Source organism: Columba livia, chromosome 2 (assembly GCF_036013475.1).
Source record: "Columba livia isolate bColLiv1 breed racing homer chromosome 2, bColLiv1.pat.W.v2, whole genome shotgun sequence".
NCBI lineage: Eukaryota > Metazoa > Chordata > Aves > Columbiformes > Columbidae > Columba > Columba livia.
Genome location: NC_088603.1, coordinates 91,983,192 through 92,055,280, shown reverse-complemented (window position 1 = coordinate 92,055,280; position 72,089 = coordinate 91,983,192). Strand labels below are relative to the sequence as shown.

General features: G+C 36.7%; 1 long non-coding RNA gene across 1 annotated transcript; it reads left to right on the top strand.

The window, feature by feature from the left end:
* The first annotated feature begins 30,123 nt into the window (after positions 1-30,123).
* On the top strand, positions 30,124-53,513 carry LOC110361431 (uncharacterized). Its single transcript, XR_010470363.1, has 4 exons — positions 30,124-30,290; positions 34,305-34,658; positions 49,831-49,878; positions 53,040-53,513. It is a non-coding gene; the product is annotated as an uncharacterized LOC110361431 (long non-coding RNA).
* Positions 53,514-72,089: the final 18,576 nt, after the last annotated feature.

The window sequence follows — 72,089 nt, the reverse complement described above, 5'->3', positions numbered from 1 at the left end:
CCATACAGTTCTAGGATATGCTATTATAACTAGCACTTTCCTGATCTGATTTTCATTATTTTCTGTGTGGTTTTGTAGAATGTGTGATACAATTAATTCCTTGCAGAAGTGAGGTTTTTGCATATTAACCCCTACTTGGTTTTAGTACTGGTTGCCTTTCCCACTTCATGACTATTTTCTTTTTTGTATTTCTTATGGGTATACCCTTCCCACAGCTACACTGCTACACCTGGGTTGGGTCAACCCCTGGTATCAGTACAGGCTGGGGGATGAAGGAACTGAGAGCAGCCCTGTGGAGAAGGACTTGGGGTTTCTGGTGGATGAGAGACTGGACATGACCTGGCAATGTGCACTTGCAGCTAAGAAGGCAAATCTTATTTTGTGTTGCATCAAAAAGAAGGTGGCCAGCAGGTCAAGGGAGGTGATTCTGTCCATCTACTCCACCCTGGTGAGACCCCACCCAGAATCCAGTGTTCAGCTCTGGAGCCCTCAGTACAGCAAAGACATGGAGCTGTTGGAGAAGGGCCAGAGGAGACCACCAAGATGATCAGAGGGCTGTAACACCTCTCCAGGCTGAGAGAGCTGGGGTTGTTCAGCCTGGAGAAGAGAAGGTTCTGGGGAGACCTTATTGTGGTCTTTCAGTACTTGAAAGGGGCCTATAAAAAAGATGGGGCAGACATTTTAGGAGGGACTGTTGTGATAGGACAAGGGGTTATGGTTTTAAACTGAAGGAGGGGAGATTCAGGCTAGACATGAGAAAGGCATTTTTTACAGTGAGAGTGGTGAAACTCTGGCTCAGGTTGCCCAGAGAGGTGGTAGATGCCCCATCCCTGGAGACATTCAAAGCCAGGATGGATGGGGCTCTGAGCAACCTGATCTCATTGATGATGTTCCTGCTCATTGCAAGGGGGTTGGACTAAATGACCTTTGAAGGTCCCTTCTATGACTCTATGATTCTATATACCCCATACTGTCTGAATACCACGTTGAATTCACCCTCTGTGGGTTTTGTTTGTTTGTTTGTTTGTTTTTCTTTCTTCTTACTCTGGAGAGGGTCATTTTCTCTGGTGGTGATGCACTGACAGAAAAGCATTAAGAAATATCTCCTTCACATAAATGAGACCATTTAGTGTATCTGCATACTCTGATTTACTGAACACACAAATATCACAAAATCAGCTTGCTTTTTTGTATTATGTAATTCCACGAAAGCTTTGGGATCATATGAAGGATATTTGGCTAACAAATTCATAAGAACATCAGTTGAAGCTTAATTAAAATCTTAATCCTGTTTTGGTGTTTTGAGATAAGGACCAGTTAGTTGAAAAACATCTCAGTAAAGGAAGTCTGTATATTTCCACTATTCAAAGTACTTTTTATCACTTCTTAGCAGCTCTGTAACTGTCAGGAGGTTCAAGTATGAAAATTTAGTGTTTACATGCTTGGTATGTTGGCTGTGTACTCTGTGGTACATACTCCTCCTGATCTTCAAAATGACACAAGTGAGGTGCTATTAAGAATTCGCTGTTAAATACTAATTTTATTTAGGAATTATCTTGCTATTATTTCATACTCCCCCTTCGTTATTTTAATGAAAACCTGGCTGATATTATTTCAGGGGTACTTTTGCTCATTATTAAACCCATAGGGTTTGTCTGACTTAGCAGTTTTCCATTTGGCTTGGTCTTTCTGCCTTCTGTTTATAATTCTCTTCTTTCTGACAAAATGTGTGCCTTGCTTGCACTTCATCAGTTTGTACTTTTTTCACATTTCACTTTGACAATTGCATTCATGTTGTGAGCTTGTTCATTCATTCCCTTTTTAATGATCTTGAATAACTGAATATACCTTTTGAGTTTTTCTGCTTTCTCATAATAAAATATGTGAGAAAAAACTATTTTGCTGGTTTTATCATGATTTAAAACAGTTATGTTTAAAGTCGAAATTGAAGAGCTTTTTGTATGTGTTCTTTTCTGCTTGTTCACTTGTATACTTGTTTCCCAAAGTGCACAAAAGTCTGACTTTTAAATATTGCATGACAGTTGAAGCTGGATATAGTATACTTGATTGCACTTCTTTTTATATAGCTATGACATTAAATGTAATGAAAATTTTGCACATAGGAAACTCAGTACGAACTGTTTTCCGTGATGTTCAATTTTTCACAAACTTTTTATTATTAGTGATTTCAAAGTTTATGGTAAATGTCATTAAATATATTGAGAAAGCTGGGTGCCTATGAACATGTAACAATTGCAAATATCAGATTAATCACACTGATTATGGCTGATTTTATGAAGTTAAATTCCTTTCATCATAGGAAACTATGTCATTTCCACGTTTGCAGGTATATTATATTGCAGAAATATCAGCAAAAATAACAGAAATAACCATCAGCTGGGCATTCATTCAGTTGGTGAAGTCAGCCACCAGAGCTGTCTGGAAAAAATGGCACTGTTGTGACATGTTTGAAGATTTTGAAACTTTTCCGTCAGTAATGAAAAAAAAACCCAGAATTTCATGAAATGGGATTATGTGAAATACTGGAATCTGAACTGCTTCTTCCTTCCCTGTCTCATATCCCATTTTTTTTCTCTTGTGTACTTTGCACGTGAAAAGCTCTCCCACTGTAATTTAAAGCTATTTTCGGCAAAGTTTGACTAAAGTTTCCAGCACCTATACTGCAGAACTGCTGATTAATTACAAGCGTTTATTTGTTTGCAGGAAATGGTAACTCATCACCGCAGTTTCAAAAGCTGGACAAATTCATGGTGTTCTATCTTTTATCTTTATTGCCAAGTGAGCAAGGTGGAGTTAGAGTGATGTTGTGGTGATGGGTAAAACTAAACACAATTGATAGTTATCAGGCTGCTTGCATGTAGACCTTCCCTCTACAGCTTTATTTAATACTTTTATTTCTAAGATTTTCTAGCATCGTGCTGAAGACTTTGCAGCCATTTTCTGAAACCATGCATTTTAAAGACTCTGACAGTCTAGGCATAAGAGGGCATATTCCTTTCACATTGCTTCCTTACTCTTACGGCCAGGTAATGCCTCTATGCATGTACACACATTCTATTCATATTTTTTGGACATATGCCTTTACAGGACATTTCTCTCATATCTTCAAACTGTAGATAACAAGGACAACAAAAGAGAAGGAGAACCCTCTTGTATAAAGCTTAAAAATGCTCTTAATCTTGTAGACTTAAAAAACAGAACACCAGGAAAAATAGAAAAGGTTGGGATTATATGAACACAACACAGAAATCTGTCTTGAGCTGTCACATCTTGGAGTTATGAAGTGACATCAAAGTTTCAAGATTAATTTTTTCTTTTCTTGTTCTTGGATCTTTGTTGCACTGCAACTTATTCTTCTCTGGCATTGTTTTCACAAAATCTTGAGAATCTGAGCTGTGTTCTGGGCAACAAAGTCCAGTTAGAATTATGGCACTAAATAAAGGTCTTGACCACTTTCCCTTGAGTCATGTGGAAGGATGTTCAAGTAAAAACATCTCAGTTGGATTTCAAGTACAGAATTTCTTCAGAAAGTTGATAATGTTGTGGGGAAGGAAAGTTTCTTACATTTATCTATTAAAGAGAGGAGAAGAGGGGAAGGGAGAGGAGGGGGAGGGGGAGGGGAGAGGTTGGGAGAGGGGAGGGGAGAATGAAAAATCAACCAGTTAATTGCTTTGGCTACTTTTTATTGCTTTGTTCTGATGGTTTTGCATTAACTACAAATGATCCTTTATTGAAGATAACCATCCAAGTGAACATTATTTTGGTGTTGGAGATCACTTCGTTTATTTTTGTACAAAATCTATACTTTCTTCCATCTACACATCTAAAATTATTATTTGGACAAACCAAACAACAAGAAGAAAAAAGAGATTTAATAAAAAACTTCTGTTGGTTTTGACAAAATACGGTTTTCTATATTTGCACTACTGGAAGCTGGGGGTCTTCTATTGCTTGCACTTGAACCCTATTTGTACCATGCAAAATCAAAACACTGTGTGCCAAGAGGCTTGTTCTCAACATTTACTTGAATGGGGAGCAGATGATGATAAATGGAAGGGCAGCACATGCGTGGTAAAAACCTGTCCTGTCTTCTAACAACAGCTTTTTTTAAGAGAGAGTAGAAGGTCTTGTTGGCAAAAGAGGACCCTGTTGATACAACTTGGCTTTTGGTGAATGGAGTATTTTCTTTTGTTTTCAATCAGACAAGTGAAAGATTAATGAAAGACATTTTCTAGGCACAAAGGCTTAATCTGAACTTCCCTGTGGTGTGTTTTGTAGCTAGAAAAGGTGCTAAAAACGCTTACAGACAAATAAAGAGCAAGGTTGCTTATCTGAATCTGCAGCTCTAGTCCTTGGGCTGTGTCTAGTAGCCCAGATAAAGCTGGCTGCCTTCGGGGTAGACCTGTGCAGAGAGTACCTGGTGAGCTGTTTCTGAGCACATGGAAAATACTGCTGGGAAGCTTGTTGCTTTTCATGATGACTATTATGTTTGCTATCACTCCTTGGAAAACTTTTCTTTGTTGAAGTTAAATGCCTTGTATGCTGCTCTGTTTGGTGATAGTGCTTCACGTTCTTCTGTTTGAATAGTCTGGACTCTGGTCTTAAGTATCCAAACTAGTGTCAGGCATGAAAGGGACTGATTTTTGTAATGCTCTTGCCTTATCACTGGGGGTGGGTGCGGGGTTGATGTCAGTGTATGGGGGTGTGAGTGCGTAGAATACACATCTGTGCTCTGAATATACTACTTCAGCAGCACAGTCGGAGCCTGATTGCCATAGGATAACTGGAGGTTTGTGAGAATATGTGCCACTAAGACAACTGGAATTTTAATGTGGGTGTATAAACATGTGTTTTGTGAGCCATGTGGACGTATTGTGAAAGTGTCACAAGACAGCTGATTAAGTACAGAGATGCAGTCCTGGATAGAAGACACTGAGGAAGCAGGACAGCCAGAAGGAATAGAATAGAGGAGTAAGCATGAGAAGCAGGTTATGAAATAAAGCAAGAGTAAGATTGTTTTGGAAAACAAAAAGGAAGAGAGAAAGAAGTAACTCAGAGGACAAATGGTGCAGAATTCCAAATACATTCTTTTTTTTATGCTAAAGAGATTTTTTTTTCTAACTTCTCTGAAATTGACTTTTAGATTCTGAGGCCGCCTGTTAACCTGCAGCCCATTAGCTAAAGAAAATGTGTAAGTCTTATAAAGCACTCTAGCTTGAGAAACAAACATTAAACACTGGCTTACCCTTCCCTCCATCTGATGTTATGCTACCTGCTAGTGTATTGTCAATAGATTTGAGTGTAAGCTCTTGTATTTGTACATATTCTGATGATCTAAAAAGAGCTATAAATATAGATTGGGTTGTGTGAGAAGTAAATCCTGAGTATGCAACCAGTCAAGGAAGAGTTCTTTTAGAGCAATGCTTGATTTTATGGCAAATTCTGGAAGAAGGTAAGAAAGAAAAGAGGAGGTGACAGGCATGGAAGGTTGAGTTGCATATATTATTTTAAGATAGGGTTTTGCTCACGTTCTCATATCAAGCTTTGCCTATAGCTATGTGAGCGCAAAAGTTACCAGTCAAAATACAGATTTCAAGATGATTACAATGCTTTAAGTCAAATCACTCAGACTCAAATTAGATTGAAAAACTTTGCCATTTTATCTTCAAGGGGAATTCCTTCTCAACAAGTGTCTGCAAGTGCTCCACTGGGTATCTGAACAATCTTCTGCCAACTATCTTCAGTAGTTACCCACTTAATGACAGGGTAGCATGGAAAATAATCAGTATTCTGCATGGAGCTTTGTTTGCTGTGTGTTTTTCCCAGTTATTTCTCTGTGTAAGAAAAAGGTAGACAGAGCTCAATTCCGAAAAGATACAAAATGCTGCTTTGCAAGCTTACCTGGAGGATATTTTGAGGTTCCAGCTTTTATAATGAAAGGAAACCACTCATGAGTCTACCTAAGAGATGGCTTATCACAGTTGTGCTGAGCCCACATGGTTCTGCCTCTGTGGAACTAGATAAGAGTGTGCCACATTACCAGTTTAGAGAGCAAACTTCATCCTTGATAATGAAAATGGCATTCTTCCCCTCTGGGCAACAAACTGCTAAAATGGCAGGCAGGCATGAGGACCAACTTCTGTTGCAGGAGGAGAGGTTCATTGCATGAACAGGGAGAAGCTTTCCCAGATGTCTTCAAAACTTCTGAACTCTCAGTATGAAAAAGAGGTCAGAAGCTGCTGAACTCTTATTGCAGATATTCAAACAAAAATAGACAAGATTTGCAGATAGCTTCAGTAGACCTGTGGTGTGTGTAGAAAATGGAGATGTCTCTCTTGTAGTAGAACTTGGTCTCTGCTGCCTATTCTTGATTATAGAAGAAGCATGGGAGTTGGTCTGTGGGCAAGTAATCAGGAATGGGCAATTGTTATCAACAGCACATCAGCAGAGTGTTTTATCTAATTTTTTCAATGTATTCTTTGTGAAATAAGGAGAAACTTGCACACAAACCTAAAAATAAATAAATCTCTCACCAGGGAAGACCAGGAGAGAAGATTCTTCCCTGTACCCTTAACAAGCTGCTATATATTATACTAGACAGTGTTTATGTTCACAAACACTACAGACTGACCACTAGAGAAATGTCAGTAAATAACAAAACCAGTAATCGGTGAGCTGCCTGAGAGAGTGTTTTCTCTTTTTTCTCTCTGAATGTTTGAAGAGATATTCATATGGGCTAACTCTGTTTTAGTAGTGAAACATTTATGCAGTGCCTCAGACAATAGCTGTAACTGAAAAAACCTTTAGGCTGCTGGAAAAGATTCTGCTGTCCGTGTAGAAGAATAAAGGATGTACTTCAGTAAAATATTCAAGAAGTGGTGGATATATTTTGTTGTTGTGTTTTGCAAAAGCACAAAATAGATCCCCACGGAGATGGAGAATGAGATGAAGGGACATCCACAAAACTGATTATGCTAAAACCAGTGCTGCAAAGACACGCTTGAAAGGATAAGGAGTAGGTACTTAGGGAAGTCTGTGTGCATGCACACATGTATGCTAAAGCAGTGGAGGCCAGATCTCAAAAGCTCTGAATGACTGAAATAATATATGTTTTTGATTCCCATATGGTGTTCCTAGTCATGTATAAGCGAGGCAGTTTGCAAGGCTAAAGCTATTCTCAAATGTTCTGACGTCCAGGCCTCTTTGCTACTGTTTGCTATGGTGCTTACCTTTCCACACAAACGACCATAACATATTTGAGAAGTGGAAATACATCATCTCCTTTGGTATTAACTGCTGTGCTTAGCTTGCTGCACCTGACTTGGCTTTTTCCCTAAAGCTTCCCTGGAGTCTGTGGATTTAAAATTTGGGATAAATTAAATTTCTTGTATTAAACAGATGGTTTTAACAAGCCCAAAATATTAAAGACACTCCTTCTTCCAGCATTTTTTTTAAATTTTTGAGTTGAAAAAATATTTACTATATGCAGTGCTTATGTGTAATCACCTTCATAATCTATATGCTTGAACCACCCAACTAAAAGACAGAGCAGCTCTCAGAGTCCTTCCTCCCTTCCTCTAGGACACATTAGGTAGTCGTTTTTAAAACTTTTTAATTAATCTGCTAAGGATAAAGTTTTACTGTTAAAGGATTACATGTAATAATGCATCAGTATTCTGTCTTGACATTCTTAACATTACAAAAAATCAAGGGACATAGCCTGTACGTTGTATGCATGCATGCATGCATGCATACGTGTGACAGTTATTAATTTCACTCTGAAAAATATACATATTTTCCTTCAAATGTGCATTTCAGAAGTCTACATTTCACTCTGAATGTTTGTCTACCACTGCATGCACACCTCTCCTGTTTTTCCTTTGCATAGCTCAGTGATGTTATTTTCTCATTCCTTCTGCCCTTGATGAAAATGTAGCACTTATGGTTTAAAAAGGAACTCTTTCTTGTTTCATTAGGATCTCTTTAGTTCGCCCTATTAACTGGTTGAAGGGGACTTTTGTCCTTCAGCTGACTCAATCTTCCTTTCACAAAGGGCTTGTTTTCCTCTTAAAGGCTTTTCTCCTGTCAAAGCTGGTTTCTGCAGCATTTAGCTTCAGAACTGGAGTGAGGCACTTTGATTTCCAGAGTGCCATCCTGCTCTCTACCTTGTGAGACCTTTCCTGCCACTGCAGTGGACCAGCAGCCCATCTCCCAGAGAACTAGCAGTAAGTTTGCCTTCATTTGGCCCTCACTTGCCTTACTCTCTCTGCTAAGTTCAGTGTTTTTTCCTTTGATTAAATGAAATTCTTCATTCTTATGAGTTATATGTTGAGATAAATTCTATGTTTTGAAGAAGAAAGCACAAAGGAAACCTCAGGACTTGTACAAATGAAATGTGTCAGACTTGTATATGACAGTCATGAAAAAATTGTTTATGAAGGAACAAGTACTGGTTGACCTGACTGTCAGAAATGGTCTTTTTTTTTTTTTCTTTGCTGCTAACCCAGAACTGATTCAGGCTGATGACATTCATGCTGTTTTTTGCTATGTGATTTGACAAATAAATGCGTGGCTATTTCCAGTGCTAGGTCAGGTCATCTGTGACTTTGTGTAGCCACAGCAAGTTTTGAAAAGCTCTAAGGCTGGGGATTCCCCAACCTGTGCGGTAGACCTAAGTATGTGTGCACATTTCACTGAAAGAAGCAACAGAGAACAAATCACTCTGAATCACAGGGCTGAAATAACTTAAAAAACCCTGAGGTTTATTGCTGCTGCAGTCACGGGTGCCAACAATTCTCGTCTTGTCAATGTCACAGCACAGCTTTGATTCACAAGCTTTTTCCTGAGAGGAACAAACTAGGTGATATTTCTGCAGTGTTTAATTTCCATTGGTTTTAGGATGTGCATAATGGCTTTCCCATTTTTAAAATGCAGCTTTGTTTGCAGTTAATAGGTTGTTTATTATAATCCTTTTGTTTGGTTTTATCAATGTTGTGCAGTCATTGTCCCTCAAAGAGTGTAATCATCCTGTGGGTCTATGCTTCAACCAGTTGGTCAGTGGTCTGTCTCACTAAGCACATGATTCCACAGTCACACAGTGAGCTCTGCATCTTTCTTGTAGTCAGTATCTTTGGAGGAAAAAAAAGCAGCACTGTGTCTTGTTCAAATGAAACAAAGATGCAGAAATCCAGTACCATACCTGACTTCTGCATCTCACTGAAACTGGAAAGGCTAAGCATTTCTGCTATTGAAAACAAATGAACAAACAAAATGTCAGCACAAGTAAGCCAGACAGTGGGAGTTAAAAGTGGAAAATCTGAGTGCAAAACTGGGGAGAAAGAGAACCAAATTAATTATATCATCATAAAACCATTTGTCTCATTGCCATAAATAACATAAAGAGGATTTCCAAAATGTATTTTTATGTCCAGAAGACCTAGTTGTGGACAAGGATCCATTGCACTATTGCAACAACGTGCTACAGAACAAGGAAGCACTCCCTGATAGCAGCAGAGTTATTACACAAATGTACACACAAATGCAATCCCTGAAACTGATTCCAGCCACCAGTGGGAATTTCAGTGAATATCTAAAAACTCCTGCAGTATAGCAAATATGTTGGACAGAAACAGTTAGGAGAGAGAGTCTTACCCAAAATTCATAGAATGACAAATCTCATCTGGACTCAGATAGATTTTGGTGTTTGGGTTTTTTTAGAGCTAGCTGGTAGAAGTCAAAGCAAGCTGTTTCATGAGTAGCAGAATAAACATCCCTAGGTTTGCTATGGTTTTGTCCCTCATCTCTTATTTTTTCTTCTTTGTCTCCACTGAACCTCGCTATCTGATATATTTGGCTGAGGAGAAACAGCATCACATAGGTACAGTTATAAACTAACCACAATGTGCTGACGTTCAGGCTGGCTGGATGCTGCCACTTCATTACGTAAGGACCTAAGTTATAAATTATTATTTAATTATCTACTCAGCCATCTTTTTTTTCTTTTATTTTAAAATGAAACTTGTAAGAATTTAATTAATATGTTTAAGGCTTCTCTCAAACTCAATTGAAAGTGGTTAATACATTCAAAAGTTAGAAAGGAGTGCAGTGCCTCACCATAAGGTCAATCTGAATGAGAAAACATCTTACAAAGCTTTGTATGAGCATCATGGTGAAGTGTGCTCTTATATGCTAAAAGTGTGGTGCAAGGTCTTTGGGAAATGAGAGCTAATTAATGGTGCCACATTCTGCAAGGGCTTGGTAGCCTCACAAAACTGCACCTGCAGGCACTGAAAGCAAAAGTTGAAGTATCTGACCTGAAAAGAGCAGTAGCTGATGTCTGAAATGGAACAAAATTATATTTTCTTATGAATAAAATACTGTAAACAGAGAAAACTGAGGGCAAATCTGCCGTATGGCAAACTGATTTTTCATAGATTCTATTTTGCATTAATGTTATGTCAGACTAAACAGACTAGTTTGGATTTTGAATAATATTTGCATTTTCTGTAGTAACCCTTAGTATGTATTTGCTAGCAATAGCAGACAGAAGGAGCTGGAAGCTAGATAAACCAAACATTGCACAGACGTACTGTCATCATCATAAAGAGAAACGGTCAAAGTTTATTCTCACCCAGCCTTGTCTTTCTGTAATGCAGAATATTTGTGGCAGTCACTTAAATCTGTTTCTTGTAATTTGAAATACCCACAGTGGTTTTTTTTGTTGAACACATTGTCTACAATTGGTTATTTTCTCTCTGTAAACTTGAATGCACAGGGAAAAAAGCATGTAAAACAAGTTAAAAGAAAACTTGCATAAGGCATACATTTGATATGTAACGGGAAAAATACAATCATGATTTTCACTTAAAAATAAGCCTGTGACATGCCATAGTCTGTTGTCTGATGCAACATTTTAGAAATGTGGTGTACTTCTCTGGCCCTTCGTATTTTGGATAGCCACAAAATACTTGGTTATTCCCACACATTCAAAAAGTGACTTAATAGTGAGAGAGATGATCAGATTTCAACGTAAAATGAGCAGCAGTGTTGACTATGTAAATTCCTCCTTCAGTTTGAAGCTGGGTCATTTAAACTCTCTTGGGCTTCATGATGGAAATATATACTTGGATGGTAGGAGGAATCCAGAGTAACTTTCAGTAAGTAATGGTCTGTGCGTTCTTTGAAATTGCATAGTTTGATTGCAAACAAACAAAACTCCCCCACTGCTCCACTCAGCCTTCTCCAGCTGAAGTGCTTTTCTTTAAGAAGTGATATATAAGCCACGGATTTGTTTTCACTACAATTTTGAGTCACACTCATGTTTCTGTAATGTACAGTCTATTCAAATCATTTCTCACCTGAATAACACTCTGTAGTTCACTGTGTGTGTGAGTCAGGCTGCCTACAACCATTTCAAAATCTGGCTTGCTTTTGGTATCACTTTTGAGGCTTCTTTGTTCTATTGTTATTATTTATTTTTTTTTAATGTATCTTGTTTTGATTTCCTTGGCTTAGTTCTTGTTTATTTGTTTTCTATTGTTATAATTCAAGCACTTTCTACTCTCTTTTTGAAAGTGGTTTAATCAATTCAGTATAACATTAAAATAATTCACTATATAATTAACTTCAAGTTTTTCAATACTTGCTTTCGATATGATGTACAAAATTATTTCCTTTATGAATGTCAATAAGCTAAAACTCTACAGAGCTTAATGAAACATTAATGATTTTTTTTTTCTTTTTATCATAGTAGTAACATTTTCTGGCATCTTCAGTTTTGAAATGGGTGATAAATCAGTGAATCTTACATTTCCTAAATATCTTTGTGGGATATAAGGGATAAATACAGGCTCCAAGTAGCTGTATTAATGATTACTGGTTAATGATTTTTCCTTTTATAAACACATGTGCGTAATGTTGCTTTTTGAGTTTTATTCACTTTTTTTTTTTTTTTTAAACTGGAACATCTTTTTCACATCCTTTAAAAAAAAGCCATAATGTTGGAATTCAATGCATAACTTGATGTATGTTCTTTTGCTGTTGATATTTTTTTACTTTTTTCTTTCTTAAATATCCAGCTCCTTGATTAAAACAAAAACAAACCAACAACAACAACAACAAAGTCCAAAACCAAAACAACCCATCAGGAAGTGGATTAAGAGATGGCATATCTGAAGCTGCTGTGGTATTTCATTTGATTTTCTCATATGTGATACAAAAGGGACCTTTGCTTTCTTGCCATAACCCCATAATAATAGAAACGTGCAGGAGTCTCACAAAGTGGTGAAGAGGAAGAATAAAATGGAGGGCTCAATACAAATTGTGAAAAGAAAGGTGACTTATATGAATTGACTGATTTGCTGGAGAGTGAATGAGTGAACTTAATAGGCAGCATTTCTAGTATCTTCCTGAGGTGTTTTCTTCAGTGTTTTACCACCATTTAATTAATGCTTATATATCACATAAAAAAAAATATAAATCTGTAAGTTAAAAAAGAAAGATAAAACAAAGAATAAAAGTGATAAAAAACAGGGCAGAAGGAGAATATTTCCATTTCAAGCTGCTATAAAATCCATAATTTCCAAGAGAGTTTTTGAAGTTGGCTGGAAAAACTGTTCACCTCCTAGCCCTACCCCCACCTTTTTTTTTTTTTTTTTTTTTTTTGTAAAATGAAGTCTTGCGTTATCTGTAAATCCAAACTGCTTCTATACAGCTACATTTGATAAGACAGTAAGTCCATTCTTTTGGCATAGGAAGAGATTAATTTTTCCATTGCCAAAGGAGAGATTCTTGCTTTCAGTTTTAATCCTCCATAATCCTCCTACCACCTCCATGTAAAAATGCACAGAATAATTTAGATATGTTTCCAGGCTCAGAAGGGCTGAAGGTGGATTTGGGATTTAATTTAATTTTTCCTCACTACTTTGTTCTGAAAGTATAAATGATAATTGAGTTGTGTGAGCCTACTCGGTACAGCACCGTGAGGAAAGGCAGTCCTTCCTACAGAACGTACTAGTTAAAACACTGTAAGCTACATATTTTGGATTCAAGGCTCACGATTTCTGAACATGATCAGCAATAACTGAATTTTGATATATCAAGCCAATAATTGCACCAGTAATTGAATGGAAGTAAAGTTAGACCAAATACACTGGGCTCTTCATGAAGACTTGTTGTTCCTCTGGCAGAGGTATCCTTTGCCTAGACAAAGTTGGAAGATAAATAACAGCTTGTCATGCAGCCCATCAGGATTTTATTTAAAGATTTGATCTTAGATTATTTGTTTAGGTGTGTTCTGGTTAGCCACTTAGGTGTAGAAAGCAGAATATCTTGATAACTGTTGTGGTAAAGCACACCATCAAGAACCAAGAAGGGGAATTGTCAGGGGATACATAAAAGTAGAGTGAGTTTGCAGAGGAGATAATTAAATATTAAGCAGTGCACGTATGGAAAATGAGTATGAGAAGGTAGTGTGGCATGCACAGTTCAAAAGAACTGTTGCAGGAGCTCATGAGTGAGCCAGGAGAGGGTGTGACTGGAAGATGGCCTTTAGCACCAGTGTTTTGAATGAGTTATAAGAAAAAAGATTAAAGCAGATAGGCAACAAGCAAGGAATGAGTTATTTAGTAAGGATGGGATTAGTCTTGAACTGCTTTCTCTCAAGAAGCTGCAGATAAAGCATAGCATGATTTGTTTGGACTCTGTGTGCAATGCAACTCTATGGAAAAATTCATCTCATATCTTTTTTAACACCTCTGTTAAAATGAAACAATTTTTCTTTGGGAGCTGCCTGTTTCTCTTTCTTCAAGAAGAAGGATGTCTTAAGTGATGGCCTCAAAAAAACTTCTTGGCCTGCAGGCAGCTGAGCTACAAGCTTCTCATCCTAAAGAAATGTTAAGAACTTGGAGGACTGCCAAAAAAGGGGTTGTTTGTGAGACTCCTGCCTTTGCCAGAAACCAGATTTTAGTGGTCCCCAACTCATGCTTGCCTGCACACGTGAGTGTCTGTCCTTCTGGTCACAGAAAGGTCAAGTTTAAACTGTAACTTCAAAGACAGAACCGACTGTGTTATAATCTGGAGGATGCTGCTTTCTCAGGAGGCTTCCCTGGCTTCTGACAGGATTAGGCATCCTTGATTCAGACTGTCTGAAGAGTTTATCTCTGCATTCAAGAACTGGTCTATATGTATGTTTAAATAGCTAAGATGTCACTACCTTTTCCAATGGAAAGAAAGAACTATTTATTGATTTCTTCCAAATCACCTGACTCTAAGATTCTCTTTCAAAACCGATTCCTAGAGGTCATAGAAATCATAAGTAATACACAGACTTTTTGTGCAATTCTGTGGATTAATTTCTGTGAATAATGAAAAAGGAACTTTACCTATAGCTTAGAGGAATATACTATATATTTAATTAAGTACATTTTCAACATACTGCATTTTCTCTACTGTTATTTAAAATATTTGTCTTTTACGGAGGATTTAATCCCCTGGGCCTTTTTAAATCTCTAGAATTTTCTGTTCTGGAGCTTAAAACAGTGCATCATACCTTTTTTTTCCCTTCAAATAGCAAATGATATTTCATAATTTTAGGGTTTTTTTTAACGTCACTATCATGTTGAATGACAGAAGATAAGTCTATGCTGCAGGAAAGTTATATTCAATGTGCATAGTTGTATTAATGAGAAAACACACTGACAAACTTCTAAAAAAATCTGATAATTGGATGGAGGCAAGCTTTTCTTATGTTCTGGAAAAAAAATTCCTACTGTAGCACTTCTTAAAAATCCAACTGCCTTTGTGTGCAGAGACAAGAATTAATCTATATATTCTGAGCATTTTATCCTGGGCATTTGGGAAGAAAGACATGGGGGGGGGAACATGGCTTGACTAAACCTCCATTTTCAGTTTTCACCTGGGATAACTGAATTTTAATGTTTAACAGAATGGTGTTCTCATTCTTTTCTTAAGCTTTTCAATTTTTTTGAAGGGGCTGTCCCTATCCTTTCTATTTTAATCGGTTCCCAGCCCATCACAAGACTTCTGCTCTTTTCCCTCAGGGATGCCAGGCTTTCCCATGTAAAGATGAAAGAGGCATTTCAAAAATTGTCATCTGTTCTGCATGTTAGGACTCCTGACCTTCAGTTTTCAGATCCTCAAGGAATTTCCCTCTAAATCCATCACCTTCTGTGTTATTGGAAAGTTTTATTCCATGAGTGACTTCTACATGCAAGTGTATTATCTCATGAGTAAGTAAATTAAAATTTAATTGTCTAGTTGAGGTCAACAGGAATTCCCATGCTTATGGCTTTGCTGATGCTAAAGGGTAGGTCATTCTGTATTTGGGAACAGGTACTAGAAATCAAAAGCAAATATTCATAAAATACGCTTGAGAGTTTTTCTGGTTTTATATTAATACTTGTCAGTTCATATGCTATACTCTATCAGAATAACAGTATTGTATGAAAAATGGTAATTCACAGGCATTTAAAATACTTGCTTTTTAATATAAAACAGAGTCAGCAATATGAGTTTATGTTCTGAGCACCATTTTCTGGAAAAGCTTTGCAGCAAACCATTATTCATATGTGCACCCCTGTATTTTTCTAAGTAAAAACTATTGCTTTATATCATATCTACACTTTTAGTACTACCCTACTAGTTATATTAGGAGACTAATGTTTGAAGGAGACTGAGTTTTTAAAGAGTGTTCCAAGACTGTTGATTATTTCAACATCAGAAAAAAAAATGATATGCAAATCAGTTCTTCTGTGTTCTTGAATCAAGTTTCTGTTAAAAGTAAATGTTTTCTTCAGAATATTAGGAGGAAGAAAAGCAGATTCACAGACTCTAAAGGAAATAATTGTGCAGTGCATTGAATTTTTTAAAGAATAAGTGCAAAAGGTTTTGCTCCAGGGAAAGCTGCGTCCACTATGCTGTAAGAAGAATTAGAAATTAAGTATTTTTTTAGCATAAAGCCCTGAGGCTCCACGGATCTTCCCTTGTTTGCTTTATCCAGCAAAGTATGTGGACTTGGGTTTTTTTGCGTTAACTGTTTGTACCTTTGCCTCTGATTTTTGATGTCATATGGTAAGATAAATCCTGATTTTTTTTGTTCGTGCTGTTTAAAAAAACGCTGAACTTTATGAATTTAGGTTTGAAGTTTCTCACTAGGTTTTAAGTCTTTTATGTTCTTTTCTGGACCTGTATTTAAGCTTAGATTTTTAAGTAAAGCTTTCTACCTCATTTGAAATGTACCTGGACATCCAAATAAAAACAAAGCAAAATCAATGCTAAAAGCATTATGTATTTTAAAAATGCCAAACTTACTACTGTAAGAAATGGTATCTCAGTCCTATTGTTCAGACAGGTTAATTAGCAGTGCTGCATTAGATGAAAATTTCCTGCTTGCAATACCAAAGCCCAATTTGCTTAGAGCTACCTCTGTTTCACGGGTAGGAATAGATCACCCTCTGTGCTACTTGGGTTGGTGTGCTGAGATTCTGTATTGAGAGAGAGTGTCTTAACATATGTGTTCATAGGAGCTGTCTCCAGTACTTAGCTAGGAAAGAGATCGCGTGTCAGCTCACCTAGAACACTGGCTGCTTATGAAGCGAGAAAGTTTTCAGCCAATCAGTCCAGTTAATTAAATGATGAACTGTTTTATTAATAGCTGAGAGTGAGACTCAAGTGAGAAAAAGTAATAAAACAGCAGCTGGAGGAATTACTTGCTCTTTGGGGCTCTTTTTAAAGTTCGTCTAATTGGAATATTTAATCAGAAATTGGAGGTGGCAGTTGCAGATTTGATTAAATAATGGAATGAATAGGAGATAGTTAGAAACTCATAAAAAGAAACCTCAGGTAATGGATTGCAGGTTTCTGCTGCAGTGCATGGGCACTTTCAGCATTTTTTAATAATATTCTGAAATGAAGCACTAGTAGAAAATTAGCAAGCAAGTAATAAAGAATAAAATAGATCCAAGTAAGAGTTATGAGTACCAGTGTCTACTAGGTATCAATATTGCGTAAGTATATGCAATTTGGTATTTAGATGCATCTATTTGTGTTACGTATAAAATAATCTAAGAACCAGAGAAGTGTAAATGGCTGCCATAAGCTCTTGCATATCACTATTGACTCCAGTTCTGTTAAGAGCATTGGGTGTGTATGGAGTTACACAGACTCTTCAGTTGTATGATCAGTGAAATACTGAGCAAAAATAGTTGCTTTTACAGCAGAATTAGACTGTTGAGGTGCTACAGAACCTACCGCCATCTGGTGATAATGCAGATTACGAACAGCAGATCAGTTGTGGCAAATAAATCCCTGTTATTTCATTGTTTCTCAGCATCTCTTCATTTTCAGTAGTAGATGGGAGTTTAAATGTACATATGTTTATGTTGTTAAATAATGCAGATTAAAATGAACATGTTTTGAATCTCATTGGAAATCTGTTGATGACAGTGAAAGGAATGCTATTAACTTGGGTAAATGCTTGGGTCATACTTTGCATTAAGAAATACTAAAAATGGAGTCTAATCTCATATTTATTGAACTAATTCCTTATGCTGTTACTGGGTCATTGAGAAATACAGTCTCGCCCAAGAAATTTTCCAGGAAACTTTCGGTCATAAATTAGAGTCTTGTAATTCCATACTACACTTCTACACATGAAAGGAAAGGAAAGGAAAGGAAAGGAAAGGGGAAAGGAAAGGGGAAAGGAAAGGGGAAAGGAAAGGGGAAAGGAAAGGGGAAAGGAAAGGGGAAAGGAAAGGGGAAAGGAAAGGAAAGGAAAGGAAAGGAAAGGAAAGGAAAGGAAAGGAAAGGAAAGGAAAGGAAAGGGGAAAGGAAAGGGGAAAGGAAAGGAAAGGAAAGGAAAGGAAAGGAAAGGAAAGGAAAGGAAAGGAAAGGAAAGGAAAGGAAAGGAAAGGAAAGGAAAGGAAAGGAAAGGAAAGGAAAGGAAAGGAAAGGAAAGGGGAAAGGAAAGGGGAAAGAAAAGGGGAAAGAAAAGGGGAAAGAAAAGGGGAAAGGAAAGGGGAAAGGAAGGGAAAGGGGAAAGGAAAGGGGAAAGGAAAGGGGAAAGGAAAGGAAAGGGGAAAGGAAAGGGGAAAGGAAAGGAAAGGGGAAAGGGGAAAGGGGAAAGGGGAAAGGGGAAAGGGGAAAGAAAAGATGCCACATTCACGGTCACAGTTATTTCCAACATCTAAATTAATCCAACAATTTTAGTTCAATTTCAAGTTGGGAACAAGGAAATTATTTTAATCATATAATATGTATGTACGTGTATGTGTGATACTGTAAATGTCTGTTCAGTTTATCTTAGGAAGCTTGAGTCTTTAATGGCATGAGTTGGTGCTTAAACATATACTATTTATATGTTAAACATTATTTAGTAAAATATAATTAACATAGAGTTTGTGGTGATTTAGACTGAAGAAATGTACATCTTAATCTTCAATAGCAGAAACCGTAGTAAATGATCGATAGTAGTAACAATTATGTTGCTACATGATAAACCTCAAGTTATTCCTCTACCTCATTGCTAGAGATCAGTGTGAGTGGTGGTGGACATAGAAGTTGACCACCATTCTCCCATCTGTGCACATCATACACTCTACCTCCTTCTTTTGTGGTCCTTCTTTCAGGCTTTCGTGTTGACTGTGTGAAAGTCAAGATGCTTATTTATGTGGACTCCCGATATGATCCAGTATTTAATTTTCTATGTTTCTAAAGATATTTAAAATTTTCATCATTGTTTAAAATAATGTGTTAACTGCACTAAGCTATTAAGAATTTTGGAGAGAGGACTCCATGCAGAGATACATGTAGGGACGGGATGCCATCCAGAGGGACCTCCATAGCATCAAGAAGTGGGCCCATGTGAACCTCGTGAGGTTCAACAAGGCCAAGTGCAAGGTCCTGCACCTGGGTCAGGGCAACTCTGGGTATCAATACAGGCTGGGGGATGAAGGGATTGAGAGCAGCCATGTAGAGAAGGACTTGGGGGTTCTGGTGGATGAGAGATTGGACATGATCTGGTAATGTGCACTTGCAGCCCAGAAGGCCAATCCTATCTTGGGTTGCATCAAAAGGAGCCAGTTGAGTGAGGTGATTCTGTCCATCTACTCTGTTCTGGTGAGACCCCACCTGGAGTCTTACGTCCAGCTCTGGAGTCTTCAGTACAGGAAAGTCACGGTCCTGTTGGAGAGGGGCCAGAGGAGGCCACCAAGATGATGAGAGGGATGGAACATGTCTCCTATGAGGACAAGCTGAGACAGTTGGGTTTGTTAGCCTAGAGAAAATAAGAGAAGACTCCAGGGACACCTTATTGTGGCCTTTTAGTACTTGAAAGGAGCCTATAAGAAAGATGGAGACTGACTTTTTAGCAGGGACTGATGTGATAGGACAAGGGATAAGAGGGGAAATTCAGGCTAGACATGAGAAAAAAATTTTTTACAATGAGGGTGCTGAAGTACTGAAAGAGTGATGTGATAATGTCCCATACCTGGAAACATTCAAGACCAGGCTGGACGGGGCTCTGAGCAACCTGATCTCATTGAAGATGTCTCTGCTCATTGCAGGGACTTTGGACTAGATGACCTTTGAAGGTCCCTTTCAGCCCAAACTATTCTATGATTCTGCAAGTCTATGATTTTATGATACATGCAGACATGACACCTGGGACTGCCTAGAGAGCACATTTTAAAGACATACCTGTAGATCATTTGTTTAGTGTCGCTTAGCCCTAGAGAAGTAGAAGCAAGTTACAGTGACACAAATTCTTTTCAGCTGATTGGGTGTCTCAACAAATGTTTCTGGTAGACTTGTGTGTGTACATGTAGGACCACAAGGGATTCCTTGCCTCCTAGGCTAGTTCACTAGGCAGAGTTGTGTGAGCCCCACTTGCTACCAGCCCTTATTCACATGAGCCAGACTTAGTCATCCTTGCAGTACTTGAGATTATTTTGTATCCAAGGTACAAAAAATTCCCAGCACAGCTAAACTGCAACTGTAGAATTTTAAAATTACTGTTTAAAGTTGAATTGAGTAAAATTACTTATGAATATGTCTGTGGGAGACAAGCCCTTGGCACCTTGCAATTTTCATATCTTAAATCTACGTAACGCAGATCAGATTTCAGAATATTGGGCAACCTTGTCATTGTCACTCATCAGCTATCGTGTGTGCTATATTGATCTCCATGGCTCCATTTATTCTGTACTTAAGTGTTACTTTATTTGAAAGATTAATCTGTGGTGAAGCATCATCTCATGTGCAGCATAATATATATCTATTTCTCTGTACTGTTTAAGCACTCACACTGAGATCATGGTGAATTTCTACCCTATGGAAATCTGCACTTGATTAAATTAGCATTTTCTTGACAGCTTTATAACTTTCAGAATCTGTGACTTCTACTTCTGATAAATGTTCTCCTCTTGATAGAGTGAGAAGTACTTTTAGCAAGCCTTATTGTGGATGCCTCTGTGCCAAATGCAACACATGGCATGTGTTCAAAACTGTTCTATCCCAGTCTGGAAATATTTATTTTACTTACCATCAGATTTAACTCAGCCACCATTGTTATATTCCTTTGGTAATTATACACACAGAAGATGGGCTGATTAGGTACAACAGACCTTTCCTTATCATTCCAGTGTCCAGCATGCAATGATGGCTTGTACAAACACAGTCTGAAGACAGTGATCCAAAGTAGTAGTGAATGGTGAGCAGCTCTGAACAAATGCTATGTTTTTAAGTGGAGGTCAAGGATGTGATGGTTGATACCTTCTTGGTTATTGTCGGCCTTTTGCTCTACAACTAATAACATTACAAATAACATTTTCTGTTTATGTGTTCAGAACATGAATTTGCTTATCCAGCTTACTCTATATAAGCTAAAAATATTTAAATTACTATTAAACGTGTTGTTTCAGAGCATTGCTTTAAATCACAGGGCAGAAAAGAGAGGTGCATACACTCAGGTGATGATTCAAAGTCTGTTGGCAGGTTATAGCTATCAGGGCCCTAGGTTCAATAGCAGGTTGCAGCTGTCCCAACCAGCCTGTAACCCTAAAGTTTACCCAAGACATATTGGTTGTTTATCAGCAATTGCCTAGCTCTCAGGGATGGTGCAGGAGGATTTGGTTGCAGAGAAAGAAGGCTACAGGCTGGCCAGGGCAACTGGAGCCTCCTGGCACATGTTGGCCCCAGTGATGGGTTAAAGCCTTTGAAGTAAATACAGATAACACATCATTTAGGCCAAAGGCTTCCTGTTGACTTCATTAGATCCGGAGGCAGGTTTCAAGGCAGTTGCACATGGCTGTGCTTGCTCACTTATCCATTTAAAAGAATACATGATATCTCTCACTATTCATCCCTGTGTTACCTTCAATGGCCAGCATTTCTGTAGGAGAGGGAGGCCTCATTTTTATCTTTCTGCAAATGGAGGTACATATTTCCACTTATTCCATTTAACTTGTACTTAAAGTTCATTTCGTCGCTTCAAAGAACTGCATTTGTGTTTATTTACATTTGTATGAAGTCCTTGGTAAGGCTCTTAATAGTTTATCAATCCCTTACCTCTTTTTAAAGGAGGCAGTCTCCTCCAAAAGATTGCTTGCCATACTAGATATTTGATCAGCAAATTAATTAAGTGTTGCAGTTCTGTGTTGGTTTTTTTTTTTCCCTTTTTTTTTTTTCCTTTCGGTGTTGTTTGTTTTCTTGTGTATAGCTGTCTCATATTCTGAATTTGTAAAAACAGTAGAAATGCATATTGCAATTGGCCGGTTATTTGTATGGTGTCTGAAAAACATTTTAAGAGCCGATTTATTTATGTTTTCAAAAAATAATGAGAAAATTAACTGATGGAACTTCACATTCAGTTAACAACCCAAAAAAAAGTCCATAATCAGATTTCATCCATTGTTAAAAGTGGGATAAAAAGTTGTTGAAGAGAATTTACAGGGACTGCAAGACTTTATATACTGTATTGTAATATCATATAGTCACATTATTAGCCTTGTTTATAAAATGTCTACATTTGAAGAATTAAATCAAGATATGGTAAGTTGGCTGTTTATTTCCAATACAACAATTGAAGATTTATGGCTGCTTCTTCTTGCAACTGTATTAATTTCAGTAATTGTAAGACCTTGTAAGAGCTTTTTACTAACTATGTATTTAGCACAGAATGAAATATTATCTAACCTTCCATAACACAAAGTGTGATCTTGAGCATTGTAATCTTGTTTGCAGTTTGAATAAGGAAGGGATAAAATAGTACTTGATAGTAACAACTTTGGATTGGTTAAATGGGGAATACCAAAATGCAGCTCAGTATGCTAAAATGTTTTCAGCCACCTGCAATAATTGTGATTGTTGCTGCATTAAGGTCAAAAGAAAGCACAGGATTTCAGAGTGGGTTTTGGTTTGGCTTTTTTTTCCTCTAGGAGAGCAATCTAAATGCAAATTCTATACCTGAATAAAATCCAAGAAGCGGGTATAAATGAGGCTTGAAGGGAAAAAAATCAGTGGCAATGACACTCACTAAATTAGTCTGTCATGCACGTTGAATGTGAAAGCGTATTTTTTTTTTCTTGATTCATATTACATTTATAAGGCAATGGAACAAAATCAGCTTTTAAAGTGTTGGTCATCTAAAAATATGTAGATGCATACTGGGTGAACTAGTCTGAAATAATCAGAAAGTCTACCGTTATGCCAATACATTAGAGTTCTGACTCTGTGAATCAAGTGTCCTGTTGATTTAATTCTAAGTAGCATTTTAAAACACAGTTTCAATGACATAGTCACAATAAGGAAGCATAAAAATAAGAAAAAGGAATTATTTGAATTCTAGAAATTTGGAGAAGACTGGAGTGTAGTAAACCAATGCTGTTCAAGTCTTACTATTATATTGAAAAATATACCCTGGAAATTGCTCACATCTCCTGTTTCTTCCTGCTCCTCCCAGTCTGATACCAAACTCTACTTGAATAATATGTCCTTGGCCCCTGGATCTCTCCAACAGAAATAATTCAGTGTTTTCAGAAAGATATGGTTCCAGGCTTGTTGAAGTATTTGCCACATTTCAGACACATAAGAAATTCTGCAGTTATTGCTGGAAAACAGTGTTTTTTCTTATGGCCCTCAACACTGAAGCTCTCAAACCCAACCAGTAAAGTTTTAAGCAAAGAACTGTTTTGCTTCCTTTTGCATACTCCACATAAATTTGCTGGGGAGCACGTAGGAGGTATTAAGGATCACTCTGTGTGAAAGTCTGATATAAAATGAGGTTGAACAGTTAACAGGAGACTATTCTTAAGCCAGTTTAAGATAAAATACCAGTTTAAAATAATTGTTTACAAGATTTGCTATAGCATATCACATTTGCTATGAAATTTACAGATGAAGAAATGAGATTATATTAATCTACTTTATCAGAATCAAACTTCAAGGAGTCCTCCTTTCTCTCTGTGTTCAGTTGTGTTGCCGCAGGTATCAAGGAACCACTGTGTTTCAACACTATTTGTTACTTAAATCACATTTGTCAGATGGAACAAGTTCCTGGCAAAGCACCTGATTTTTACAGTTAGTCTTCCTTGGAGTTTCCAGGAGTTCTGTTTATATCTGTTTTTCTTCCTTAGAGCTTTTTTCTTCTGAACTTCTCAGGAAGCTGTCTTGCTGATTCTCTACTTATCTTGTGAACTGCCTTTCTTCATTAGAATTATACCAGTGTTGTTCTTTCAGATCTCTTGTAATCCCTGAGTCAAGACTGGCTGATTAATGCCTTCACTTGAGGCAAAGTAAAACTTGCTTTATAGCAACAAAATGTGTGAATACATACCACATATTTATTTAGTGTCTCAACCTGCTGAACCTGGTGTTCCATTTTGACATGTGAAGTCTGAAATATTTTATGTAATAATATAAATTGCACCTTAATCACTGTTTTTTTTTCCCCACACACAAAAAAATCCAAACAAAAATAAAAACAAAACAAAACAAAACAAAACCAAAAAACCGCAACCTCTTACAGAAAAGCTTGGGTGATTTTCATTCTTCAGGTCTGTTCAGAAAAGTTACTTTACAAATGGCATTGAGACCCCCTTTTCTTGTTCCTGCAAATCTATTAGAAGACGAGAAAAATTTATACCTATATTTTGTTTCATATGCACATTTGGAGAAGTGAAATTAGAAACTTTAATTGACCACCTTTTACAGAACCTCTGAGATACCAGCTGTTACTGGGCATGTATGCAAATATCCAATGGTTAGGATAAGGTTCAACTACTCAAGCTCTTCTTTCAAAGTTCTCATTGTGTGACTGGAAAATAATAGAGGAATCAGGGTTTGCATCTCCCACTTCATTGGGTTGTCTATTTCCTTTTGTTCCTGGATAACCAGTAACATATTTTTTAATCTAACAAATTTATTTGGCCCTATGGTTTGTGGATAAGAGATGGCAATCTGTCAAAAATATCTTTTTAGAGGAACAGATGTAGAAACAACATCAAAGTTGTACTCGATCCTTGTGAGTCTCTTCCAACTCAAGACATTCTATGATTCTATGAACAATGTCTTCTACCCCTTCACACACGCAAATGAATAGAAAACCTTATTCAAAGCAAACATCTTACTGTGAAGACAACATTATCAGTCCCAGCACTGAACTCTGAAGAGTGTTTTTGTTTCATCTGTAAAACTCTTCTGCCTACAAGTAAATGAGTGATCACTGAGCGTACATAAAAAAAGAGCAAAGGAAAGGAAGATGCATCATAGATTGAGACTCTTTTTCAGGATGTTAAATTAATTAGTATTTTTGTAGAGAGAAAATATATTAATGAGCAAAGTTAATGAGCCTTTTTGTTTTCTGCTAAAGTTAGGCTGGCTGAATTTTTTTTTATTTTTTTTCTGATATTGATCTCAAGTTCCTCCATCTTTGCTTGTCTTGTCTTGCAATCATCTTCCAGACCTATACTTTACCAATGTGTTAATCTACACATTTGACATTGTGAGGAAGATTTGGTTTTAATTAAATCGTTGATGTATCTCATTAAATAATGAAAAATGCTTTCAGATTCTGAACTGCAAAAAAATCCATATAATATAAAAACATATAGTAAATTATGATACTAATATTTATATTTCAATAAATTGTATCACATGATTAAAATAATGTCCTTATTTCAATCACAACTTCTATGAATATTTCTATTTAAATTTGTATTTATCTACTAATCTGTTCTATATTCATTAGGATTAGACGAGCTTCCACCAAAAGTTTTGTTTTAAAACTTTTCAAATTATCATCTGTCACAGGGGAATTAAATCTCTTAGTGCCATGTATACCAAAACCACTGGTGAAACCAGACTGGTCAAGCCGTAGACTTGAGAAGTGGCCGGTAGCCGGCTTTGTCATTGTCACCTTTCAAAGTGCCCATCTTTGATATGATGTGATATATTTGCTATCATATATGAACATTCAAATGTCAAATCTAAAGTTTTTACCTATGGATCCAAGGCTGTGAATACATTGCAAATATGCAAGTCCATCCTGTACCGCCCAACTTGTATCTAATTTAGCCTAAGGCTTACAATGGATTTATGAGGTATCCTGAAAGACAGTTCCAGACATAAACGTAGGATTCACCAAAGGGTTACTCACCTCTGGCCCTATAAGAATGAACCTTTTGTCATTTTACCTGTCCTTCTGGTTTGTAGCCCCTACAAATAGACTTCTCTTCCAGTTTTCAGTTGATAGTAAAGATGGTACTAAGTCAAGAAACAGCCTAGTTTCTTAGTTAATGATTTAGTTAACCCAAAGTGCCAGCACAGAAATAATTAAAATTATATCTCCTGCTATTTTTTGTTCTAATAATCATATAGAGAAATGAGAAAAGTAATTTTACATATGAATAAACTAAAATCTAAACATTAACACAAAAAGTTGTCACGGTTAAATCAAGAGAAGACGTTATGCCTCTGAATCAGTTATAGTGCTGTCTCACCAGGTTCAGAATTTGGCTTTTTGCACTGTCTAGACACAGAAAATAGCCACGCCTTAATGTATTTTCTGTCTAGATCAGCCTTAAGCAAACTGACATCTGAAAAAGACCAGTGTTTTTATTACTCCTGAAGTATAGATTCCTACTTGGTCAAGAAATTTTATTATTTCAGTCAGTAAACACATGTTGCATTATGATCTTTTAGATCTTTCCTGGAACAAATAGCTGTAAACTTACCAGTTCTATGATTTTTCTTCAAATGTAAAATTTGAGATGATATAAAGAACTTGGAATTGCCTGGCTTCTATTTTATCAGTCTTAAATATGGTGTCAGTGAAAAGAATTTTTAAATGTAATGTTTTACCAAAGTGGTAAAAATATAACATGTATTATTCATATCATGACTTTAGGGCACATATTGGTAGTTGGTAGGCAATAAAAAAGATGAACAGTCACCGGATGGAATATATAGTATTGTTTTCTGTTACTAGCAAAGACAAGTAACTTCTAGTATAATTCAGCACATCAATGACCTCTACATTTAATTGTGTTGCTTAGAGGGAAAATTGTGTACCTCTGTAAGCCAAGGGCAGATGGATGAATAGGTAGACAGATAGATGAAAAACTAGATTGCTTCATTTGATGACTGACACACTTGGAATAATAAAAACAAGGGATAAAATGTACAGAAAAGGATGCAAACTGCATCACTCATAATTTGGGACTCTACATATTTCTAATTTTTATTTTAAAAAGTTGAAAGGAAAATTCCTATAATATTCTGCATGTGTGTATGGTAAGAAACCAATTTTAATAAAAATAATGAAAAATGTTTCTGCAGGACTTTGAAAAGGAAGAATAAAGTGTCTTGGACTTTTCAGGCCTTGTTTTTTTTTTATGTATTGACAATTTTATTGCTATCTGGAAATGGAAAATAATGAGCCATGATTTGTTGGCTTTTAAGATGTTTTCGTCATCTTCGGGGAAATGAAAAAAAGTGGGATTCACTTGAACCCAAGGGACTTCCTAAAGATCAGAACTGTTAAGAGCAGTTAAAATATAATTTAAGATTCAAAATAAAAATTTAAAGAAGTTTTCCAAGGATTAAGAACTGACTCTGGTGGACAGGTTGTGCAAGGAGGAAAGCAAGTAATTTCTGAGAGACAAAGGAAAGTTATGTCAAATCTTGTTCCTCACATTTGGATCCCTGAGTCAGTGAAGCATACTGACTTGATTTGCTGAAGGTCCTAAATTTGTACAAGTTAACATTATTAAATGGCGGAAGTTCAAGACAAGTGTTTGAAGCAAAAGAGAAAGGACATAGGAAGTAACTTGCAGCCAAGTCAAAAGACAGTGGAAATGTCCACACTATACTACATATAGAATTATATATAGCTGAGCAGAGCATATCTGAGTAGCATATTTTCCAGTAGATTTATAAAATTAAAAATCTAATAAACCCCCAAAAACATAACCAAATGTAATAAACTGAGAATGTCCAGCTTTTTTGACTGCTGGTATAAAGTGTAAAGGAATTAGAAGATGACTACTAGAGACAGATCTTCTCTTTCTTGTCCTGCAGGTAGGAAAACAACTTTGGAGAGTAGGAGAAATGTTAATTTGGCCACAACTGAGTTAGTTTTATGGTCTGATTCAGTAGTCTGGTCTTATTTGTGATCAGAAGCAGATTGTTTGCCTGTGAAATAAGTGAGATTGATGAGCAGACCAGAGTGTTATCTCAGCACAGCCTGTCACAAAATGAAAAAATTCAAATGGGATTTCAAATGATCCCTGAATGCAGGTGGGTTTGTTCGGATTATTTTAAGTCACAATTGTTCTCTTCCTCTCTTTCATTATTAATACTTCTAGATACCTGGTTTTAAACTGGTACAAATTTAGAATTATGTTCACCCATTTTGGCAAAATTGGATATCAAGCCAGAGGAAAGAATCGCAAAAATCATAGAATAATTGGAGTTAGAAAGGACCTCTGAAGATCACCTAGTCCAGCTGCCCTTCTAAAGCAGATATACCTAGAGCAGGTTGCCCAGGATTGTATCCAGGTAGGTTCTGAGTATCTTCAGAGACGACTCCACAGCCTCTCTAGGCAGCCTGTTCCAGTGCCCTGTCACCCTCTAATTGAAGAAGTTTCTCCTCATATTCAGAAGGAACCTCTGATGTTTCAGTCTGTTTTCATTGCCTCTTATTCTGTCATTGGGCCTCACTGAAGAGTCTGGCCCCATCCTCTTGACACCCACCCTTAATATATTTATAAGTATTTGTAAGATCTCTGCTCAGCCTCCTCTACTCCAGGCTAAATAAACCCAGATCTCTCAGCCTTTCCTCATAAGAAAGAGCAAACTATTTCTCCTTACCAGACAATAATTTAGAAGAAACAAGAAATGAGATGGAATTTTCAACTTTAATTGCTTGTAAAATTGAACATTGTATGGATGAAGCAGTTTTACGAAAGCACCATTAATTACCTAGGGGGAAAAAAAAAATAGATAAACTTACAGAAGGAACTTAAAAATTGAGAAATGTTAAACCATTTATATCCTGAAACAAAAAGGTGACACTGAAATGTTGAAATACTGACTAAAATGACAGTATGAAGAAATAAAGAAATAGATAAGAAAACAAGGAGATGAGACAACTGGATCAATAAAAAGGAAAAACAGGAAAGGTGGAAGATAACATTGTAAGTCTGCAAGAATGTGACTAGAAATTCTGAAGAATGTCTGTTTGAAGACAGAACTGAAGAATATAGGAAGATTGAAAAGATGAATTTTAGTGTTATCAAAAGTGATTTTCTATTGTGTAGCTGTGGGTGGTTGCCTGAATCCCATAACTGGTGTGATAATCAAATTTTTATTATTGGATAAAACAAAGTATGATATTATGTAAATGTGGAGATGAAAAACACTAATAACACATCAGGAGTTCATACCATATCAGTAGGGTTCCTGAAAGTCAGAGGACTGTCTCTTGTGAAGTAGTTTAATCCTTGGGTAAGAGAAATATAGAAGAAATTAAGGTGTGGAATTTGAATGACTTGTTGCACTACTTTAATTCTCAGATAACTCCATTGAACATTATGTTTTAGATGTTAACATTTTTATGGTACCTCCTGCTTCATATCTTAATAATAAATGACCTCTCAAAATTTGTTTTCAGAAGAGAGTAATCATTTACATGCAATCGTTCTTGGTATTTATGTAACTGTGTGGTCCCAATTATTATTGTATCTGGGTATGTACTTAGAATCTGGACACCCAGATTACATTTTGTATACTTTCTCTCACAGCTGCAAGTCTGATTAAGATGAAGATATCTGGGTGACTCATTTAACTCATTAACAATATTGAGAGCATTTTTATACCATTATCATAATATTTTGCTACGTATTACTAAGTATTCAGAATAGAAATTAAACTTTTACATGTTTAAATGGAGAAGTATGGAAAATAAATAGACAAGAAAGGCTAAATCATAATATGAAAGTTCAGAAATTCTTCCATCACCAGCCCCAGCCTTGTACATTTTCCATAAATATTTCATCAACCAGTATTCTGGCAGCATCTCTCCCTTGCTTGCTCATTTCTTCATTTGATGAAGAAAGGTTTCAGGAGGCTTCTCCTTTCAAAAATTATGTTCTTTGACTCTTACATTCTTAGTTCCAATTAATGTTAAACCAGGTCATATGTCAGTGCTCCTCTCTCTGTTTGGTCTGGTCAAATATATACAACTTTGTCCCTTCTCCATCTAATTATTTCCAAACTTCCCCTGATGGTGACCTCCTCTTTGCTTCCATTAGATTGTGTCAGTGCTCTTAGATGGTGGCTTATACTTAACTCTGCTGTTTTCTTCCTTGGGAGAAAACTATTTATTTATTTATTTGTTTACTTATTTACTTACTTACTTACTTATTTATTTATGTATTTATTTTTACTCTTATTCTGATATTCTGTTTTTAAAATTGATAAGAGTCAACTGCTATGTCTTTTGGCAATACCTTAAAACTTCTCAGGAGGAGTACTCCATAGGAAGCCTTTAATCATGCTTTATTACTTTCCTAATTTCTGTAGAACTTATGCCACCTTTGGGAAATGGGCATGTCAGACAGACAGCTTCTGGAACGGAACAAGAAAAGATAAAAGAAAAATCTTGAAGTACCTTCTGTGTGCTGAGGCCTCAATTTCAGTCTTAATTATATTGAAAGGCTTGTGAATACACAACTTGTTTCAAACACTTGACTGGGGTAAGTTTGAAACTTGTTGTTTATAATTCAGTTACTAATACTAAGCAAAAAGTGTTCCGGTGGGCATCTAAGGGAACCACTTTGCACTTGCTGAAGGCCATGAGCTGTGTAGATTCATGGATTCAACTGTCATAAAACCATTGTGTTTGGTCATTTAGCTGTGCTTGGACATGTATTTAGTTTTCTTAGCAACTTTTGAAGATTTATTTTTTAATGAATTATCACCAATACAGGCTAAACTATTTTGCAGTTCTTAATTCTGTAGTTTTCAATATTGCTAATGCATTTCTGCTAGAGTACTTAATTCTGATGGCTTATTATTTGTTAACTTTTTTATGCACCATTTTAAGAGGTCCAGATCTATTCTGGTATCATTTTTGCAGGGATATCCTGCACAACTTTAACAGTAAATACGAAACATGAAAGTTCTTGTGCTATAAGCTTAGACACCATTTAGTATTTGCTACACAGCCATCTAATCTGCAGCTTACTTGGTTCTTCTTCTGGGTAATATTGGAACACGATTTATAATTTTTTTACTTTCAGTATAACTATTTTTCTAAATTTTCTTCTTCTTTGTTTTCTTTTGAATATGTTCACTTGAACTATATACTGGACTATGACATAATATTTTTATTATTCCTATTACTTCTATTTTTCCATTTATTACAGTCAGTTAGGAATAGTTGCTTCTTGATTCAAATCAGACATACCTTTCTGCATGCACTTGTCTCTGTTTGATTTATGCTTTTACATAGCTGGGTTATGTGAAAGAAACAAAATTTCTCCTTTGTTCCCATCCTGCCACAATGTTATTGAGGGCTGGCTACTAGTGTCTTCTCTGGATTTTTCTCTGACTAAACAGACATAGAACCCGGTGGCTAGAGACTGATTTCACCGTCTCCCCACTTGCTGGTCTGTGCAGTTGGTTGGATATAGAAAAATGAGAAGGATATATACTTCTTAAAGTGACAAAAATGTACTTTCCCTCAACTTTTCATCACTGTAAAGGGAAGCATGAGGAATGGGGTATATGACTATTTGATGTCCTTGGTGTTGTTATTTTATGTTATTTTAGTTAGACCATCTTTTCGTAGAAGCCTTGAAAATGCAGGGCTTTGCACTCACTGGATCCTTCCTTCCTTCCTTCCTTCCTTCCTTCCTGCCTTCCTGCCTTCCTGCCTTCCTTCCCTCCCTCCCTCCCTCCCTCCCTCCTTCTCTCTTTCCTTCCCTCCCTCCCTCCTTACTTAGTGAAGTGTAGAGGTACAAGAGATCCTCCTCCTTCCCCTGTCTACAACCCCCCAAATTCCACTTCATTTCCTAGCAGCCACATTTGCATAAATGTGGTCCTAACATAGAGGAGCTTTCTTGTATCATAAGCAGTTGCCGAGCTACTGCCTATGAAAGAATTGCTTGATACTTTCCCAAAAACTAGTAATGAAAAAAAAAGAGCTTAATATTACCATGTTCTTTTGCAGATGAAGATGATGGTGCAATTTTGCCTATCTACTATTTCTTATTTCTATCTAATGTAGATAAGTGTGTTTTTAATCAAGTTAATCTATATAGTTCAAATCTTATAGAATCATATTTTATTGTAGGTCCACAAACATTGCTCTTCAAAATAAGTTATAACTTTGAAAATATTGGCACATGTATAAGGAAGGCTGAAATCATTCTGTGTTGCTACAAATAGTCTGGTGCATGCAATAAGACTGTTCTCAATTACGAAAGTTGATAAAAATTGTCATTGGCACATAACAGATGCTGGATAATTTTGGGTAAACAGTTCACTTCAATCTACCATACACTGGGGAGTAATTAGCATTCTTAGTAGCTCAACATACTAAGTGTTTAATAGAATGTATTTTTCTTATTGGTCTCCATGTGGCTGTAGTTCATCCATTTCATTATTTCACCAGATTTAACTGCATGTTTCCTTTACTAGAATATAGAGTTCAGACACTCCTCTGCTGTTGAAGAAAATGTTTTAGTCCTTACACAAGTTCAAGATGTACAAATTGGTCCTGGATAATGCTCAAACTGCTGTTTGTTGCTTTTGGAGTATTGTTTCCTGTGCAGTGACTGTCAAGTATCAAATCCTTGTTTGTGAACTAGATTCTATTTCTTTTGAACTTGCAATTTTTATTGGTTTTCAGAATGCTCTTTTATACAGTTGTAAGAGTAAGGAATGAATTAATAGTATGAATTCGGCTTTAGCTCTTTCACAAGCTGTCTTTAATCTTTAATACTTAATTGAACAAATACTACATTTAGACTACGTTAATTCAATTTCCTATGGTGGTGAAAACTTAAAATGTAGTCCTTTCAGATTCCAGTGAAACTCTCTTACTGGTTTTATTGCCCAGTTGGTGAGGCATTTATTTAGTAAATTGTGTACTGAATGTTTTGCAAGTCATTTATTGAGTTTTTCTGGAAATTTTAGATACCAGTGATTTGAAACTTCAGTTTTTCGTAATTAAAGTGCACAGTTCACATACTGAAGTTATTAAGAGTAAGCTTCAGAATTAATTTCCTGGGAAAATTTCTCCAGAACACTATGAAACAACTCCGTCATTGTTCTGTTGATGCTCAGCATTGCACATTCATGTTCATGTATTTTTTAATATGTTTGATAATGTCTTGCTTATGTGGAGGCTGAACAACTATTAGCTGCTGCCTTTTTTGATTGTGTATGTATTTCATTACATAATTGTGATCTTGACCTCCTGTCTCTCTTTGACCATAAATGTTTTTTTCAAGCAGAAGGGTGACCAGCATGAATTCAGTGAGCTGGCTCTCATTTGATAATTATATTTGAAGGTTGTTTTTTTTCTCCCCGTTGTTTGTACTTAGGTGGCTGAAATTTACATCACTTTTAGCTGTATTTAAAACTGTACATGTGAGGTGTTATTATGGTCTACATATGGTCTGGTCACCTTCAGCTTCATCTTACCAGTACAGCTACTGATTCTAGGATGACAGAGGCCATTCTCTAGAGATCTGTGTTTCTTTACATTGCAGGATCTTCTTCCTTAAACCATAATTAGAGAACAAAGTAATGAAAAGACTCTTTATGTTTCTGATCTCATGCTACTAATGAAACTGCTATCTATGCATCAAAGTCATTAACCTGCTTATTGGCTGGCTGAACAAAATTGAGTTATGAAACCCTGATCTTTACATCCAGTATTAAATCAGTTACTTTGAGATTCATCTTAGATCAAGTGCCATCGTTGCTAGTGGTGGTGGTCAGTTTATTGGTAGAAAAGCCAAACTATTTTCAAGGCATTAGTATCAATTCTGAGATTCCACTATACTATGAGGAATACAACACATCTCATTAGGGAGATAAATGTCACAGAAAATAGAAATTCTGTGTGACTGATTGTGAATTCATAAATTATTTCTAAGTGAGAGACTTACTTATCCATCATTAACCTGTGGAGGATTGCACTATGTCTTTTGAAAGAGTCAGAGCATCTTTTACAAACGTCGGACTGGAAATTACCTTGCATTACAACTTTCACTTATACTGTAATATTTTTCCAGATTAAAAGTTCTAGGGACATCAAAATTTGTAAATACTGCTGTGCATGTTACTTCATATTACCATTTCAGATAGAATTACTTATTTCAATAGTACATTAAATAATAAAATTAATCATTTTTGAATCTACTTTGGGTGGTTTTTAGACTTGCAACTGAAAGAGGTAAATCATCTTAACTTTATCTGCTAGACAAATATATGGAAATGTTTTAACCCCTTCCCCAAATCAAGCCCACCATCCATAAAGACAGACTTGGATATTTTTGGGTAAATTGATTCCCCTTATTATCACAGTGTTATTACTGTGATTTGAAAGTACAGTGAAATGTTCATTTTGGGAAATAAAGCTTAATGACTTTGCCATCACTGATGAGCTCTTTATAAGAGGTAACTCAAGATTTTTGTACATTGAAGAACTTGTTGACTACACTTATTAACATATTCATAATATCCTCTTGTTGCAGTGGCATTCATGATGTTGACACCCGAAGTAGCGTGTCTCCCACAAAGAAGGGGAGGAGAGAGAAGAAAGAGAAAATTATGAATGATGGAGTCTTCCGTCTTATAACAGTACTTTTCTAAAGCCTGTATGCTGACAAAGAAGATGGCAATTTCATAATTTTCTGATTAAAGAAATAAAGGAGGCAAACACCAAATGGGTCATTAAAACAGACATGGATATTGGGTAGCAGAGAAATTGTGGAATTGGGTAGCAGAGAAATGGAAGAATATCTGCTGTTGAGAATCAAAACAAAATGAAGACTTGGGTGGAGCTGAGATGAAAATGAAAGACTCAACTGATCTTTCATCTCAGGAAGGTAAGAGAAAAGAGAAAGGAGAAGCAAAGGGTTCTCTCAGATGTGAATCATACAGACCTCATTCTTTAAGGGACTTGTATGATTCCATTTTACTTGGAAGTGTTTAATATAGCATTTTATCACTTTTATGTACAAAACAGAAAAAATCTTCTTGGGTTTTAGCTGTCACAGGACAGAACTCTGTGATATGTGACAGCCACTGTATACATAGACAAATAGACGTGTGTAAAGATGAATGCATTTTTTTTAAAGGTCTCTAAAGGCTTTTGTGTCAAAGTTAAGATACATTTTACTTGACTCCCCTAAGCAATGAATTTGAGGATTGTGTGCAAAGGTTTGTAGAAAGAGAAGCTTTGGTATTTGCAATGGCCTTGGTTTCTGTGCTGTACACAACCTTCCACTGTATAGTCTGAGCATCTGCAGCTATTGCCAAATGGCATTTCGTTACTCAAGATGACATCTGGAAAATTGTGTGAGGCAAGGCTATCATTTCATCATTGTCCTAGATTCAGGTTTTAGTAAGAAAAGTTGCACTGTTTTTTCTTAGGAACTGTATCTTCAAAATGCCTATTCTTTAATAGGAAATTATATAGAAGAATGTTATATGTATTTGTATTGGGTTTGCATGGCAAGGTTTTGGTAATGAGAGGGCTATAGGGCTGGCTTCTGTGAGAAGCTGCTAGAAACTTCCCCTGTGTTTAATAAAGCCAATGCCAGCTGACTCTGAGACAGTCCCACCACTGGCTAAGACCAAGCCCATCAGAGACGGGTAGCACCTCTGGGATACCATAGTTAAGAAGGGGGAAAAAAACAGAACCAAAACCAAAATAACTGCATAATTGCAGCTGGAGAGGTGAGGATAAGTGAGAAGAACAACTCTGCAGACATCAAGGCCAGTGAATAAGAAGTGGAGAAGGTGATCCAGGTGCTGGAGCAGAGATTCTCCTGCAGCCCATGGTGCAGACCATGGTGAGGCTGGCTGTCCCCCTGCAGCCCATGGAGGTCCATGATGGAGCAGGCACAAACCCGCAGCACATGGAGGACCTTATGCCAGAGCAGGTGGATACCCAAAGGAGGCCGTGACCCTGTGGAGGCAGGAGCTGTCGACTTATGGAGAGAGGAGCCTAGGCTGGAGCAGGTTTGTTGTCATGACTTGTGACCTCTTGGGGGACCCACACAGGAACAGTTTGTTCCTGAAGGACTTCCTGTGGAAGGGACCCATGATGGAGCAATTTGGAAAGAACTGCAGCCCATGGGAAGGACTCACATTGGAGAAGTTTGTGTAGGACTATCTCCCATGGAAGGAACACCATGCTGGAGAAGGGAAAGTGTGTGAGGAGTCCTCCCCTTGAGGAGAAAGGAATGGCAGAGGCAAGGTGTGATAAACTGACCACAATGCTCAATTCCCCATCCCTCTACATCACTTAAGGGGGAGGAGGTACAGAAAATTGGGAGTGAAGTTGAGCCTGGGAAGGGAGGGGTGAGGGGAAGGTGTTTGAAGATTTGATTTTATTTCTCATTACCCTGCTCTGATTTTGGTTGGTAATATACTAAATTATTTTTCATGATTTGAGTCTGTTTTGCCCATTATGGTAATTGGTGAATGATCTCTCTCTCCCTGTCTTTATCTTGACTCATGACTCTTTCTTTAGTGTTTCTCTCCCTTCTCTCCCAGTGATGGAGTGGCTTTGGTGAGCACCTGATGTGCAGCCAGAGTCAACCTGCCACAATATTATTGCTTGTAAGCAAATGACATTAAAAGTACTAGGATAGTAATTAATAGAAAAATTATACAGGTCCTGTTTAAGGGAATAACTTCTAAAAAAATGAAGAGATTTAATATACTGCTTACATGGGCTGCTACCAAAAGCAAATCTGCTTCCTCTTTATTTAGAAGACATGGTATTTTTTCCTCAGCTTGAATGTAGACTGTGGTTTTAATTACTTTTTTCTAAACTATCTTGCCACAGTATTAAATTGACTAATATCACAGTAGTGAAAGGAATAATACAGGTGTTAGATTTCCTTCTCTTGCTGTTAAGCATGTGATAGTCTCTTTACTTATGGCTTTCATAATTAGAATTCCTTCTTTATGTTGTTTATTTATCATGATCATTGTTTTATTGCTAAGATTTGAAAATCAATTCAAAGGAAATATGCTATTTGGAGAGCCAAGTGTGAGCTTTTCTGGTTAGTGAGGGCTAAGGTAATAATGTTAGAAGGTGACTTTCGTCTGCGGCTTTCAGTATTTTTGTGCATGTGGTATAAGAAGCAATAACAGCTTAATAAGCTAGCATGCCAGAGAGCAGTAGAAGTTTTATGAGCCTGTGTCCAAGTATTACTTAAGTCATATCTGTAGGCCTATGAAAATGGAAAATTGTCAATTAAAAATCTTAGGGAAAAAACCCACAAACCAACAACAAAAAACAGGCTTGGAGTTTATTCCATCTAATATAGTTTTGAAAAATATATAGTGGAAATACATTACTTTAGTATTTAAATGAATATGCAGACCAAAAGAGAGCTGCAGTATTAATGAAAAAAAGCGCAACAGTGCAAACTTGATGTCTCAGAGACAATTAGGAAACCTTTCACTTCTAGGTCATTTTTTGAAGAGTGACTGAAGGGATTTTGTGCTATGCTGGGTCACACTCTATGTCTACTGGCCAGAAACAATTGCTGGCATGTAGATAACAACAGTGTAATTGACAGTAAATGTGAATTTGTAGAGTGATTCCTGAAGTTAAATCATAAAGCATGTTTGCAAGAATATTTTTATGTCTGAAATTGTTGTTTTTATGAAATGTTTTTATGTCTGAAATTTTATACTTCCATTTTATAATTTTAGAAGCTGTCAGACCCCAGAACTCAAAGTGATGACTTACATAAACACCTTATTTGCTTTAAAATATTTAAAACACAGCTACATACATGAAATCAAGATGCCCATAAAGTGAATATTATCACATATTTTCCAAGAACATAACTCATGATATAAATTCCTGAAAGATGTATTAATTTGTTCTAGTTGCAATCAGTGGCTAACTATACTTAGATTAGGAAGAACTGGAAGACTGGTTTACAAGGATTAGATGAGTTAATTACACGTTGGCTAATCAGATGTCCACGCCTGTATTAGGCTAAATCCCAAGCAAAACAGATAGTTATTTAAGTATTAGAGAAGATGTCTTGCTAGTTAAAATAATTCAAATTTAAAAGACTGTTCAGTCTAAGTAACAAATCATTCTTCCGGGCTCAAGAATTAAACATGGAAAGCAGTGGCATAAAAATGTCTTGTATATTTTAAATTATTTAAAATTAGAATCCATAACATTTGTAAAAGCAGTCCTGTCTTGAAATGAAGGTGACCAAAGAGATGCTTTATGAATTCTGTATTTCTGTTATATTGGTTTTGGAAAAATATCCTGAACTTTTTGGGATGAGGAATAGATAGAAGTAAGAAAACTGTTAATCTTGGACTCCACCTTAGTGTATTACCCTCACATGATGCATATTATATGTGCAATGTGTTCTTATATGCAAAGTCAGAGTCAATAAAGTATATGGAAGAGATGTATGGAAGCCAACTCTGCATTTGGCTATTTAGCAGCAGAGGCTTTTTAGGCATGCAAAGCACTTATATATGCTGTATTAGTAACTGGGATCCTGAGAAGTCTTTAGCTCATCATGCATGGTTGTAGTACAAAAACATTAGTAGTAAAATCATCCTACCTTCCCAACTGATAGTTGAAATAGATAAGCTAGGTAAAAAGGTGGAAGGTTCAAACATAGACAAAGACAAGTAATGTGCACAGTGAACAATAAACTTCTGTTATTTCTTTGCTCTTAAAGAATCATTGTTATAGCTTTGTTCCATCAATAATGATAGAGTAGATCAGGAGTTTTCCAAAATCCAGTAATCTGGGCCTAAAAGCATGATCTGCAAAAGTTTTGTTTAATGCCTGCGAGTTAGTCTTAATGACACCAAGCATGCTCTGGACAAAACTCTGGGACTCCAATTCATACAAAATGGACCTCTATTCTATCAGTTAAATAAGTAGAAAAGCAAGAAGAAAAACTGTGAAAACTGATGGTGCTTTGGAAAAAAAAACTAAATTGGAGCTATCTGTGCACAAACAAGAAACTCACCCACATAAAACAGGTAAAAAAAATTTTAATGCACATTATCATACTGTATAACTGATAATGTATGTTGTTTCAGGCTATGTTAATTTTATGTAGCTGTAACTAGTAACTCATTAAATCTAGATTAGAGAGTACTCCTTTATAAAGAGATTATTTGTATTTAATGTGCACTGATTAATCATGTAGCTGTTCCTATTTTTAGAACTATTAGATGTCTCACAATTAAGTTAGTTATCTGGCATAAAAACAGAATGCAAACTTGTAACTTGCTATAGGAGAGAAGGGTTTTTTATGTTAAACTATATTTGTTCTGAAGATTACTTCACAGAGATTACAGATTATGATAGTCATTGCTGGTTTTGGCTGAATTGTGAATGATGAGAACTACTCTATGTGAGATTTGATGTGTAGAAACTGACTGAATTACTGCATATTAATTTGCATTCTGCATTTTTTCTATTGGTTTTGAGCAGCTCACCAAGAGGAGGAATTCAGATACTTGCATGCTATTATTTATTTCATTTGTCCAGTCAGAACATCACAACAGAAAGAAGAATTAAACAGAGCCTGTATCATGTCAGTGTTGTGACCATCGCCATGAAAAGGGAATGCAGACTCCCTGAAAAATTGTACTGATTCACATTATCACAGTGCTTTGATTACTTACAAACAATATAGGATGTGGGGCTATTTTAGCCTCTCTTATACTGACCATTTCTGATCACTCGAATGTATAATTGAGCCATCACTGGCTTCCTTCTGAAATCTTGGGTGTTTGTTCTTGTCACACAGGCAGTCATTCTTCTGTTCCCTATAAATCCTCATTCTAGACCATATCCTCTTCCAGTATCACTGTGAATATCCTTCTTCCTATCTTTTAGAGTGTATGAATTGCAATATAGTCTTAAAAAAATCTTCAGGTCAGTTCTAAAAATTCTTGTTACTAATGTTTGGCTGGTTTCATGGGTAACAATGAAATCGGCATGGAAAAAAGACTGAAGACTCTTTCTCTGGGAAAAAGGGTGTTTCTGGAAAAATAAAGTTTAGTGACAAAGGCACAGTAGTATCTTCTCCAGAAAGTAGTAAAATCATCCACACAAGAGCATCCAATAATGTCATAATTCTACTGTATTCCTGAGTAACTGTAAGTACAATGTAACCCTTGGCAATTACAGTTAAATTACACTTTTGTTGTGGTTTATACCAGCGATTACTGTATAATCATCTGGCCAGAGAGTTAATTCTATATATGTATATATTATATATATTTAAAAGTAAATTGTGTGTGGCTTATGACCTTCAACTTCAAAATGGTAAGAAAATATGAACCCAGACAATGAGATTAAGTTAGTCTCCAGCTCGTGTAACTGACTTGAGATTTGACTAATAAGTGGTAATTCTATGTCAGGGTTTTTGCACTACTATGATGGTGTATTTAAACTGTCACTGCAAACACTGCATTGACGCATAAGCAGTAACTAGAAAATGTAGGTTACTAGGTTTGAGCATATCACTTTTTTAAAAAAAAAGAACAGAATAAAGAATTGTGTAGATAAGCACATGTTTCTTGCAGATTTCTGTTATAGAAAACAGCTACTGTTAAGTTTCAAAACATGGAACAAATTTTTTTGTTTCAGTTGGTGGTGTTTTCAAGAAAGGTGAGGTCTCTTCTGGAGTTGTCACCTGCCCACGTTACAGAATGAACTAAATTAACCAGCTTTTCTTTGTCTTCTTTCATGTATTAGTTAGAATTTCTTCATAGAGCACCCCCTAGATTCTGCAAACTACCAACTGAAAAATAGTAGACCACAGTACTGGAAATTGGTAATATTGACTCACAGTCCTAATCTAGTGTCTGTGATATAATTTTGCCTGTTTGTCTTACAATTCTTGAGTGTTTTTATGTATCCATAGTGCTGCTTCTTTTCTTCTATGCAGGGGACATTATTAGATGAGATTTGTAAAGAATTTGAATGTTGGAAATGTTCTTTAAACATTTAGGATTATACCATGGCTGCTACTTGCACTAATCTCTGCTCTCCTCTGTGTGACAAGTGCCATTAAACAAACAAACAAAAAAAGAAACACTACTTTTTGTTCTTGAGGAAGGTAAATTTACTATTATATCTCATAACAAGTGACTTAAGTGTGCCATCACTTAAATGATGGCAGTGCTTTGAATGTGTTCATCTACTGAGGAGGTAGGTACTAATTTCATTAAAGTCTCTCTGAGGTACATGATAAATTAACATCAGACATCTGGGAACATTTGCAGCTGTGGAATATGTAGTCTGTCTAGTGGCACAGAGAGGAAGATATCAGCTGCAGGGATGGTTGTCTTCCAACATTGCTTACAGGTTGACATGTATATGCTGAGTATTGCAGTGGTCTCTGAGAACACAGAAAAATGAGTCCTCTTTGGTTAGTAAAATTAAGCTATAACATTTCTGTATAATTTATAAAAAGTATATTTTGTTTTACATACAACTGGTTTTCATGATTTGTATTAAAATAAACCACTGTTATTAAGATCTGGCAGGTAGCTTTAATAATGTGCATCAAACCATGTAAATATGAGTGGATACCCTAGGGCAGAGGTGTCAAACTTATTTTCACCGGAGGTCACATCAGCTTCACGTTTGCCTTCAAAGGGCCGAATATAATTTTAGAACTGTATAAATGTAACTACTCCTACATCAGTCTGACATGTCCACCCTTGGGTATGAGCTTTAAATCAATTCATCAGAGATTCCTAATAATGAAGCAACTAATCTGACATGGGAAAAGATATCACTGACAAGTTGCCTTTCAGTTATTTCTCCCTCACTTCTTCTTTCCTTCCTCTTGGCCAAGCTGAGTTTTCACTCTCAGAACTGTGTGTCAGACTTACCATCTGTCAGAGTCCTACCTCTGCCTGAGGAAACATTACACAAACACACATATCTAAGCAGTTTAACTAGAACAGGTTGGATGCCATGCACTGTTAAAACTGTATTCAAACCTGTTTGCATTTCATGTTTTGTTTTTCCAAAGTTACTTTGGGAAGGAAAAAAACCCAACAAACCAAGCAACAAAGCGAACCTTCAGTAAGCAGTGCAGTTGCCACTAATATCGTAGCTCTCAGTAAAGGCAACAAGAGTATGAAGGTGCATTTAATGATATAATTTAGGTAGTAATGAGATCATTGTTATTTCAAAGCTTACAGCATGATAACATATAAATCCAGAGGCTATAGCCTACAAATAAGATGTGATAATTGAGTACAAGATGAAGGTGTGAAGAATTAATGCTGATCTTTTGGGCAAACAGAACTGCCATGTGGAGCTGTGCATCATGTAGTTAAAGCTGCTGTGCTGAAACAGCTTGTTTTATGTGTGGTATAGTAATGAGTTCAAGTATTCCCTAGCTGGACTGGAAGTAGGCATGCACATGACCTGAGCCAACCTTTTCTATATCAAAATCAAGAGTGACTTTGGCAGGCGAGCTGACTGTAATTGGCTGTACTCAGCACCTTCGCAGATGTACTCAGCACACATTAGGATCAGACTATTTTGTCTCTATGCAGCAAAACACCGCTGAAAGCCTCTGGAGGTTTTGCTTGACTAAGGTTTCCAAATTGGTCACTGGGTCTGTTTTCACTCTTAAGAAATATGTCATTATCCCATGTATCTTTTTCCAAAAATCTTCTAGCTAGTATTTGTGTGCTGAATTGGAAATATTCTTAGAGTAAAATGTGGTATGCATTGGATTAAATAGGTTCAACTCTGCATTTGTACGTGTTTCAGAATGACGTACAATAATTAAGATGATGCTAGGGGGTGAGACAGCAGGCGTTAATTTTTCCTGTAAAGAACTGATGATAACATGCTCCCTAAGGAATTTCTTTTCTAGTCTGTTTTGATTCTATCACCTGACAGGCCTGGTCCAGCCTTCATAGTGGCGGTTGTGGAAAGCTACATGTTGTATTTGGGCAATATTTTGGTAACTTTAGTTGAAGTAGTCTTAACAAGTGTGTTTCTTTGTAGTAGCAGAGCCTTACAGTTATTTTCAGGAATAATTATGTTGTTTAAAACTAATATGTAGGAAGGAGATAGCTCCAAGTAGTATATTTCCAGAGGCAATATATTTTATAGAGAGTAATGTATAAAATGTTAAGAACTAAAGTCTCTGAATCCCTGTTTTCATTTGGGAATCCATTATTGCTTCCCTACGAAACAACATACTGGGGTGTTTTTTCTTTTTGTCTGTCTGAATTAAAGCTATGAATGAAAGGCAGCTGAAAGTGCATTGCCAGATAGATAGCCTTTGAATGTTCCCAGATCGAGAGATACAGCCTGTCTCTAGCTCCAAGTAGAATCAAAAGGAACATTTTCAGTCGTGTTTGGTAAAACTGGGAAGAAAATGTCCAACAATTTACTTAATTAGTAATAACGATGAGAGAAATAAGGGCCAATAAGAACCAGACTGTGATCTGTGTTTATACAAATCCATAAAGTGTGAGTATAGCACAAGGTATTTCCTGGGTAGCTTTGCTAAATGCCAGCACAAATAGCATGGACTTCACTCTCATAATGACCCAAATGCTGACCAGTTTTCCTGCTACAGGTAAGAAACAGGTGAGGCTTTAGCTCTCGTCCTTTTCTTCTGGCTCAGTCCCAGGGCAACAGGCTCTGTACCAGTGCTAATTCAGACTGGACTGGTGGATGCAGAAAAATCATCTTCCAGAAGCGTCAGACCAACTGCAGCGGTTGGATCTGTGAAACTGGTGTCACTTCCAGGGCTCACTCTGAGACTGTGTTTTCTCTACATGCTGTCTCTTGAGAACAGAATTGTTTTTTAACCTTTGAGCTAGATTTTTAATAGAAGTTGATTAAATGCTAGATCATAGATGATAAATAACTAAATAACCAAATAACCAAATTGTATCAGACTAAGTGGATTGTTTGATGTGACAGCTATGTCTTGCCTTGTGTAGAAACTTTGACCTTCAGCACACAGCTTAGTTTTTGAAAGAGTAATTTATCAGAATATGTAAATATTTAATTTCACTTTGTGTGCAAGATAGCATTGTCTGCATGCATTTATTCCTTCACTACCTTGCACTGAGGACCTAATGTTCCCTTCCATTAATTCTTCCCAATGAGTTTACAATTATTTGTGTTTAGAGGGTTTGTTTTAGCCCATTACCTAATAAAGGGATCTTATCATGCAGCTGTAAAGAGCAGTGAGTGCTTTTGCACCCATTAGTGCTTCTCCCTGAAGATTACTTTAAAAATTGAACTGAATTGTCTTTGTTATTTTCCACTGGCTTAACTGTTTTTTAAATATTTTATTTTTATTGTATGTTATTTTATTTTACTTGGCTATTAGCTTAACTAGGAGTGTGGGGATAAGGCTGCGTTCTTTCCACCTCCTGTCTTGTGCCTAGTTTCTCAGTTCCTGTCTCATGTGGAGTTAACACTTTGCTCAGAGGCTGTAAAAGTGAGATGCATTATTGTGTTCTGGTCATGCAGCTACCTAGGTAAGTGTTAGACAAATCACAGTATGTCCTCACAAAGTCCTCTTATAGCTTATTTGAATCCTAGAAATGCCATGGAGGGAGAGAGAGAAGACAGTTGACAGCAGATAAAACTTTTTTGACCAGATCTGTCTAAAGATTATGGTGAAACCAGTGAAGCAGAAGAATGTCAGTGGATCCAAAAGTCTTTACACAGCAGTTTTCAAAACTAAACCATGACAAAGGCTACTTTAGACCTCACAAGAACCTTCATTTCTTTGGAAACATCAGGTCAGTTCAGGCTATTGTTGCTGTCTTTCTTTATCTACAGAGATGATTTTTTGATATTTTAAACATGTCACTACATTTTTTCTTCAACAATTTGATCTTTAGTAGAGACACAGTTCTTTGGAAGTGTACCTTCTTGCTTGGAAACTAATAAACAAGCCTTAGAAAACCCCATAACCCTCAAATGCCTTGGATTTGTTTTCCTGTTATTTTTACAATATACTAGTTCCCAGCCTGCTATGTGTTGGAGAGATTTTCTCATTTGCCAGTGTCTTTATCTTCATCAAATTCAAGGCCAAAGAAATAAAAAATGAATTTCAACTTTGAGGAAAAAAAAAAAAAAAAACAAAGGGCCACTGGGACACATTCCACAATGGTGTTCAAATGCCACTTTAGTGAAGAGAGAACTCTATTCTGTGCAAATTGAGTGTAGAGAAGAATTCTCATGTATATTCCAGATGAAATTTCAGACTCCCAGGCTACACAGCATTCCAAAAGCCTTGCAGTCACTGCCAGACCTTGAAAAATGGTTGAGGATTTGCTAATAACAATTGTAGCCTGGTAGGCAGAAGCAGCGAGAGTGCCTGTTGTTGGGTGGTTAAAAGGGAACCTAAACTGAGCAGACTGCTTACCTGTCTCACCAAAGTGAAAGCAAAAGCAACAATATGTGAAGTGGGTTTCCTTGAGATAGGCTTGAGAACATTGATGTTCAATATTTTTATTAATGATTTGGAAAGAGAATCAAATAACAAAAGTAACATTTCTTGACAATATACAGTCATCCATAGGATGTGAAAAAATGGGCAAATTAAATAAGAGATTTTGGAAGTATTGACTGATTCTAGGTGTAAACTGCAAATAAATTTTATGTTCACTCTCTTCTGCCTGCTTTCCTCATCGTTTTCTCTAATGCTATGCACTTCAAAATCATTCTAAATCAGAGCTTTCTGGTCAAGGGTCTTAGTGAAGCCAATCTGCTGGGACTCATAGGAAGACAAAAAAAAAAAAAAAAAAGACAAAAAAACCCCCCAAAAACATATATATATATGTATATATACAAAACTGTCTGCAGATGTAGCTGAGAGTTTTACCTCAATGTGGCAGGTTAACATCGCCCTGTGAATGACAATGGATTCAATCTGAAGTTGGGAAATTCTGTAGTCTCTCTTGTGTCTGGGAAACCAAGAAGTAAAAACTGCGTTTGTGATATAAACCAGGGCAGCATAACAGCTTTTACTGTTGACAGAAAACTCATTCTCACACCCAGGAGGTGTCTGGGAGCTGACAGCATCTGTGTCAGCTCAGGTATCTCACAGTTCTATGTGTTTCCTTTTTCTTTATTGTGGTGTTTCTCGGTGCTTTGAAAATTTTCAGCTATTTCTTGAAGAAAACTAAAGGACCTATATACTAGAAGTTAATAAAATCGTAAAGGTCATAGAGAGGAAAAAAAGCTTCACATAGAAAGGATAGGGTGAGTCAGATGATGCAGGTGTAATGTTCATAAAAAATCAAGGGTAGTGTTTTTTTAACTTGCACATAGTTTGTAAGTGGATTTTTTTTTTTTTTTTTTTTCTGGTTGTGGATATTTAGGATTTGTGAAAAAATAATAGATAATTTCCTAAAAAGAAAGAATTTAGAAGAATACTTCCCATGCTGTCAAACACAGTGCTTCTAGCTCAAGATTTCACTGAGCTGCAGATTGGAAAGTATTAGTAGGAAATAATACCTGCTTCCTTTTTTTGTTCCCAAATCCTTTACTAGGCATCTTCTACTGACTGTTGTTGGAGCTAGAGTACAGGGCTAGACAGATCTTTGGCTGGATTTTTTATGGATAATCTTTGACAGCTGCATTGCATCTGCTAGCTCAGACTCATCAGGCTATTGGCCAGAAGGTTAGGAGGCTTTGGTTGTGTTTACATCAGCATGTAATTCTGTGCTGATAGGAGAGCATCAGTGAACTGAGGCTGAGGTCCCTATATCTATGGTATACACCACTCATGGTTTTTCTTTGGTCTGGACTTAATCTCATTTTCTGGACTGAAAGTCATCATGTATGTAATCATGATGTATTTGATTTGATATTAGGGAATAGATAGTGGTTTGCATACTCCTGAAGCAGAGATTCCGGTTTGATTTAATGTAGAGGGAATCTAATTTGTGCTCACGCAATCCTTCCAGTGTGCTGAACCAACGCGCAGTAAGTGGGGACAGCAAGCAATTTGTTTTAAATTTCCACTGGTACTCTGAACTAAAATATTACTACAGCTTAGTTCAGTTTTGTCTTGATGTTTCTTGCACACAGATTTTTCTTTCCATTTGTATGGCAGTGGTGTTGGTAATGGCTGCTACTTATGAGCAACTCTTTTCTGGTATGTGGGGCTGGTCTAATGACCCAGCCAAACAAGTCCACTAATTAGTTAATCAGTATTATTAATGTGTGGGTTAAGTAGGTATGTGTGCAAAAATAAGACAATTAGCTATGTTGGATGTTATTACAGAGCAAGTTTGTATCCAACATGCTGAAGGCCATCCTTTTGCTTTGCTACACAGAATAAGAGATTTCAGTATGACAAAACCTGTGACTGAAAAGTCAAGAACAAATTCGACAACATGATGATGTGAATGTTTTCTGCCTGTATCTGTGAATTACATCTGTCACATAACAGAGATCAGTCTGATAACAATGATACAGGTACGGCAGAACAGATTTGCTCAAGCTCGTTTACATGTAGATGGAGCAGTGCTGCTGTTTCCCTAGGTAGGCAGTGTGAGGCAGTGACAGAGGCAGGGTCTTCACAGAGGCACTGGAATGTAGGAAAAAAATGGGGAGATAAGGACCGGAGCAAATTTCCTTTGGCTTCTGTGCAGGTGGAGGAGGCTGGAATTTCCTTCTGGCCTTGGAGAGGAGACTAGTTTGGGAATTGCAGTGACAATCAGTGTTTGTGGCACTGGGAGAAGGATTGTGGATGTCACTGTTTTGAGGGGAAGAGATGGTCAGTTGTATCATGCCTTTGCCAGCAGCTCCTGGTGAGTTTTTGCAGGCACTGAGACTGCAGAATGACACTGGTCTGTGGGATCTCATCCCCTTGCAAATATCAGTGTCATGCTTACGTGGCTCAAAGGACTGGAGAGGCAAAAATCTTGCTTATGACTTCTATTCTTTTGTCTTTCCCAGCTATCTTTGTCCTTCGGAAGGAAGGTTCCAAGGAGATTTAATTATGGAAATCAAGTGCAGACATACTGCGTTTTTTAAAAACCTGGAGAGCAATGCCTTGTATAATTAACTGGAAATAATAGGAATAGTCTGAAAGTAATGTTTTTTGTATTCTTTCAGTGCAAAATAGCATGACTGAAGCAGATGGCTGATAAATTTATTCTCCATCAAAAAATAAAAAAAAAGTTATGGCATTTGTTGGCCCTCCATCAATGAGAGAATAGACACTGTGGGATTCAAGCCAGAACTAAGTATTTTCAATTTGAAAAAACAGTGTAATGTATGTGCTGAAGTGTTAGCCATTCAGATAGAGTTGAAAATTCCATATTGAGAGGAGTTTTTTCCTTTTGTATGTATGTTTGTTTTTTATTTTTTAAATTTCACTTTTTTTGTTTGCTGTTTATAATTAAGTTGTTTCATTCTGAATTTGAGAATTTCTGAATTGAGAGTATCACAGCTGATTTAAGAGAGACCTATTTAAGGACCTTTTCTGTGTGACGTGTTGCTCCTTGAGATCTTTGGCAGTAAATTCTCATCTATTGTATGTCATCTTAGATGTTTAGGTACAAAAACTACGAATTCTGACTTTCAGTAGTTGTTTTCTGGCTTTTTTTTGTAATAATAGAGAGTGCTGGATTTAGCAGAGGCCTAACCATGTGAGATGATAAATCTCAGAAAACACTTCAAAACACTTAATATCAAATGCTTCACTGACAAAATGAATGGAAACCTTCAACACCCAATGAAGTCGGTGAGAGCTGAGAATTTCCTCTGAAGATATGTCTGGTAAATTTTAGGTCGCAGTTTTCTCTGAAAAACACATCCTACTCTGAGTCTGTGCTACAGCCTTTTGTACTGGTTAGTCAAAGACCTAGATCTGATCTTAGATTTAATTAAGCTAGGTATATAGATCTGAATCCAGGATTTGCAGTGGGTTTATGTTCAGTTTAAGGGAAATAAAATGTTCTCCAGTTGTAGGGCCTTCAGTTGGATGATGTAAGAGCCTTCAGGTATAAACTATATTTATTTGTATGTAGTAAATCCTCCTATTGTTCATTCAACTGCACAGACAGAATTTGCAGCAACATCCAGGATGTAGTCCTAGAATAACTTTGTGGGTTTTTTTAAAACACAGAAATGACACCTATGGCTGGCTCAGTCTAAATAATACCTTGTGTCTAAAAGCTTTTCCACATTAGACTATTACACTCTAATGATTATAGCTGTACTTTACATACAAACACTATACTGTCATAATTTAGTAGTGAAAGAATAAGTCATGCATGCATGTTTGAGCTAGTGCTCGCGTTAAGAAAACAACAGTTTACAAGATTATTACCTCATTTGATGCATGAATGAATAATTTGTTGCAGTAATGTTCCTTTGCATGAGGTAAGAAAACAGTACATTGGACAAACCAACATGTAAATCCTGAGGGTTTGCCATGTGCTTTTGGATAGATTGTGACCATATGGTAGTCTCTTCCTTTTACAATAAGTGATAATCTGCTGAACATTTCATGCATAATAACATGGTGTGTCTGTGTAATGGAGCAGAATGAAATACTTTTGTTTAAATGGATAATTTTGCCTTGTTAATGAAATTCACCTTACTGTTAGTACAGTCACATATTTTGGGAAAGCATTTGTGAATGTTTAAGCATCACAGAAACTTTACAGTTTTTGGGGCAGGCAGCATTCTGCTGGGAATTAAATTTCTTTCTACCAGCATTTAGATTATAAAAGGAAGGAAAACATAATGGAAAGGCAGTAGTCCTCGTTAAAGTAGTAACTGCCCTTTCATGAAAGAATGGATTTTAAATATTTTATGCTAGTAAATTTTTTGTTTCTTTGGTAAAAATGGCATATTTAATATGAGCGTGAGAAAAATTTTGAGCTAAATACCAAGGAAAAGTTGAGAAATGATTGCTGGAACAGGGCTATCAGGAAAGGGGGAAGTAAATGCTTTTAAAAAGTTATTAGAAATGTCCTTTTTCTCACTTTTTTTTTTCTTTTATTTGTCAAAAGAGTGATTGTGTTGGACATGCTGCTATCTATTTTACTGAAGGGATGAAGGTAAGAAACATGGGAATCTATTTGGCTGAACTAGAGATGTTGAAATGGCTCTGAGGTCTGTTAAAACTTTCATACGCTCACAGTTCCAAACAAATTGTAAACATCACCTGTCCCATCCCAATATAGCCTGTCAAGAGGCATGACAACTGGTGTAAACTGAGAGTTCCTTTTAAGTAAATGGGGAAAAAGTGCTGATGCTCTTACTCCCCTTGATTGTAGAACATGGGATACAATGGGCTGCATGAAGTATAAGACCCTTGTCTTAAGAGAGATCACAGTATGTTTGGGATTCGAAGGGACCTCAAAAGATCATCTAGTCCAATCCCCCTGCTGGAGCAGGGAAGTTGCACAGGAACATGTCCAGGTGGGTTTTGAATGTCTCCAGAGAAGGAGACTCCACAACCTCCCTGGGCAGCCTGTTCCAGTGCTCTGTCACCCTCACTGAGAAGAAGTTTTTTCTCAAATTTAAGCGGAACCTCTTGTGTTCCAGCTTGATCCCATTACCCCTTGTCCTATCATTGTTTGCCACCAAGAAGAGCCTGGCTCCATCCTCATGGCACTCACCCTTTATATATTTATAAACATTAATAAGGTCCCCCTTTAGTCTCCTCTTCTCCAAACTAAAGAGACCCAGCTCCCTCAGCCTTTCTTCATAAAGGAGGTGCTCCACTCCCTTAATCATCTTTGTCGCCCTACGCTGGACCCTCTCCAGCAGTTCCCTGTCCTTCTGGAACTGAGGGGCCCAGAACTGGACACAATATTCCAGATGTGGTCTCACCAGGGTGGAGTAGTGGGGAAGGAGGACCTCTCTCGGTCTACTAACCACCCCCCTTCTAATACACCCCAGGATGCCATTGGCCTTCCTGGCCACAAGGGCACAGTGCTGGCTCATGGTCATCCTGTTGTCCACCAGGACCCCCAGGTTCCTTTCCCCTACACTGCTCTCTAATATGTAATTTCCCAACCTATACTGGAACCTGGGGTTGTTCCTGCCCAGATGCAGGACTCTACACTTGCCCTTGTTAAATTTCATTAGGTTATTCCCCGCCCAACTCTCCAGCCTGTCCAGGTCCTGCTGGATGGCAGCACAGCCTTCTGGCGTGTCAGCCACCCCTCCCATCTTAGTGTCATCAGCAAACTTGCTGATAGTACACTCCATTCCCTCGTCCAAACCGTTAATGAATATATTGAATAATATTGGCCCCAGTACTGACCCCTGAGGCACTCCACTAGATACTGGCCTCCAACTAGACTCCGCACCATTGACTACCACTCTCTGGCTTCTCTCCTTAAGCCAGTTTGCAACCCACCTTACTACTCTATTGTCTAGACCACACCTCCTCAACTTAGCTGTGAGGATGCTGTGGGAGACTGTGTCAAAGGCTTTACTGAAGTCAAGGTAGACCACATCCACCGCTCTGCCATCATCCATCCACCTTGTTACATTCTCATAAAAGGCTATGAGGTTGGTCAAGCATGACTTACCCTTGGTAAAGCCATGCTGACTGCCCCTAATAACCCTCTTATCCTTGATATGCCTTGAGATGGCACCAAGTATAAGCTGTTCCATTACTTTCCCAGGGACAGAGGTGAGGCTGACCGGTCTATAATTACCCGGGTCCTCCTTCTTGCCCTTTTTGAAGACTGGAGTGACATTTGCTTTCCTCCAGTCCTCGGGCACCTCCCCTGTTTCCCAAGACTTGGCAAAGATGATGGAGAGCGGCCCAGCAATTACTTCAGCCAGCTCCCTCAGCACCCGCTGATGCATCCCATCTGGACCCATGGATTTATGGATGTCCAGACTTTTTAATTGCTCCCTAACCCAGTCCTCATCGACTAAAGCAAACTCCTCCATTGACCTGGCTTCATCCGGGGTCTCAGGGGTATAGGGCTCCCCAGGACAGCCTCCGGCAGAGTGGACAGAGACAAAGAAGGCATTCAGTAATTCTGCCTTCTCTGTATCTTCTGCCACCAGGGCACCCATCCCGTTCATCAGTGGGCCTACATTGCCTCTGGTATTAGTTTTATCTGCTATGTATTTGAAAAAGTTCTTTTTGCTGTCCTTGACCCCTCTCGCCAGCTGTAATTCTAAGGAGGCCTTGGCTATCCTAGCTGCCTTCCTACATCCTCTAACAGCAGCCTTATATTCTTCCCAAGTGTCCAGCCCCTGCTTCCATGACCTGTAAACTCTCCTCTTCTGCTTGAGCATACCCAACAGATCCCTATTCAACCACACAGGCCTCCTGGCTCCCTTCCTTGACTTCCTACGTGTGGGGATGCTCTGATCCTGAGCGTGGAAGAAGCAATCTCTGAATGCAATCCAGCTATCTTGGGCCCCTTTTCCTTCAAGCAGTCTTGCCCATGGGATTTCCCCCAGCAATTGCTTGAAAAGGCCAAAGTTAGCCCTGCTAAAGTCCAGGGTTGCAATTCTACTTGCTATTCTGTAGTAAAGGATACAGGAGTGAAGCTGTTTCAGATATTTCACTTTTAGTGATCTAGGAAAGAAGGAGGAGGATGATAATGGGGGTGGGGGAAGGAAGGAAATTATGAAAAGAGCAGAAAGAAATGGAGTATGTAAAAGATGCAGAGTAATAAAGACACATGAAAAAGAAGAAATTAACCCCAAGATGTCACCTCTGGCTTGTGAGAACCCTGTTGCTGAAAGTTGAGAGAGTACATGCAGGAATATATATCACTATGTTCTATACACTTTCTATGCTTTTCTTGAAGTTTTTGGTCCTAGCTGTTGCTGGGACAGGGCATGTGACTCGATGGCTTAGAGCAATTATCCAGGGAAGGCATTCTTGTAATCTTGTTATATTTTGCAAGAGTAGTGAGGAGATGGAAGCCTGAAAACAACAACAACAACAAAAAGGCAACCTTATGATGAACAAAATACATCCTTGATTTTGATTTCACATTTGCTACCTGAGGATGTGATTTGGAAACTGACCAAAGAAATAGGAATGCCAGAATCTGAGTTTAACTCCGGTCTAGCTTCAGGCAAATTGTATCATCTTGCTATATGAATGATAAATACAGAACAAAAAAATACAGACCAGCCTCACCCATGATACTGAGGGGATGCTTACGTTAGTGTTCATGTGAAGTATATGTTGCATCCTATATAAAAAATACTAAAGTGATTCCTTTATTCTCAGCTGAAATAGTGATAAAACTGTGATGTGCTGCTGGGAAGGCTTCTGGGAGTCCTCTGTTAACGTCTGCCTGCCACTGAAGTGAAAGCAAGGTACCATTGTGTCAAGTGGAGTTCACCTGCCTCTGTGTACTGTCAATCACACCCTCATGAAATGAAGGCTTTCTTTGCTTTGTTAAAAATATTTCTGGAGTTCATTTCTCTTTGGTGTCAGAGTGGATCAAATATCATTAAAGTTAAGAAATTATTAATAAAAATACATTTTCATTGGGAGCAGTTGTGTCTATTCTTCTCTGTCTTTTACACATATCTCTATGTGCAGGCATAAGTTCTTGCACCTGTAAGAACTATAAGTTGTTTAATTTATATAATATTTATATGTGCACATTACATATATTTAAAATAAAATAAATAATAAATGTTATATACATATATACACACATGAAAATAAATATTTGTATTTATTAATAGAAGACAGTAATTGTTTCCAGCCTGTATCATTACTAGGTTACTGTGCTGGGTAGTGCTGCAATTTAGGAGGCATAATCCCAGATACCAGTATATGCTGGGGCTGGCTGGCTGGAAAAGAGCTTTGTAGAAAAGGACCTTGGGATCCTGGTGGACACAAACTTGGTCATGACCCTGTAATGTGCCCTTGCATGGTATCCTAGGCTTTATGGGGAGAGGGGTGTTGCCAGCAAGTGGAGGGAAGTGATCCGTTCCCTTTGCTCAGTCCTGGTGAGCTCACACCTGGAGTCCTGGGTCCAGTACCAAGCTCCCCCACTACAAGAGAGACATGGACGTACTGGAGAGAGTCCAGAGAAGGCCATGAAGATGATTAAGGGACTGGAGCATCTCAGGTGGAATTTTATTAATAAATACCTGGAGAGAGCATGCAAGGAGGATGGAGCCAGACTCTTTTTAGTGGGTGTCCAGAAACAGGACCAGAGGCAACAGGCACAAGCTGAAACACAGGAGGTTCCTTCTGAACAACGAGAAACACTTTTTCAGTTTGAGGCAAAGATTGCCCAGGCATGTTGTAGAGTTTCCATCCTTGCAGATTACCAAAAGCTGTCTGGACATGGTCTGGGCAACAAGCTCATTGTCAGCCTGTACATAGTAGAACATGTTTAATTAGTGAAAAAGAAGAGACTATGCATGAGAATAAGTAATCTGTGATTATTTGGAACAGTGTTCACATTACTTCTGATCTAAAGGAAGATAGACACATACTCATGCTTTCTCTCATTGATTTGGTACATCAGAATGTAAAGGAACTAACTTACCATAGTTTACTTCAATAAAGACAAAAACCTGATTTTTATAAGGCTTAAAGTGGCTATTAACTACGGTGGAAAACAAGCGACTAAATTTTCTGTAAACTTAATTCAAGAATCTGAAAAGAATGCAGGTTGCAAAATCAAATTTATTTTTGAACAGAATAAAAATTCTATAGATGATTTTACATGTAACGAGAAAGAACCAGCCTGAGAATCCTCATTAACTTTCAAGGACCATTTGGCAGATAATGGAACTCATCCAGTAAAGCATTTATTTTTCTTTTCTCATAGACACACTTGCTTATCTCTGCACAACAAGATCCACTGCAGGAGGAAAAAGTTGCTTCTTTTGCATAGAGGCCACGAGGAAAAGTGGCAGAGAAGTAAGACAGGAGGAGGGATAAGGTTGAGGATAGAGAGAAATATATAAATAAAACTGAAAAGTAAACAAAAAAAATTCCCTTGCCACAATGAACAAGAAAAATGGAAAACTGCAGGAGGCTTACACTTTTATTCAGGAAAAACAAACAAACAAACCTGAAGATGCAATTCCAAACTGACAACCTAGCTTTAAAAAAGATGCATCATTTGTTTTATCAGAAATCCTGTGATGTGGAAAAGTTGAGACTCATTTGTGTCCCCCACCTGTCCTCATCCTGCCATAAGGTTTCAATATCATTTTACTGTGGAAGGGGAAAGCCTGTGAGTAGGTGGTTTACTAAAGCTGATATTGCAATGATTGGAAGACTTCTCAGTGGAAAGCAACAGATGCCATCCTTTTGGGTTTTGAAAATATAAATGAAACAACGTTGGGAATCGGATATGAAAGGTGAAACCTATGCAGTAACAAACCAAAATTGTTTAAACTTTAGAAGTTAATAAAGTTAATACAGACTGAATAATTTTGGTTGTTTGGTTTTTTTGGTTGTTTGGTTTGTTTTGTTTTCTTGTTTTTTATTTATTTATTTTATTTTTTGATATGTAACACCTTTCACTACTTGGAAATAAATTATCTGTACTTTTCATTTTACTCAGTGAAAAGCTATACAGTGTGTTAGTCTCTCCTGCATTCTTTCTGATACACCTGATTTCACCAGCTCATTTTGCTGGAGAGGATTCTTCAGTTTCAACACTACCTTGAGAAACTGTAAGAAAATATAACATAGTGTAGGACCAGCTGTCTGAGATGTTATGAAAATGTACAGTATATTCAGAGAGGATAGGTATACACCATATATCTTCTCCAATTTTGTGTTAGGATTTGTTCAAGAAGTATAGTCTCTATTTATTTTCCTTATTTCCCATCATCACCCATGCATATCAGTCTACAGCTTGAGAATAGAATCTGTAGAACAATCAACAGAAATGGAAATTGGTTGTCTTGTGAATTTATTTCTGTTGCAATTTATTTACATTGTAGGCATGGAAAGTGGAAACAAATTAATCAGTCTAGAAAGCCACACTGAGTGCTCTCAGGTACCTCCACTTGGCTTCAAGTTTTCTCCACAGATTCTGTTTTCTTAGATCCATTGTTCTAGGCTGTCTCAGCCTTTCTTAATGAAGGGATTGAAAGACACAAGGAGTTTTCCTCCCTACTTGAATTTCAGTTTCCTTTCCCACTGCTGCTGCAGGTTGCTGACGTGGCAGTGGCTGCTGTAGTGCCTTACAGAGAACAGCATACAAACAAGTCTGATCATCTAAAAAGGCATTTTATTTTTCATTTTCTTTGTCATACAAAGCTGTGTAGGAAATCTTCTGTCTACAGAAAAGGTAAATGAGCAGCAAAGGAGATTTTCTATTTCCAGTGGGCTCCAATTTAAATATAGGATATAAAGAAATAAACTTGCATTCTTGATTGTATGTATTCTGTGACTAAGTAGATATTTTATCGTAAAAAAAAAATGATAGTTCAGTCTATATCAGGATGTATGTGGTTTCAGTCAGAACCCATCTTGTAACAACTGTTGCTGCACAACAGAAGGTCAATGCTGGTGTCAGAGAAAGCCCCTCCTGAGTTAGTATGTTCTGCTACCTGCTTATCCCTCCCGATGCCCCTGGAGCTTTGTTCTTTTCCTGTTCACTGTTTCTTTTTACCAAGTGTCGCTGCTCTGCCAGTTCCAGGCTCTTCATGCACACCCCAGTTTGCCTTGTTGCCCCTCTGCCCCCCTTCCTGCTGAGGCAGGTGGTTTCCCCCTGTGCCAGAGGAGATCATCAGAGGAGGGGCATCAACAGCACTGATCAATAATTTCTCTAGATTTTTGCCTGCCTTTAAAACAAGTCATGGTAGGAAGTTGCAGAGCAAAATTGCTGGCATTAGCTATAGGGTATACTACTTTATTTATATGTGTTGTTTGGACAAGGCAGCTTCCAAACCCTAAAAACCAAGTCTTCAGGAAAAAAACCTGCACTCAGTGTATGCAAAATACAGGTTTTCTGTTATTTATTATGTGAAGACAGACAATCATTGTTAGATAGCATGTGCTTGGCGTAAGGTGGATGCTGTCTTTCACAAACTTCTAATCTCTGTCCCACAGATAGACAATTAGAGTTTTCCTGTGAAATGACTGCTTGGATTTTTGTATTTACATTATTGGATTTTTAAAATAAGCTATTTTTTTCATGATGGCTCTCCAACACATTCAGCCTGCAGCAAATGCTGCCAGTAGAGATGTGCTGAAGTGAAAACTGGATCTTGGAAGGAGATAGGTTTGATAAGTTTAAGTAAATATAGATGTTATCTTTGATATTTTTTTTTTATAAGTACCCTGTCCTTCCTCCCCAGGAATAGGAAGAAACAGATTATTTAGTCTTGTAACCTACCCCACAATAAGGATGTAATTTATATGGAGGAGAGGAAATGTATGTATTGGAGAAGAGGAAATTTAAACCTTCTCTGTAACCCAGTGTACTGGGCAGAGGAGTCCTAGGGAAATAATCTGCAAGACAGAAACTGAAGACTTATTGTGCAAGGGCCTAGCAAGGAGGTACAATTCTGTGTAATTCTCTCTCTTTGGGCTGTTGAATGTGTTAGAGATAGAAGCTCTAACTTTTTTTTTGTTAAGACCCTTTCTATCTTTTTGTTTTTTTCCTTTAGAAAATACAACAGGGGACATGACTGAATGAAACTAGTATGTGTCTCATTTAAGGAAAAAGTAATTCAACTGATAAATTTTTATGGAATTGGAAGATTTATTCAAAATACTGCATTCAAAACTTGTATGATTCAGAATTCTATGTCTTTAAAAATCCCTTCAAGTAGTTCATGTGCTCTCAGGGAATAAGATTTACTTGATGAATGCAGAGTGTACATTAGAATTGTAGGAATGTCCAAATATCTCATTTCTGTTTGAGGAATCCATAGCTAATACTTCAAATGTGTTCCATGAGTTTTCTAGCAGGCACCAATTCAATGGTAATAACTACAGTACTTACCAAGGAGTAGGCGAAGGTTTAGCTTTGTTCTTTTATTTTTATGAATCATTGCTTTTGTTTCCCTCAGGAGTTTCAAAGTTATACAAAGAGTAACATTTTCCTTCTTTACATGGTTTTTTTTTTTCCCTCACCCTCTTCTAAATTTTGTATTTGTACTATTTCAAAAGCCTGTTGATTCTGTTTTGGGCTACTTCAGTTAACAGCAGATGAGGCCAACCGAGGCTGTATAAGCCTTGTAAGCTTAAATGATCCTTTTAACAAGTATTTTTGTGACTCTGTGTTTATTCAACATTGTGACCAGCAGTCCCATTATACTCCCTTAGGTTTCGTGGCCTGATTGATCCCATATTCATTTAAAACTAGGTCAATGGATTTTAGAAAAGAAATAATTCTTTAAATTAAAGGATGTGGATTTTTTTTTTTTTGCTGTTGGAAATGGCTGCGTTGACATTTCCATGAATCATTTCTTTCTCATAGAAAGCTGTTTTTTACTTTAAGTGGGAATCAAAATGTAAGACTTATGTCATTATTTAGTAACTGTTTTATAGAATTGTATTCTTGTAAGCTTCACTCACCATGTTTCATACTGGTTTGTCTTGTATAAGAAGTCCTAATACCAAACATATTGGACTTCGTTTTCTCACATTTCTTCTTAAATGGGTACTGGACTAGGCCTCTAACAGGTACAGCTCCAGACATGGAAACAAATGCATTTGCATAGTCCTACATAAACAATTTAGGACACTACCACAATCTGAGCTTTTTAGTAAAGGAGCACAGCATTCTTTCAATTTGACAAACTACACAAGGAACAGGTGACAAGGGTAAAGAAGTTTGTTGTGTGGGGGTATTTCTAGTTTTGGCAATTGTAACAGGCCAAATTCTGCCTGCATTTGCTGGTGCAATGTAAGTATGTTACTTGTTGTGTATGTTAAGGAGAACAGGGATATACTTCAGATCAACTACTTTTTTCTTGGTGACACAGCTTCTGAATGCAGACATTGTAAATGCATTATGTGCATAGAATAGAGTAATCAAGTGGGTCATGGTTGTCTCAGCAAGAGCCACTAGATACCGTTCGCAGCTGTCCATCTGTCTGCTGCCACCTCCTCCCCACCTCTACCTTGCTGCTTATTCTGCCTCTTGATGCTATTAATAAAGGTTTGTTGTCGTGTCTTGGCAGTTTCCGATGAGCCCACATTAAAAAGATGACATACAATTTAGATTGTAGGACACCAAGAGAGGAAAAGAAAGGCTTTAAAAAAAGCAGGATGTTAAATTAAAACCTATAGGCTCTTTATGATTTTAGGTAGAAATTTACACATACACAAAAAGATCCATTAGTTCCATATATTGTAAAAGGAGTGAGGAAGACAGTCTGCTGTAATATTTGAGGAGAAGAATGAACATTTGCTCAGTGTGAAAATATCGTCCTACATAAAGATATGTATAATTTGAATGTTTTCCAAAATTACAGGAATGTAAAAACACCTAAAGAATTTGCTGTGGCATTTTATCTTAAATTTGCATGCAGTATCTTTATTTGAAGGAAGAGTGGTGGCTGGGTGGATGGATCATTTTTGCATTGACACACTGAATTTTACTTGCAAAACGAGAAGCTTTGTTTGTTTGTTTGTTTGTTTGTTGTTTTTTATGACAAAAGATTATATTTTTTGTAACATTTTTCCAGTGCTTTCTGAGCAATCCTGTCCTTGACCAAGTTTTTCAAAATTGTGTGTTGGGATCTTTAATTTCAGAAAGTGTAGATCCTAGAAAATGTCGACATTTGGTCCCCCCATATGGTGGTTTTCAGAACTAGAATTATGATGCAATAGAACACTTATTCTGATGAAGTATAAGCCTAGAATTCAAGTACCATTAAATGCACAAATGTGTGAATTGTTATGCCATAAGTCACATATTAAAATGTTGACTGTATGTTGGCTCAGTACAATTTTTACTTAAAAAAAAAAAAAGACAGAAACTTCAGGAATAATTTATTTTAAGATTATTTTAAAAGTACTTCATAATTCTGAGTAATTAATTGTTTTAAATTTAATAAGAATTAAAAGGGTTAAAATGATGAAATAGATGTTCTCTATTTTACGTTAACACTATAAGGTCTGTTAATGGTTTTAGATGAAAAAGAGTGTAGGTGTGCATTTTCAAAGTTAATAGGATTACTGTATTCTGCAAGATGAGGGTTCCTAAATTCTTTCTAAATCCTTACCTTTTTTCTCACAGGCAGAAATGTGCTAAGGTGTATGAGGATTTTGAGCATCCAGTCTGATATATCATTAAGATAACAGGTCCTACAGTCTTTTGTTATGGTTTCTTCTTGCACTGGCTATTTAGAAGTTGATCAAAATAACTTCGCAGTAGAGTAGCATGTGGCAATTTTCTATTAATAAAGGCATTATTGTAATGCCCAATATTTAGAACTGTGGAGTTTTGTTGTTTTTGTGTTTTTTGTTTGTTTGTTTGTTTTTTTGGTTGGCTGCTTTTTTTTCAGTCCTCAAATGCTTTATGCCTAGTTTAAATATTAGAACTTGGACATCTTTATTGCTTATCTAAAGTCCCCGTCCACCTTTGTGTCCTAAGTTCTTGCAGAAAGTACTCTGTACCAGTGTGTCTAGAGCCATTTTGGAGCCTTGCAGGTAAGGAGTAAAGCTTTTCTGTTTTTGTAGAATTTGTAGAATTTTTTCTAGAATTTATTGGATGCTTCATAGGGCATGAAGTTCTTACGATGCAAGTCTCCCTTATCTTATGACCCCAGGTGAATCTTGACCATTGTCAATTCACGTTTTGTGTTAAAAAACTGAACTGGAACAGTTTTTCCCATTCAGTTTAGAATTATAAATGTGAAGATGGTGGTAGAGCTCACTAAAAAAAAGAAATATTTATTCCCTGTAGACTTTCAAGAGTTCTAAAGCTTTTTGGTGGCTATGTGAGATTGAGTTGAGATCTTGGATTTTTTTTTTTTTTTGACAGATCTAAAATAACATCTTCATTTTGATATGTTATTCTATGCAGCACTCTGTTATAAACAAATAATGGATTTAAGGGCAAAAAGATGTAAGTAACTTCTAAAAGTATGTGGTAAGTATTATGTTATCATGAAACTTTGATTTTGTCACATTTTCTGATGATTATAGGTTCTGTCAGATAATAATATTTGACAGCTATAATTGAGAGCCATGTTTAAATGGGCAATGGTTACCAAGATCTCCTTTTTGATTTTGTATGGTGGGTGAGAGTGGTATGAAAAATTAAGCCTCTTTACATTTCTGCCATTTTAATACTTTTGAAAGATCATTTCTTACTGGACAGAAAAATTGAAGTGTGTTACCTCACACAAAATGAAACTCTCTGAAATTCTAAGTTTGTAACATGGTAAATTCAATGGGTGGCAGTTTCTCCATCCATCTAACCAGTTTTATTCAGAATAACTCCTCAGAGTAGGAAAAAAAGATTTTGAGATTGATGAAGAATGATGAATGGGGATAATTAAAGCTTTGGGGCTGGGAAGTAGAACTTTTGGCCTTACTGTAACTTATGTGCAAGGATTTTTGTGTTCAAACTTTGCAGTTCTATGCAAACTTAATTTAATGAGGAAAATTCTCAAAAGAGCTAAGATAGCATTATTAGTTCCATTTGACATGTGTGAAAATTGCAACACAGAAAAATGAAGGATAAAAATTATGCCTAAAGACTCATGTTTAGAAGTGACCTCAAATCAAGCTTCAGTAATAGTGACTTAGGTTTGGGAGCTTTAAAAGTACTTAATAGTGCTTTAAAAGAAATATTTGTAGCGCCTGGCCTGAAAATGAACAATAGACTGTTTCAGGAGCAGTAACTCTCACAGACCCATCTTACTATGGGGACATCCAAACTGCCTTTGGGTTTTCTACTGCAGTATTTGCTTCACACACATCTCTGCTTGAGTCTCTCTCCTGCCTGGCATTTTTCTATTGGCAAATACCCCATCAGACAGAAAACACATCATGGGCTTCTTTACTCCCAGCCTACCCAGTTCAGACAACTTGTGACTTCTGCTTCCAAACAAAGGTCCTTCTGTAAGGTTACTTGTCATTGGAAAATTCTGCATACCTTTCTGATGAGCAATAACAAGGTAGTTATGATTTCTTAAGATACCTGGTCACAAGTTTTAGATTGTGATTGATGCAATGCAAATTTTCCGCTCATTTTACAGCATGATATGTGGCTATTAAAGTATTTCAGGGAGTGGTGGAGGCCAAGTGTGTGGTGGCCCTTAGTGGTAGAAAGACACAGGAATTGGGGAAGGTAAAATTAAAACAAGTATTAAATGTAGTAGCTTTTTTTTTATCAGCATTTTTTCTGCCCCTTTCTTATATCATCAAGTTCCATTTAAGTAGTATCACTCTTCTGACATCTGGATTTGGATTAAAATGGTTCCTAAGCTTGTCCTACATCTGCTTGTCAAGTGCTCTGGCTGTAGAAGTAAGGGAATTTTGTCATATTACATCTAATTTTTCCAGTTTGGCCTGCCAGACTGTGACAAGGTCGCAGCACAGAGCTCTGAGCTACAGTTAAAAACAAGTTATAATAGATTTCTCAATACAGTTGCCTGAATTTCAGACAAATCGAGAAAGGGCCCTTTTTTCATGGTTCTGACAATGTGGACAGTAGCATTGAATTGTCTCCTTCCTGGAGTCAAATTCTGAGACATGCTAAGCACTTAGTATTCCAAGATAATTTAAGGTAAATTGGAAATTTTCATTCAGATGTTTTTCATGTCTGAGGATTTTGACTAATAATTTTCCTATGGATGTATGTTAATTACCGAGAGGTGAAGATATTGTAGTGGGCTTTTAAATGATAGAGTTCAACGCCTGTTTTTGCTACTAACTATTCTATTACTATGCCTCTAGTGTACTGCGAACTGTCACATGTACATGAATTTTCATTGACAACTCTATATGTGTACAGATGCAATTGCATTGCCAGCTTAGAACTGAGCCTGAGAAAAAAGTGCAAAGCTAGAGCTTGGCAGAAGTACTCAGAGGCCTAGAGATGGAGGTAGGTTTTAAATCAAATTTTCAAAAGGGGCTGAATTAGTTCCTTTCTTTGTTTTGAGAGGTATAAAAGGAGCGAGGCAACTAGTCTGTTAGGAGATTAGTTCTTTATAACACCTTCAAATTACATTTTGTCATCTGTGACTGAGCGTGACAGTGACTATTGTTCCCTTGATCAGAGCATGGGCAACATGATGGAAAATGCTAATGAAGGATGTCCTTTTTTAAAAGAGTTTTGACATCGAAGCAGAATTCTGCAGTGGAAATTGCAGCATATAGATTAATTACACAATAAATAGGAAAACTGCTTCAATCAGATTTAAGTATGAAGTATAGTGAAGCCACATAGTCTAATTAAAAAAATTGCTTTAGTCTTTATACCTTCTCATTCAGAAAACAAAAAGATCTCTTGGGAGGTGGACACATATTCTGTATTATTTAGGTGCTAAATCATCCTGTGTGTGTTGGAACTAGTACATATGAACAAATAATGCAACCAGTTTCCCTGTGGTGATAATCTTAAATTAAACAATCCCTCCCACCAAAACACTCTGTTTCCCTCTTCCTGCCTCTGCAGATCCCAAATTTTTGTAAGTGGCAGAGTAGCTGAAATAGAATTTCCTATGGCATTCAATCCACGGGATACTCTCTAATGGTATATATTCAAGTTTAAGATTTTATTCAGATGAATTTTGTTCTGCCTTATTATTAAGATCCCACTTCACAGTATGATTTTTTTTTTACTGTGAAACTAATGGTGTGTATATATACATATATATATATATATATATATATATATTATCAGCTAGTCTTTCTGGATTCAGGAACTTGTGCTGAAGTTCCTACAGGAGCTTAGTATCATCAGAATATTAGTATCATCAGAATACCTTTTTTATTTGGTTGCTTATTAGAAAATTATTGACAGTAGACAAAAAAAATAAATATTTAAATATTCAGATAATAGGTTTGTGCAAGATTTGTCCCCTTAGAGTCTCAGTTAGAGAGCAAACGAGCAAACATCTGATCAGAGTTTTGAATTCTCTAATGGTTGTTCTTACCCCTTAGAGAAGTAACCAGCTGTCTGATAGTACAGATGGTCACAATTGCATAATCAAGTCTGGTCTGTGTATGTGCAAATTAGAGTAATGGGATGCATAATAGCTTGGCTGTGTCATGGAATAAATCAGTAAAGCTGTTGATTCCTACCTGCTAGAAAAAAAATACAGCCCTGGTCCTATGAGCTCTGTTGTACACTTGTGAGAACACCACTTACTTCCATGGAGATGTTTTTAGGAACATTTGTCTCCCTCTCTCTTCTTAGAAGACTCAATAAGGAATGGTTTGACATCAAAAATAGGCCTATTTATTAATCAGACACTTGAATAATTATCCTGAAGTTATTATTTTTTATGTAAATATGGCTGTTATGGCGAGGATGAACATACAAGTTAAGGAAGCCAGTCATAGAAATAAACATCAGTTAATGCACCAAAAGTTGTAAACTATCTTTTAATCTTTCAAGGGATCTGCAGGTAATTCTATCTTTGGTTTTTCTGCCTTCCTACTTTCTCACTCATATGTGAACTCTTTAGGGAACAGCTCCAGATCTAGTCTTGTAGCTTTTTACTGAGGTAACTCGTGGTAAAATTTACTGTATATAGTCTAAGCCAAACGCACTCATTGGTTTCTTCAATATGGATTCCTCAATATAAGGTTTCTGTTCCTTACAGGTAATCAAGGGTTCACTTGAAAAGCATGCAAAATTTATCTACTAGTAAAGTTAGTGAGAATATTGCTATTAACATCCTGGTTTATAGGCTTCAGATTGTTCTAGTTTTTTCTTCTTTTAAATTAAAGATATTGTATATCAAAAGAACCTCAAAAGATCAAAAAACTCCACCTGTACTTACTCTGGTGTTGTATTTTCAGTGATTTCTTCCAGAGACTGCTGTTTATTAAAGCTCCTTGGAAAGGTGAAATCACTTGAGAGATAAAAAGGAAGATGGTGTGCTTTATTTCTTGAGCATCTGTTGGTACAGCTATGTGCTGGTCTGCCTGCCTCTCATCTAATCCAGTTTCTTTTGGCTGCCCAGAAAGGATTACGGTGATTGTTACATACTGTTTGTTGGAATTATCAAATCAATATTCAAAACAAATTTGTCTCGGATATTTACAGAAACCATCAGAACTTGAAGTATATGTCACACATGTATTGTTAAATAGGTTAAAACATATAGGTCACTAGAATTAGTTACAAAGGTTGAATGATGTAGTCTAGCAATAAGTTACACTTTTTATGAAGCAAACCCTCTGTGGTGAACTAATTAACTGTATAACATACCGTTCATATACTCCTTATGCTACATTTCCATTCATATCTTAATAAGTACTTTTGCTGGAACAGATTTTATCTAGGTCTCTTTTTCCTATGTAGTGAAAATATGAATTATTTAAAATGTTAAAATATTATTATTACATGGTATTAGTGAATACATGTTTGCATGTACATATATCCTTTGTGCTTAGAGTTGTATCTGTTTATTTGGTATTACATTTTTCTTCAACTGTGCATTAGAGTTTTTTAAATATAATACTCTGAGTTTGAAAAATGGGTAGATATTATAGCTGGAAATGTTAGAAAACATTTATTTCAGTGTTCCTTAATTTAGTGCCTATTTTCTTATTTGGATTGATGTGATAAAAGTCTTATCACAGATAGAAATTTGGCAGTTTTTAGTTGAGTGGATTCATATCTTTCTTTGCTGCAGTGGTTCTGTAGAGGTCACATTGTAGCACCACAACACATTACACATTTCCTTACACAAAAAATCTTGTTGGGAGGCTTGCTATTGATGTCAGCTAGCTGGGGTTCCTTGAATGCTTTTCCCAGTAGAACAGGGGTGTCAAACTCGTTTCCACTGGGCCTCGCAGTTGTCTTCAAAGGGCTGAATGTAATTTTAGGACTATTTATACAGCCCTGTTTTAAAAGGTCTATATTAACTAAATAAAACAGATTTAAGTCTTTCATTTTTGAATGCTAGATTTGGTTTTAATTAACAAAAGCAAATATTTGTAATAATCTACTAGTTTCACCAGTTTCAATAACACTAGTGGAAACCAAATAGTTTCCACACAATAACTGCAATTGCATATTAACTAAAAAGGGATAAAACATCCAGGTACTCTTATGCAGCCTTTAGCTTTTTTGATACTTCTCTCCTCTCTGACCCTCCCCATCCTCCAAACGGTTACATATGAATACATCTTCTAATCAGAAATACCATAGGAATTACAGCATATTTCTCCTCCACACTTGCTCGAACAACTTGAAATATTCCTGTTAGGACAAGCAGAAGAGAGAAATGCCGGCATCACTTAATAATGTAATATACAGCTGGTAAAATTATAAATACCTCAGAGAAAAACAAAGAGAACAAAGTTATTTTAAAAACTATGCTGTGCTCTATTCTGCAAGGCCCATTTGATCTGTGCAGAGAGAAATCCGAAAAGGTGTTTTCTCTAGACATAGCTTCATTGTGATGATAATCCTGTAATGCAGGGATGTCAAACTCATTCAAACATCGTTCTCCTGCTCCTGCCGCACAACGTGTGTCACACACACTGCAGAGGTGACCAGCACTGGCAGCAGCCTGGGGACAAGGAGGTTGGCGCTGCCACCAGATAGAAACAAAGTGCCAGTCTGGATGAAACAAGGAGGTGGGACAACTCTGGCCCACAGGCTGGGTGTTTGACACCTGTGTAGTAGAATCACTAATTTGCCAGAAAAACCTCTTCATCTTTGTTTCTAAATACAGGAAGCAGGTATTACTAGTAAAAAGTAGGAATAATGTGTGAAAACCTGACAGTCATATTTAAGAATGACGGTTTAAACTGTCATAGGTGCTAAGCTGAGCAGGAGAAGGGAAAGCCACTGTTGCCTGGAAAGGAGATGACAAAACCCTGGCTTGCATCTAGTGGAACAAAGATGGAGAAGGTGCACGTTGAATTCTCTGGATTGGTCAGTGCACCAAATACTGAGGAAGAAAAATTGCTTAAGTAAAATTACAAATTTAGGAGATAAATGGACACAAATTGAGCAGTAATGGATTTTAAACTAGAAATTAGGAGAAGTTTTCTAATGAGGAGGGGCATATGGTGGTGAAACAAGAATAATAATTGTGGAAAAGTGAATTAAGCTTGAATATCTGACGATTTCTATTATTTCATTGCAATAGACTCTAGTGTCCCTTTTCCATTTTCAGTGTGTGTGATTATAAACTTTGTGGAGCAGCTCCTCTGCATCTCACCTGATCTTGTATAGAATACAGCACAGCAGGAGACCAGTCCCTCTAGAGAGCTGAGGACCTGCAATGATATATTCAGTTCTAGTACTGAATCAAATGCATCTTTAATTTTGTTTTGTAGCAACTTATATATAACATCTAGAAACCAATTTAACAATAAATAATTAGTGTCATGAAAAATATCACTACAAAGGAGCAAAATATCATGGAAAGAATATTGAGCTGGATGAATGGAAGAACAAAAAATTTTGCTGGTGAGTGAGAGATTTAGATTATGAAGTCACAAATCAACTTTTCAGGGAGACCTGTTCCATTGCTTAGGCAGTAGTTAATTGCTTTTTCTCAAAGCAACAAAGTTACAGTCTGGATTTATCTGAGAATTGATGTGGCTTTCTACAAAGGAAGTTTGTTTTAGGTGGGATAAATGCCACAGACTAAAAATGTGCTCTCCTTAAATGTAGTATTATAGTCATTTAAAGATGATTCTGTATTTTGTTGTGTGGGAGCAGGCAGAAGCATGGACTGTGGTGAGGCTTATTGATTGTTGCAGGAGTGAGTACTTCCTAAACAACTGTATCAGCAAAATCAAAGACTCATCAAAAATGTTGAGAATTTGTAAAGAAAAATAGAATTTCTTAGCCAAATATTGGCAAGTTCTGTCAGCTTGAAAAATGGCACTTGTAATATTACGGCTAGCTCCAGTCATAGTGCTATATAGCAGAGATATTGACATCTCATATTACTTAAGTATTCCTAATTACTTTCATGAGGCATTTCATGTGACTAAAAGCACCAAAAAAGCCACAAAAACAAACAAACAAGAGTAAAAACAAAGTCCTGCCTTAAGTGTACAGCATTTTTCACTTTGTGTGTTTTTTCATTTTAAATACTCTGTTTTGGTAGTCTACCAATTGCAACCATTTACTTTACACTGCTAGCAGATTAGATTACTTGAAACCCTGTCTCAGCTGAGAACATGATTTTGTTTTAAATGCAACCAAGTCCCTTTTGTGTTTTATTTTCTTCTGTTACCTTATACTCCTCCTCTTCCTTTTGGTTTTCAGCTTCTTTTTTTTTTTTTTTTCCTTCTCCCTCCCCTTGGGTGTTATGTTTGGCCTTCTGGCTACACAATCTATAATAATATTTTTAATCTTCATCATCTTCATCATCTTTGTCTTTGTTCCTTTTGATGTCACTCTAATGTGTTCTTTATTTATTCTTTTATAAGGTTCCTCTTAGCTTCTCCTTTGTTCCTGTTATCTCCTGACAGCATCTCTTTTGCAGAATTTCTCTTTTTTGGCTGATTCATGGTCTCTTAACAAGGTTAAGTATTGTTTTCCAAGTGAATAGTTTTATTAAGTGAAAACTGCAGTTTTAGTCAACCTGAAATTTTTGTGACTTGTAAATTAGGTGAATACTTTTAGATGTTTAATTTAAAAAGGAGTTCCACAATAACATTTTCTGGAATATATCCAAAATATTTCTGTCTGGATTCATCAGGGATGTAGCAGCATTTGTAAAAGCAGTTCAGAGGAGGTAGCTGATCCTTTTCAGAAGCTTGTTGCAGTTACAAATTTACTAAATAGTCTTCCATGTCTAAGAAGATATATAAATAATGAATAATGATAATTTTGAATGCATTTTCCTTGTTTATTCTTGCTGAAGATGTTCAGTGTTATAAATTTTGTCTTATACTCTTATAATGTGAGAATGATCTTTACAGTCCAGAAGATCTGGGTTCCAGTCCCTGTTCTAATGTTTATTTAGGTAGATGCCATAAAATAAAATTGTTTAAAAGGAAACTGAGACAAGTCTGCACCAGAATACCTTACATTTTAAAGTTTGGGGAAATGCTCTGAAGGTGCATAAAGTACATTTGAGGATTGCTCTCCAGAGGAATCATCTAACCAGATGTTCACAAAGTAGAAAGAACAATATAACTCTTTTCTTCAGAGTTTTTTTAGCCGTGCAGGTGTATCTCTTTGTTCATCTATCCCTCCACTTCAGCCAATAAAGTTGAAAACGTAATGAAATAATTTTACTTTTAACTTAACTGAACTTCTGATTTTAAATGCAAAGTATCATGTTAAATCTTACTTTTGGCTTTATTTGAAATACATTTTCACTTCTTTGGTCATTGAATTGGAAAAAGCTAGTCATCCATTGAGCCTTAATCTAGACCAAAAAGATCAGACCAGTCATCTTCTTTGTCAAATTCTTCAAATGATGTCTCATCAGCAGCCGTGTTGCCTTCATTAGAGCTTTAGCCATGTATTACATTGCACTCCAGTGTTTGGAAACAAAATTAATCTCCTTTAACATCAGAAGTTGGCTAGTAATTGACTCTTAAATCTCTTCCTGATTCTGATATCTTGGCTGAGAGATCCTAGTGTGCATCCAGTAAATCTAACTAGATAACTTGTTTAGTGGTTAATTTCTCATTTTTTCAGAGAGAACAACTTTGGGAAGCTTGACGTTGTTATTAAACTGTGTTCTGACATTCTCCTGTCATCTATTATGAATATACAAATGCATTTTGTATTAAACACAAATGCTTTTAAAGTCTTTTCTTTTCCCTATTAAAAAAAAAAAAAGAAAAAAAAAGAAAAAATATTTGCAATTTGCAGAACTTAAAGGAAACGGGATGTTTTAGCTAGGTTGTTGAAGGCATAAGCTGTAAATTGTCAAGCTAATATTCATGGATCAGTGAGCCCTTCATGACTGAATATGTATGAAAGTCTGAGAGAGCACATCATGCCCTACTCTCATTCTAACATCATTCAGTTGTTTCTGAGAGGTGAGAGATTTCTATTTCCCACACCATCTTTTTTATTTTTAACACCAGCTTTCTGAACATCCCTTTTTTCCCCACCCTTTGTCCTTGTTCTTTGTTATTTGCAAGAATATGTGACTGTGTGGAAGGAAAAATACCAAAAATATAACAGTGACAGGATACTGATACATACAGCAGTTTAAATAGTGAGCTATTCTCACTGTCCTCTGCTCCTGTCTCCAAATTCAAGCAAGTTTTAATATATTTTATACCTGTAGTGTTTTTAAATATGAAAGGGAAGGATTGCCTTGTACACAAGCTGAAAGATTGTAAATCAGCAGAAATTACAGTATAGTTTAGCCACAGATTTTGTACTGAAAACATTTATTTGTCTCAAAATATTGAACGTACTCTTAGAGATCTTATTTTATTGTTGTGTACTTTAATAACAGTGCATTGTACAAATAACTGTATCCATGTTATTTGGGTCATGAGATTTTATGAGCCTCTCTTTTTCTTGGGAAAGCTCAGAGAATTTCTCACTTCCAGTACTGTAGCAGGGAGACCTTTGTTTATACAGTCAGGGAGATTGAAATAACTACCTGTATTCTGATATGTTTAATTTGGTAACCAGAATGTCTGATCATATTTGGATCTGTTTATGTCTCATGGCATCCTTCTAATTTATACTCTAGATGCTTGAATTTTTAGCCACAAAACAATGTTAATTGAGGTTATTTTTGTTTTCAGTTGTACCGTTTGAACAACTACAGAAAATGAGTTTTTCCTTTTCTGTTGTGCATTAATATGTTCCTGAACCACACAGGATTATGTTAAATACCTCTATAAAAGTCAAAGTTGCCAGTGTTCTCAAAAATAAAATACAGAACAGTTGGTGTTGCTAGTATAATGATAAAGTTTTATTTAGACATACATCAGTCACAAAAGCAATGAGTGATCTATGTTTAGTATTTAATCTCAGGTGAGCAATGTGCTAAACACCCACCATTTTCTGTGTTAATTGTAAAATGTTGATGTTTTTATCAATCCTTTTAGTGAAGAAACAAATTCAGGAAGGCAGGCTTTGTGGTAGGTGGGTGACATTAAGTCTGAGTCAGATTGACTCAACTGTATGTGACTGTTTCAATACCATTAAAAACTTGCAGATTGAGAATTTTAAAACCAGTGTGAACCACATTGGAATCATATTGAAGTTTATGTATTTATTCTATTTCTACTTAGACTGCTTTACACAAAAAGAATCATGAGAGCTCTTATTTAGAAGTCCTTGTAAATTGAAGTACAGCTAAGTTATACATTGTTAAATATTCTTAAACTGATTATTCATCATCATCATACACATGCACAATTATTTGATAGAACAGACTGCATTGTCACCTAGGTTCCTACAGGCATGGAATGAAAGACAATTTTTAGCCTTAGTATTTATTTTTAATTCTGAATAGTTAGACTTCTAAATAAAATAGATCTGAAATAATTTATAGGTTTTTTTTTTAAATATTCTGGATGACAGTATCATTTTCTAGCTGATGCCTCTGGTAACATCTGTTTCTACATAAACTAAACTAACTTTGAGTTTGCCAAACAGCTGCTTTGTCGTCACATAACTGACAGATTCTGCTGAAACATCTATTGTCCTGTTTCTAAGTTTCCCCTTTAAATAATTTATGTTCAGTCTCTCTTCAAAGATAGAGGTTGTCAAATTGTGAAAGCACGGAAGTAGGATACTAAATAATTAGCAAGATGATAAATTTTTATATTTTCATTTCATTATGTGTGCTTTTAATCTGTGCATTCTTTCTTCTTTCAAGGTTCATTTTTACCCCCAGCTCATTCCTATCCTTCCCTTTTTTCCTATCTTCTCTGGGGGTCCTATTTCAGCAACTGGAATTTCACTCAATTGTCCCTGCTTTAAGAGGGTTCTGGATCAAAGCTTCATAGAAGACCCAACTGTTATATCTTAGAAAGGACACTTAAACTGACACACTAAATTTAGGTGTCTCATTTAAAATATCCCAGGCGGGTATAGTCCAATACCTGAAATAATGCATTTAAGGACTACTGTCCTGCACTCCCTATTCTGTATTCTGAGTATTTTACTCTCCTGTATACAGATGATACTGCCATGTATATCCATTTAGGTCTCATTCTGGAGACTATTTTGTGAGCTAATTGTGTTTAGGTCTA